Source organism: Sinohyriopsis cumingii, chromosome 18, assembly GCF_028554795.1.
Source record: "Sinohyriopsis cumingii isolate HCF-2022 chromosome 18, ASM2855479v2, whole genome shotgun sequence".
NCBI lineage: Eukaryota > Metazoa > Mollusca > Bivalvia > Unionida > Unionidae > Sinohyriopsis > Sinohyriopsis cumingii.
Window position 1 is genome coordinate 89734581 of NC_142978.1, and position 72089 is coordinate 89806669.

The 72089-nt window shown below is 39.3% G+C and overlaps 1 protein-coding gene across 1 annotated transcript; it reads left to right on the forward strand.

Moving 5' to 3' along the window:
- The first annotated feature begins 18407 nt into the window (after positions 1 to 18407).
- LOC149777415 (ubiquitin-conjugating enzyme E2 G1-like) lies at positions 18408 to 50454 on the forward strand. The gene is made up of 6 exons (XM_089942034.1): positions 18408 to 18565; positions 24297 to 24399; positions 26563 to 26660; positions 29080 to 29258; positions 41061 to 41169; positions 49739 to 50454. The coding sequence occupies exons 1-5, from the start codon at positions 18520 to 18522 to the stop codon at positions 41139 to 41141; spliced, it is 507 nt and encodes a 168-aa protein (XP_089798160.1). The 5' UTR covers positions 18408 to 18519; the 3' UTR covers positions 41142 to 41169; positions 49739 to 50454.
- Positions 50455 to 72089: the final 21635 nt, after the last annotated feature.

Consider the following 72089-nt stretch of genomic DNA (forward strand, 5'->3'; position numbering starts at 1 on the left):
CGCTATTACGGTTCATGAACCGACGTTATCGTCGACGATTGAAATAAGCACACCGGGGTATATGGTTGATATTTATAACAGTTCAATAAGAACCATACTAGGATGGCCTAAGAATCCACCCGCGGACGCCCCCCCCCCCCCCCATCAACTATCCTCAGATACGATAACGGAGATGGTGGTAGGCATATTGCTCCATACAACGTAAATATTGCATCGGTGATAGCAATCAATCTGGTGTGTGATGTTATCGAAGGGAGTTACCAGGTGGATACCAAGCAATCAAATCAGGCTCAACAGGGGTATATCCTTTATTCGTTTTCACCAACAGCCCCTCCGGGATTTTTGATCATTGAGAGTCCGATTAATCCGGTCTATATGCGATGCCATGATCGGTTTTTAACGAGAATTAATTTTAGAATTACCGATCAGTCAAATAACCTAATTGATCTGCAAGAGGAGGAGTTAGTGATCACTCTGTTTGTAAGATCATAAAGATTTTCATTGTAAATAACCACTTAGCAGCAGGGGGCGATGACATCGACGCGGTTGTCGATGTGCTTACCGGACGCTGACGACGCTGGGGATCGGAGCGCAGAAGGTGTTAATTAAACCAAATGACGATTGGACGATCCCCCAACGACGTCGTCGTTTTTTTTTTACCAGGCGCTGACGACACTAGATCGTTGAGTGCAGAAAGTAATAATTAAGCAAAATAACGATTGGACAAAATGTCCGATTCGCCCCCTCTGCTGCTCCAACTGTTAGAAGTGTACGAAATTTGCCACTTTCCCAAGACACAACAATACCGCAAGGGTGACCCTACTCAGAAAGGCATTTTCGCCGACTACGTGGATGCCTTTTTGAAACTGAAGCAAGAAGCCAGCGGCTATCCTTCCTGGTGTCACACTCCCGAAGACCAAATAAAATTCAAAGAGAAATACTACGAACAAGAAGGCATCACTTTAGACCACATCGAGAAAAACGAAGGCAGGCGGTCGTTTGCCAAAGTGATGTTAAATTGCTTGTGGGGTAAAATGGCACAACGACCGTGTTTACCCAAGACGGAATATTTGACAGAACCTTCTCGCTACTTCCAGATGATTCACGACAAAACCAAATACATGAAACACGTGGACGTCGTTCGCGAGGATTTGATCTTGGTCAATTACGAAGAAGATCTGGACTTTGTACAAGACGACCCTTTTGGAAATGTCATCATTGCGGCTTACGTGACAGCTCATGCTCGCTTAAAATTGTACGAAGCTTTAGAACTGTTAGGGGAACGTGTCCTGTACTTTGACACGGACAGTTGCATTTACATCCATCACCCGATTCAACATCACCCTAACATCGAAGGAGACCGTTTAGGAGCCTGGACAGACGAGCATCCCGACGACAAGATTCTAAGTTTCGTCAGTGGCGGTCCCAAAAATTACGGTTACGAATACCGTGACAAACAAGGAGAAGTGCACACGACGTGCAAAGTGAAAGGACTGACTCTGAATTATCGTACCAGTCGTGTGGTCAACTTTGGGGTATTGAAAGAAGCCTTGCAATCGGGAGAGGATGGAAACTTTAAAGTGACCACCTATCAACCGAACAAGATTGTACGTTTACCCACTCACCACATCGTCATTCGACCCTTGGAAAAAGTCTATCAAATTGTATACCAGAAGCGAGTTCGACTTCCCAATCATTTCACCTTACCGTACGGTCACGTCGGTATTGGTCTCTATATAAAAAAGGAACCCTAGGCAAGATCGATAGTTCATTGTGACTACTAAGACCGAGCGAACAAGATGAATACTTTCAGAGAAACACAGAACAAGTTGTTTAGAAGGGCACAATTCAAGTGTGAGGCTTCGGAAGTGGAATGCGATTGTGAGCCTTGCGATGGGTACGATGCTGTACCTTGTGACCTGAGCGATGCCGTAAAGCATCATGGGAACTTTAGTGCCCCTACCCCTATCATGGAAAGTGATGCTGTGCGTGTCAAACCTGTGGGATGCGAAAGTGATGCCGCTCGTCCTCTTGGACATTTTACTGGGTTTCGTTTTAAAGGGGAATGTTCACCTTCACGTCTACCCCCCTACGGATGTCATCCAGCCCTGAGCAAACTCCTACCCATGTCACTCAACCCTCATCGAAACGAACCTGTGAAAGACGAATATTCGTTCCCTGTGCGTTTGTCGGAATACTGCGACTTTGAAAATCGTCTTCAATCGTTCAAAGGAAAATGGCCTAAGTATCTGGGAGGACCGACCCCCGAAGAATTAGCCAGAGCCGGATTTTTCTACTTGGGCGAAGGAGATAAAGTCAAGTGCTTCAGTTGCGGTGTGTCACTTCACCACTGGGAACCGCAAGATTCGGCCTACGTAGAACATGCTCGATGGTCACCGAATTGTCATTACTTACCCTTAGTGGGACCGAGACATTGAAGTAACTTCTTACCATAATAATCTGTTCATGGATACTTTACAAGAGAACATTTGTGCTTTGCCTGTGGAGTTGAGAGAACGCATTTATCGAGAACTGGTCAAAATACAAGTGAAACGTAAAGAACAATTGCATCCGTTACGTCACCGGTGTTTGAACCACTGGTACCTTCAGGCTATACAAGGACTGATTGAGTTGAAAGTGTTCCATTGGACAGACATTGATCAACGACCTCCTGGTTATAAAAAGGAATGGTTTGGTATGGACGATTCTATCTACTACATTGTAAACGTACTGCATCGAATTCCAGAGGAAGAGTTAACGAATTACCAACATCTTTCACGCAATCTCAACTTGGTGAAAGAGGAAACTTCTGAACGAATTGTAATGTGTAGATTAGTGGTGAAACGATTTAGATTTGACAATGAATTAAAACCATGTTTGTGCAAAGAGTACATTTCTTGTGTCAGACCAAAGAGAATTTAGTATAACCTATTCATGAATACTTTACAAGAGAACATTCGTGCTTTGCCTGTGGAGTTGAGAGAACGCATTTACCGAGAGCTGGTCAAAATACAAGTCAAACGTAAAGAACAATTGCATCCGATACGTCACCAGATCTTTAACCACTGGTACCTGAAAGGTATCAGAGAACTGATTCGTCAGAAATTCTTTCAATGGTCAGACCTTGTTCAAAACTTTGAGGTCGCTAATGATCGACATGTTCATGATTATGGTTACTTCGAGATTCACCTAGTGCAACGCATTGAGGAAGACGAGGTAAAGGATTACCAACATATTTTACGTGGAATCTGCTTAGCGGAAGAGGAAACACCTAAACGAACTCTGACGTTTCGGTTACAGTATGCAAGATTTAGATTCCCTACTGGAGAACGAAGATCTCTGGCTAGAAAGTACGTGTATTGCATCCAAAAAAAAGAGAATATAAAAACAGGCTGCCATGCCACGGTTTATGTCACATGTCATCCAACAGATTCCGTGGAAGGAACTCAATAACCATATTCAAACCGTGGATCATTACCATCAATTATTACAAGAACTTTATCCATTCAATTTGGGACGACAAGTGGTGTGTGTCTTAGTGACTTGTTTTTTGGGATTTCGTTTACCAGCCGATTCTTTGTGGACTCTTTACGATCAGTATGTACCACCTCAATGGCCTTAAATGGTCACGAAAAACTCCTTTTGCTCAAAGCCTTGCGTTTTCATCTTGATACTTCTCGACCTCAACAGGAAAAAAAGATTCGTCAACTTTTAGCTACCCAAGACGTGTATGACGATGTGTGTGTAGCTGGTGACTTACACCCCCATTGGACAGATGTTCGTGATTGGAAAAAGGGGGGTTTTGAGGCTTGGACCCAAGAAGTGGCCCAGTATGCACGAGAGTTGTTCAAGGAAAAAAGTTACTTTTCAACCTGTGTTAGTGACGGTGCCAGAAGAACCCGTCACCGAGAACAACCACTCGCTTCAGGACAGGACTGTCATGGACATGCCTGAAAGGTCATTCCGGGAGGACACTTGTGTGACAATACCTCATGTAGAGACTGTAAGAACATTACACACTCTCCCTAGGACATCTTGGTTACCCAAAACATGTTGTACAGAGACTTGTTTATATTCCACTTTGATCGTTTTGATGTGTTTTTTATTCCTGTACATCACTATTTGGGTTTTATGTATTTTTGTCTTTCGTGTTCATATTTGAAATATTCAATAAACGTGTTCTGAAAAAAGTATATAAACTCTTGTCTTGTTTGTTTTTCGTGTCACAAGTGACATTTCTCACACCATGGCTACCTCTGCTGTCTCTGCTCCCTCTTCCTCTACTGTCAAAGTCATCGACGAACACTTAGATCGTGCCAGTTGGGAGGCTTTGTATCTTCGCCATCCCTTTAACATGCTCATTGCTGGACCTAACGGTTCAGGCAAAACCGAATTCGTCAAACGTTTGATCGAACATAAACATCATTTGATCGATCGGCCCCCTCAACGGATCGTGTGGTGTTACAAAGAGTGGCAATCGGCGTACAGCCTCTTGCGAGAAAGTCAAGGCGATTCCATCGTGTTTGTGGAAGGCATTCCTAAAGAAGACGACGGCATCGTCTCTGACTCCCGTCAAACCCATTTGGTCATTTTCGACGACATGTTAGGAGAAGACGAAGAAGAAATTAAATTGTGGTTCACGCGCAAAGGGCATCACCGTAATGCCAGTGTCGTTTACATCACCCAAAATTTGTTTCAACAAAGTAAAGCCCATCGCACCATCAGTCTCAATGCGCATTACGTGGTCTTGTTTAAAAGCCCTCGAGATAAATCGCAAGTGCAAGTCTTAGCCAAACAGTTAGGAACGCCTTGGCTGACTCAGGCGTACGACGATGCCACTCAAACTCCACACGCCTATTTACTCGTCGATTTGAAACCTACCACTCCCGAGGATTTGCGATTTCGTACCCACTTGTTTCACCACTGGTGCCAAGACGGAGGGCCTGTCCTGTACACGTCTCCGTCCTCAACTTCATTTCACTCCCCATAAAAAAATCTATAAAAACCTCAGACCCTTTTTCGTCTGTCTCACACAGTGTGAACATGACGTCCCTTCAGTCGCATCTTCCCGTCAAATTGATTCGTGCCTTGTATGGCATCAGTCGAGAAAAAAATCCACAAACACGAGCTCGTGTCTTAGAAGCTAGTCTCAAAGAAGTCTTACGATGGTTTACGGTGACGGCACGTCAATTACTCCAAGGAATCATTCAGATTCCTCATAAAACCCAACGCTTTTTCGATCGAAACAAAGTCGCTTTGGTCCAACTGGCCGATCCCCGCATCGACACTCAAACCAAAAAACAAATCATTTTGAAACCTGGAGGGAGCGGTACTTTAGGAGGGGTCATCATTCGTTCACTCTTAAGATGGGATCCTAATGCCCCCAAAGTTATCCCCAAGACAAAAGTTCAACGAAGCCCCAAGAAGAAAAAGAAAAAGACCAGGTCCCCAAGAAGAATAACTTCTCCAGTGGCAGGACCCTCCTCTTACCAGACACCACCCCGGAAAAAGAAAAGAAGCCCCCAAAAAAAGAAACAGAGAAAAAGTCCTCAGAAAAAGAAAAGTCCACAGAAGAAAACTAGTCGCAAGAGAGGCACTTCGGCCAGGACACAGCCTTACACTCGCAAACCATGACCTGCCACAGCGGTGACTGCGTCTCCGGCAGCCTCACGTTTATCCACTTCTCCGTTGATGTCACCAGGAACTGAAGAGTACTTGGAGACGTTGATCACACCAAGAACTTCTCCGTTGATGACCCCCAAAAGAACTTCCCCAGTGGCAGGACCTTCCAATTTAGCGGCAGTGGCTGCTGCTCACAAAGTACCTTCTCCCAAAATCAAAGTCCATGAAAGATCGGGTATGTTACAAAGTTTACTGGATTTGTCCAAGCAAGAACTGGCTCGATTTAGTCCGTTACGTAGCCCTGCACGACGTGTCATGCCTGTCCTCAAACTGATACGACGTAAAGACAATCAGTGGAGACGCGTTCCAGTATAAAAAAGGCCTGTGACCGAGTAGGATATCAGTGTTTTTTGGTGCTCCTGAAGACTCAAAGATGTCACCCTCCAGAAAACCCCAAGGAAAGAAAAGGAAAGGACTGCCACCACGTTTAGCCAAACATGGGGACATGTTATCTGTCCTGTCCAAAGCTTCTCCACCCCTACGAAAAAAACTCATTCAAACGGCCTCCAAAGAGGTCATCGATACCGTGTGCGAATGTTGTTTGAACGTTTTGAAAGGCACGATCCCTTTTTCCAAACACCAGAAACAATGCTTAGGCAAACATCGTCACGTTCTTCGGAAAATGGTTCAAAAGAAAATTCCCATTCGTCAAAAAAAGATGTTGGTCCAACGTGGAGGCATTTTGCCTCTCTTGTTAGGCCCCATACTGAAAGGAGTCTTGGGAACCATGTTGGGAGGACTGGTGGGAGCAAGATAAAAAGGCCCTCGGAAGTCCCAAGATCTCAGAATCGACCGCTGACAACCCCATGGAAGGACGAAAACTAGCTTTAGTGCCTTACAAACGATGGATGGAATACCATCGGTGGCAAGAACAACGCACCCCGCATTTACCTCCCAATCCCAATTTGAGCGAGATGTCCCAGTTACAACACGAATTGCAATCATTGATGGATCGCCAAGATTTGTCCGAAACAGAAAAATCGCAAAAGTACGGTCAACTCTTGCAAAGACTGCAACTCTTTCACCAGAAAGCTTTAGACGAAACAGCTTTACCCACTCTGAAAGATTTTAAGACCTTGATGAAAAGTCCAGCACCATCATCATCATTACCACCACCACCACCACTACTGTCATCCCCAACCGTCACCAGAGATGCTACCCCACGAAGACCTGAGGAAGAAGAGACGCGCGAAGTGTTTCAAACACCGTCAGCAGCTTCCATTTCGAGTAAGATTGCAGAATCCTTATTGACCCCGTCCCCCACACCCCAACGAGAAGAAATGAAAGCTTGGGTTAAAAAGATGATGTCCACACCTCCTTCGACAGAAGTGAAAAAGAAAGAAGGGAAACCAGAAGCGAAAAAAGAAAAGAAAACCAAAGCCATTCCATTGCCACCTCCACCACCACCACCACTACCTTCGACTTCTACTCCCGTAGCCCATCGGACACGTAAATCCGTTTCCAAACCACCCTTTCGACCCACCCAAAGTAGCATCACCGAAGAGTGGGTGACTTATTAACACACCAACACAAAAATGGAAAAAGTCTTAGCCAGCATTTACTACGATCCCTCGCATCCTGCAGGTTACGCAGGAGTTCAAAAATTGTATCGTGCTGCCAAAACGCGACTGAAAAGTCTCCGTTTACCTCAAGTGCAACGATGGTTACAAGAACAAGCTACCTACACTTTACACAAACCCATTCGACGCAAGTTTGCCAGAAGTCGCACCCAAGTGGAAGGCATCGATCATCAATGGCAAGCCGATTTAGCCGATGTCTCTCATTTGGCCAGCTACAATCGTGGTTACAAATATTTGTTTTGTGTCATCGACGTCTTTTCCAAATTTGCCTGGGTCGTGCCCTTGACTTCCAAATCGAGCAACGAGTTAGTGCGAGCCCTGCAGCGGGTGTTGAAACAAAGCGGTCGTCACCCTCTTCGATGGCAAACGGACAAAGGCACCGAATTTCTGAACCAAGCTTTCCAAAAAGAATTAAAGAAACGTGACATTCATTTTTTTACCACCGAGAATCCCGAAACCAAAGCCAGCATCGTGGAACGTTTTCAACGCACTTTGAAAGAACGCATGTGGAAATATTTTACGCATCACCACACTCTGAAGTACATCGACATCTTACCGCACCTGGTGCAAGCGTACAACCAATCTTACCATCGAAGCATCGGACGTGCCCCGCAAGACGTGACTCCCGACAACGAAGTGTTGGTGTTTGAGCGCCTGTTCGGTACGTCCCCGACGAGGGCTGTCCCCAAGAAAAGTGGAGAGTTGGTCGTAGGAGATTGGGTGCGCATTGGCAAAACCAAACGCACTTTCGACAAAGGTTACTTACCTAAATGGACGACCGAATTGTTTCGCGTCACTGGACGAGTGCATGGCCGTCATCCTACCGTCTATAAATTGGAAGACATGAACGGAGAAGTACTCAAAGGAACGTTTTATTTGCCCGAGTTACAACGTGTGACCAAAAAAGAAGACGACGTGTACGACATCGAAAGCATTCTCGAACGCAGAACCCGTAAAGTGGGCAAACGACGTGTCAAAGAAGTCAAAGTACGTTGGAAAGGATATCCACCCAGTTTCGATTCTTGGATCGACGCTTCGCAAGTCATCGACTATAAAAAGAAGAAGTGACCATCATGCCCTTTCACACAGCAGACGCAGCTACGTCGACCAGTCCTTCTTCCCCTAGTTCTTCTGTGCAAGATTTACAAAAACAACCCTTGTGGGTGTGGTGTGGAGAACGTGTGCCTAAAACGCAAATCGTCTTTTTCTGCCAAATCTTCGTGGTGTATTGTGTCATCGGGGCAGCCATTGCCAATTTGAGTTTGCAACAAGGAGACAAACAATTGTGGACCATTTTATTGAGCAGTTGCATCGGTTACCTGCTTCCCAATCCCTCCCTGAAATTCTCCTCAAACGGGAACGTTGTGTCCAGTGCCAGTGTCAGTGCCAGTCACCAGTCCAACCACAATCAGAACCCCATTTTGGGTGGAGACACGCCTCTGACGTCCAGTAATATCCCCTCGGACAGCCACAGAACTCTAGAATTATGAGTCACCAAAACCAATTTTACTTAACCTTACCCAGTGACAGTTCCATGGAGGTGTTTCCCAATAATACGTTGTGCTGTTACACAGCCAAATTACCTCAAGCCATCCCCTTAGATCACGAAGCCCATTGGGAAGTGGCTTTAGTAGAAATGATTCACCCAACCCAAGTCCACAATGTCACTGCCCAGCAAAATTGGTTTAAGGTGGAAGTTCATGACAAACAATTGCAAGATGAGTTGAATAAGATTGGCACATATAGCAATAAAACCTATGATGACACAACTCAAAAGTGGACCTACAACTTGATCATTCCCGCAGGCTATTATTTCAGCGGTCAACATTTGGTCAGCACCATAGCCACCAGGTTTAATGGCGTGTTCCATAGAGCTTTGGCGAATGTCCAAAAAAGTGTCACCCTGGAATACCACAAAATAGCTCGTCGCTTTCTGATGAAATTTTCTGAGGGGTCCAAAAAATTCATGTCTTTCTTATTTTGTCCTGAATTGTTTGACATATTGGGCGGTGACACGGAGATGAGGAAGATAGGAGAACAAAAAAAAAGCCCCGAATTAGCAGTCATTTATGACAACGACTCTTTTGCGAGGTATTTTCGTTTCCCGGTAGAACTGAACCAAGGACTGAATTTGATCTTTGTGTATTCCGATGTGGTGGAGTACAACGTGGTGGGACACACCTCCGTACCGTTACTGCGTGTCATTCCTTTCAAAGTGGATTCTGCCACGAACGCTGACGAGGAAGGTGGAAACACTTACCACGTCCACCGCGAAATTGTCCATCCTCACTATTTGCCGGTCAGTAAGTCGTATTTGGACACGGTCAACATTACTATAAAAGGAGATCTGGGACAAAATATTCCATTCACCAAAGGAAAAGTCACGGTGAAACTCCATTTTCGAAAACGGTTCTCTCACGACTCGTAAGTAAGTCATGTATCCAGTGTACCAAGGGGTGGCTCGACAGCGAGGACACGGTTTAGGAGACATGTTAAAATCGGCCTTTCGTTCGGTGGCACCGGTGTTGAAACCGATGGTGACACGAGGATTGCACGCCTTGAAAGATGCGGCACTGACGCAAGGCAAAGAATTTCTCCAAAATGTCATCATCGACAAACAAAACCCTAAAGAAGCCTTCATGAGGGCTGGCAAAAATGTTTTGCTGCAAACGGGCAAAGACATTTTGGGCCGACGAGACACACCTATAAATGCCCTGCACGCTACCGAGTCTGGCATTCAGCAAGGACAAGTCAGAAAGAGACGACGAAGAAAACACCCTTTCACCAGACTTCAAGCTAGAAAGGCCAAGAATAGAAGAACCGTTCGAGACTTAGACGTTTTCGATTATTGAGAAAGAGACAAAAAAATGATGCACCGAGAATCTTGCGCCTGTTCCAAGACGGAACTGGATATGTTTGCCATGCCCCCCACCATGATGACGATGCAAGAATCCCAATGGGTGGAATTTCACCCCGTCTCCTCATTGACGGAATCAGCTCCCATCGAGTTTGAAATCAAAGGACAGCCCGAAGATTACATCGATCTAAATAGCAGTTACCTGTATTTGAAAGTCAAAGTGAGCAAAACGGACAACAGCAATCCTGGAGCCAATGATAGGGTAGCTCCTGTTAACAATTTCATGCATTCCTTGTTCAGTGAAGTGGACTTGTACTTGAATAACAAACTAGTCATCAGCAGCATGGATACTTACTCGTATCGTGCCTACTTGGAAAATCTCTTGACGTACGGAAAAGAAGCCAAGAATACTCATCTGGATGCTTGCGTGGTATGGAAACCTGACACGGCCGGTGCAAACACGTTTAACGACACAGCCCTGACAGAAGAAGGGAATGTTCACAATGTGGGGTTTAACACACGTAGAACTAAAATTAAGGAAGGGCGAAGTTTAGAACTGATGGATCGTTTGCATTTGGACATGTGGTTACAAGAGAAATATTTGCTGAACGGGGTGGATGTCCGCCTGATACTGAATCGCAGCAGTGCCGCTTTCCATTTGATGTCTGGTGTTGCTGATGCCACTTACAAAACCGTCATTCAAGAAGCCAGACTTTACGTGCGTCGTGTGGAAGTGTTGCCTAAAGTGGGAAACGACATCAGTCAGACGTTGAGCAGAACGACCGCCAAGTACCCGATCCGACGCGGAGAAGTGAAAACCTTCACCATTCCTGCTGGACAGCGATCCATGATCGAAGATCATCTGTTCCAAGGACAGTTACCCAAACGTTTGATCGTTGGTATCGTGAAGAATACAGCCTTCAACGGAGCCTACAACGAAAATCCTTTTGAGTTTAAGCATTACAATGTGTCCAAGATCGAGGTCAGTCGCGATGGCAAGACCTTGTGTACCCGACCTTTCGAGCCTAACTTTGCCCAGAAGAATTACTTGAGATCGTACTTGTCCCTGTACGAAGCCACCGGACAGTTAGGAACCAACACCAGTCATGGCATTACGTACGACGATTATGAAGGAGGCTACACTTTGTGGGCTTTCGATTTCACTCCAGACCAAGGCAGCGACGAGGGACATTTCCACCCTATAAAATCTGGCCAGATTCGTGTGGAAATTCAGTTTGCGAGTCCACTGGATGCAGGGAACACAGTGAACGTCATCCTGTATGCAGAATTCGATAATACCATAGAAATCAACAGTTTGAGAGAAGTCATTCTAGACTATTAGAAGCTATGGAAGACTGTTATCCCTCTTTACAAAGTGGAGAAACTTTGAAGATGGAATGTGAGGAGACCGTGGAAGGAGAAGAATCTCAAGATAAAGACGAAGAAGATATCATGATGAAGTCGAGATGGCCAGAACAAGAAGCCCATTTAGTCTCCTGTTTTGCCAAACACTTGGTCGACAAAATAACAGAATTGATCAAGAAAAATTGTTATGGATGTCAAAACGATCATCCCAGTCAAATTCAACACGATAAATGCCTAATGTTAAGTCAAGAAGAAAAATTGGACGAGTATCTGGACGAAGCTTGGAGTCTCATCTCGAACAAAGACGTGTTGCACCAGTGGTATAAAGACTTGCGTGAACATTCTTGTCCAGCATTAACCACTCAAGAGATCCATCGTATCGAAGCTCTCCTGAATCAGAGTGAGGAAACAGAACGAATAACCGTTTATTCGTCAGACATTTTCAAGCAAAAAGTCAGGATCGAATTGACGACTTATTATTACCTGTGAAGAAGAAGAAAAAACATGGATACCTGGGAACTTTATTACCTTTTGAACCACAGTTCGTATACGTCTTCTTGGAATCCTGTCGTCTGTGCTAAAGATGAACTCCCTCATCGCGAACCTAAAGACCATCAAGCTTACGTGATCAACACGGACGACAGTCATCTCCCAGGAACCCACTGGGTAGCCGTTTACTTTCCTCAAGAAGGATGTGTGGAATATTTCGATTCGTATGGATTGCCCCCTTTGGAAGACGATATCATTGACTTTATGAGAAGAAATGCTCAGATCACCCGTTTCAATAATGTGAAATTACAAGGCACAGATTCCTTGGTGTGTGGACAGTACTGTGTGTATTTTCTGCATCATCGCAGCCTGGGCTATTCCTTAGAACATTTAGTGACTCATTTTGATCCTCGTTCTTCTTCAAGAAATGATGTGAAAGTAGATCGATGGTTTTGTGACCATTATGCTTATTTTTTGTCTCAAGCTAGGAAACGTAGTGTCCATCAATGGCCTAATGATTTCCAACAGTGGAAATCACGATTTCATTCACAACGTTGTCAGCCCTGTTTGAAGTAGTTAGTATTTGAAGAAAAAAATGTTTGTGTTTTGAAGAAAATTGTTTGATGTTATAGTGTTGGATTATTGTTAAAAATGTTAGAGTTGTTGTTTAGTGTTAAGTGATTTTTGAATAAAAAATGTTGTGTTATGAAAAAAATGCCTTTGTGGTTTGTTTAGCTATAAGAATGTTGGATTGATGCTCTTTTTTTCTTACTATCTCTCTCATGACACTCACTAAACGTTGCGGCTCGAAAACCGTGTGGGGGATGTTTTCCTTCACGTCCGCGCTTTGACTTTAAGAACCGGTTTGTTCCCAGTCTAACCATCCATTGTCGACTCATCCTCCTAAGAAGATGTGCTCCAAACTAGCTAAGCTCAACGAAGCCTACGTGAATTTGCATAGGGTCAGACACAGTCTGATACCAAAGCCAGAAGAAATAGAGAATGTGAGAATGCTAAAAATCACTGAAGACCTAATAGAAGAGCTCTTCAGAGAAGAAGTGAACAGGGAAAAAGAAGAATGGACAGAGAAGTACAGACTTCAGAGACAGTAGCAACAGCAGCAACAACAGCAACAACAGCAGCAACCTGAACCTGACAGAGGCTTTGTCGATTGCCGTATCGACACCAAAGAGTTCTTCTTCTCTTTCCGAAGAAGCAGACCTATTGCCAGAAAGTCTATCCTCAGAGGACATCGCATTCTTAGAAACTAAAAAAGAATGCCATAGCAAACAAAAAAACAGCCCTTTTCAGGGCTACCCAATACTCTAGAAAAGAAATAACGATTAATTTGCCAATGTGTGTAGGTAGAGTAGTGTGAAAATGAACACTAACTCTTTTAAAAAATGTGAGGGTATGTGTTGGTGTGTTAGTGTTTGTAAGAGCTCAAGTAAGTTGGTGTGGATAGTAGATTAAAATGATGTTTTTTGGTGTTTGAGGTGTATATTTGGAGTTAGATTGAATTGCTTTGAGTATGTGGATAGTCTATTGAAGTGATTTATAAAAAATTTTAAAATAGTGATGGGTAGCATAAAAAGTGAGTGAGTGTTTCTTTTAGGTCCGCGCGTTGTTGTTTTTTTTTTGGTCATGATCTAGGTAAGATGAATTTTATGTTATTAGGGGGATGTTTTCCATCACGTCCGCGCTTTCAGTATAAATTGAAACTCGTTCGGCAGTCCAGCTACCCTTGTTGATTGATCAACACCAAAAAAAAATGAACACGAGACTTGAGAAACTGTTGGAGCTTCATGTGCAAATGAAATATGCCAGGCGCATATTAAATGAACTGGCCGCGGAAGCCATTGTCGAGGAGGGAAGGATAAGAGAGGAGGAAAGAAGAAACAAAGAAGAGGAGGAGAGAAGATATAAAGAAGAAGAAGAAGAAAGAAGATATAAAGAGGAAAGAAGAAACAAAGAAGAGGAGAAGGAAAAGGAGAGAAGAAAAAATTTCAAAATCCCAGAGAGCGAAAATTGGGATTCTGAAGCGACATATCCTGCCTCTGCTCTCTCCCCCCAAAAGGTAAAAAGTAACTGGGGGATAAGATGCGTATGTGGCGCCAGGCCTGGAAGGTGCCACCATTAACCAGGTGCCCATGAAGTTCCAAACAAAACAGCCCTTTTCAGGGCTACCCAATACTCTAGAAAAGAAATAACGATCGATTTGCCAGTGTGTGTAGGTAGAGTAGTGTGAATATAAACACTAACTCTTTTTAAAAAAAAATGTGAGGGTATGTGTTTGTGTGTTTGTGTTTGTAAGAGTAAAGGTATGTTTGTGCGAATAGTAGATTATTAATCTAACATTCAAAAATATCATAAGTTTTATACACGAATCCAATCTACTCAAAAAAATCTAAGAAAATAAATCAAAGACCAGTTAAAAATATAACAAATCACTGTTTGGGAATTATGACGGCCGGCTCGGTCTCGTGGGTTCACAGACTGACACAGCCGTTCATAGCCCGAATAATAAAAACCAGTTAAGGACGAATATTACAAAATCACTGTTTGGGAATTATGACGGCCTGCTAGGTCTCGTAGGTTCACAAACTGACACAGCCGTTCATACCCCGAATAATAAATACCAATTAAGGCCACAAAAAATTAAAATAGGAAAATAGGAATTAATTAAAACAGGACTCCATAATAACATACAAACAACCATAAAAACAAGTTTTCATTCCAAACCAATAAGATAGGGAATCAAAATAAATAAGGAATTGATGAATAAAAAAAAAAAAAGAAAACAAAAAAAAAAAAAAAAAAAAAATACTCCTAACCGTCTCCTTGTCTCTTAAACAACATCTGGCTGAACTTTTAAATCAAGCTTCCACAGCTATTTCTACTAACATACTCAGCCAAATCCAGGCAATGTTGGCAGACGACACTGAAGAATTTGAAACTTCCACGCTGGCAGCGGCCCTGGAAGTATCATCATCCAGCGGCGATGAAGCTGATGAACCTGCACCACCTAAACAGAGTGGAAAAAAGGAAGGCTCTGTCTACCGGAATATCGGACTGGGAAAGGCAATTGATGATATCAAAAAAGCGGGCCACTTCGTCAATGCCACAAGACCGGGTGTCCTAATGTGACCTCATCGCTGCCGACCAATCGTGGCGGGAGTCACATACTGCTTGGTTTGACACCTGGGGCATTTCAATCCAACTAAGAAACACGAGTGTGTGGTGTGACTATTCCCACTCATGTCTATTAGCCTTTCAGTCAGGTTGTTAAGGACTAGTTAGTCCTACACCTGAGTGGCTAAATTAAAAAGTACTCTTTGAGTACATAAAAGCCTGGGGGATGAGGCTCCTTTTCCTTCCCCCAGGAGTAATTAAAAATCACGCAGTGCGTGAATAAAAAAGTGGTACATGTTCAAAAGAACGAAAACCACTATAATCCAACTAACTAACTAACATTTTATGTTTTTAGGGGGATGTTTTCCTTCACGTACGCGCTTTAAGTATAAGAACCCACAGTATTCGTCGTTCAAACCATTCTGCAAAGAATAAAAAGAAGATGGCGTCAAACCAAATGGACAAAATACAAACCTTGCAAGACGTTTTAGACAACTTAGGAATAATGGAACAGATGCTAATAAGACTCGTTGAAGACCATTATTCCTATAGTCCCCATCGTGTAAAGATGGAAATTAATAACTTAAGAAAAGCAAAGGACAAGATTAGTGGTGTCATGAAAGAGATAAAGGAGGAGAAGGAGGATGAAGAGGAAAGAATAAGAATACGCAAATGGAACGAAAAAATTGAAAAAGAAGAAGAAAATGAAAAGAGGAAGAAAGATGAGGAGGAAGAGAAGAAGAAAGAAGAGGAGGAGAAGAAAAAAAAAGAAAGGGAAGAAGAGAAAGAGTGTTGGAGATAAAATAAGAAGTTGGTGGAGGAAAAGAAGAAATTAGAAGCAGAAGAAGAAAACCCAAAGGCCCTTTTCAGGGCCAGCCATATTTCTCGAAAAGAGATAGTCTTTGAATTGCCTACCCCTTTTTTAAAAAATTTTTTTTAAAAAAAAGAAAAAAAATCCCATGTTCCATTCTCTTTGTCCCTAAACAAGCCCAAACTCTATTCCCCATGTTAAATTCCCCTTGTACGTAGAGTGACCCACGATTTATCGCCATGTTAAATTCCCCTTGTACGTAGAGTGACCCACGATTTATCGCCATGTTAATTCCCCTTGTACGTAATCTGACCCACGATTTTTCGCCATGTTAAATTTCCATTGTACGTAATCTAACCCGGGGGGGGGGGGGGGGTCTGTAATGCTAATTCCCATTGTACGTAAAGTGCCCCCCTTCACTACTACCCTCTCTGCTGCTTTTTGTATACTATTAAACGTACCTTGTAAGTGCCTAATGTAAATGCAACAAGTGTGCATTGTGCTGTTGAACACTCAAGTACACGGGACGCTTTAACGGTGAGATGTCAACATACTGAGCCATCCAACCGAGTTTACAATGGCAGCTTTGAATAAAACAGCGGTAGTTGAATGGCAAAGCCACCATGCAAATCATGAACAACTTGAAGTGGCGGGGCTTGTTGTCAAGATATAAAAAATGTAGAGGCACCACCACGTATGCAACCAATGAGTTTCATGTTCTGTTAGTGAATCCAGATTGAAATGTCAGTCACCCTCGAGCGTGGGGGTGGGTGGGTCATTGATGCACGTTTATCACGCATAAAAGCATATCGGGAATTGTTGACTGACTTTGTCTTTGAGAGTAAATCAAAACTGGTCAGTGAGGATACAGGGTAGTCAAAGACATGTGTCCGAGTGTATTCTGTCATTTGTATTAGGTAATCTAAGATCTATTCCTATATTTTTCGAGACTCTATGCAGCCTCCAGCCGACTTTTCAGAACCTACCTTGATACAATTCCGACGACCCATAATGCGGCCGCTTTTACAACTGCAGGATCCACAAGTGCCAGGACCACTGGGATGGCCGCGAAGAATGGAAATATTCTGCCTGTACCCCACCCCACCCCCCTCTCCCGGCCCTATTATTAAGTAGTCATCATACCCGCGAAGGTTATGAAGCACAACAAGAATTCATGTTTTGTTTGGTTAAATTCGTAAATGTAGATTGCATGTTTTTCATGGGTGGAACTGAAAGTACCATCACATATCGAGCATTGAGTGGACGTGGAAACACATTTATCTCATCGTTGGTCAGAATTATTTCTGCGGGCGACGAAAGCTGCTATCGTGTCCATTCTTCTGTGACATCGAACGATTTTATAAATACTTCCACGGTGTTCCATCATATCTGACAACAATTTAACAAAACCCGAATGGAATTTGTTCAGATACTTGTGTTATACACGACGGAATCTCGAAGTCCCTTTAAATTATATATGGGACTTCCATTTTTCGTTGCACCTCAGTAAGGTTCAAAATACTCTTCCCAAGCTGGCATAACTGTAAGATGCGGTTTTTCACTGATTCTACCAGTGTAAAATTTATGGTTGTCAAGCAAATGTTTTGTGCTAAAAAAATGCAGTCAACGTAGACATGGAAATTTGTTACTATGGTGCTTGATATATCGGTTAAGAAATTGATTGATTGATTGGTTGATCGATTTATTGATTAAATGATTGATTGATTGATCAGTTAGTTGATTGCATTGAGTATATTGTTACCTAGTCCGATAAATCACCCCACCCCCCACCTCCAATCTCTGTTGATGCTGATGGACGATATGACATCACGGATGAAGGGCTGATTTATCGGCATAATTGTCACTCAGTAATCTTTTTCAAATGTTAGAAATGAATATTTGTTCACAATTACACAATTTTTGTTCTAATAAGACATATTATAGAACATCCCGACTTTCTAATATTAGAAACGCTTGGTATTTTTTTATATTAGAAAATGCAGATTTTTTCTTTTAATATTAGAAGCAACCACTACTAAATGAGAATAATTTTCAATCAATAGTAAAGGCTCGTTTTTTTTTTTTCTTTCTTTGCAAATGTTCGCCATAAATTAAATCGTTTGTAACTTGTCTCTTTGATTGTTTGGCAATCAGTTTGCCAAAGATGTAACGATAGATGGGATCTGATCAACTCGAATTAGAATATTTAAACTAATTCCTTCTGTCAATCTCTGACGTTTTAATTTGTTAAAACAATTTCCCTTCCCTTTTTGTTGACCCTCCCACTAAACAAATAAATATGTCTGGATAATAGTTTTAAACGGGTATTTGTAAACATCACTTGTCGCTCGCTTTGTCGCTTGTTGACAAATTCTCATTTGATCTGAACCCTAAACAGTTAAGGAATTCGGGATATTTGTTGTTTTTTGTTTTTGTTTTTTTAGGTAAGGTTGCACAAATCGTCCAGACACCTGATTCGTGCGCTTTTTAGATCGAGATCCGTCGGAAGCAGACTATTCGCTGTGCGCCTGCGTAAAATTTCTGTATTTGGGTCCAGGAGTTTTACTCCTTTTCTAAATTGCCTAGAAAATCCCCCGTTTTCTATGGCTATTGAACAGTCTTTCCTTTTACTGAAGAAACAACTTGCTGGTGAGTAAATCTGACAACAAAAAATCGGAATCAGAAATGACGCAGTTGTCATACTACCTCGGAAAAATGTGACTTCCTCTCAACGACATGTCAAACAATAAACGCTGAAGTCGAGCAGTGACTCAACCAAGTCACAATTTTACATTCGATGATATTCTTTGGTCGAAATTAATGAAGTAGTATTCACTGAATATTTGTAATTTAGCAACAAACTCTCCACTAGCTAATTGCGGAGTATTAAAAGTTTGAAATGCTGGTTCGCATATGACAAATTATTTCCTCAATGAAGTTGAACTCTTGACATGTGTCATCTGTTCCTGTGCAGGTAAAGTTTGGGATTTGCATTCTTCTACTGTAGAGTCTATTCCCTGCAAGATTTCGTCATGAGTACATATATCGTCGTTAATAATAAGGTTTAATCTAGATTAGGTGATTCTTTAGGTATGTTTTTTTTTCTTTATTTTTTTTTTTTTTTAAATTAGAAAACAAACGTCTACACTACTGGATGGAGACCATTTCTGTGTACCAGATCTTGCCATAGTACTGATATCTCGCGAGTACATGTGAAGTTTGTTCCTGCTTAGAAAAAAGCAAAGCTGTTGTAACTGACTAGCCCAGATAAATAAGCAATAAGTTGTTAAAGTAAAGAAAAATTCAGGTATCTCCAGTTTTGCCTCTTATATCTTGAAGTACTTACACTAGCAACTGGGGATGACTTTTTTCAGAATTATAGAGTATATGAAAATGGAATGTTTTCAATATAATTTGAATGTGTAGAATGCAAGATTGAACTCCTATATCTTTATATCTTTTGAAATAAATTTCAGGAAGTATTCAAACAAGCACCATCCACCATTTTTAATATTGGTCTTTGTCCTCTTTCATTACTTTTTGTATTCTTGACCTCTTGGCATTTCATGTTGAAATTTGTATATCTTTTGCTTGTACAGTGTGACCCCGCTATAACATGGTAGTTGGGAGTCATAGAACTTGACCATGTTCTAGCCTGAACCATGTTATAAGCAACCCAGTCAGATAGCTGCAGAAAATGATGCATGTACCCCAACAATATTTCTTTTTGGGGGATGTAGGTAATAATGCGGGCACAAAAATAGGTGATTCATTGGCACAGTTACCATATTATATCAATGTATATTAAATGCGAAATACACCTGCAGTGAAAACAAAGAAGGCATATGTAATATTTTACTTTATTCAGAGAACCACACATTGGTACATATATGTGTATACGTTTTACATATACATGTTTAATGTATAGCATGAATAGAGTATCAGCACTGTACTCAACCGCGAATCTTGTCACATACAGAGAAGCCACAATACAAGTAATGCCATCAAAAATATGCACACACACACAGATTTAAAATATTCATTAATTTTGTCACAGGTCATATAGGTCTGAATTCAATTGAAAAAAATAGTACAGTCACATAGCAAATGATGAAGCACATTTACTTTTCAGTACGTTCCAAGTCAGTGAAAGTTAGTTTGCATTTTAAGCCGCCATTGGTAGCATTCATAAGCATCAACTTTTTTCCTGCAAAAAGGAAGCTTTCACGGCCCAGTAAATTGTTTTGGTTTTGTTAGAAAATGAAACAATCTATCAGATTCCATTGCTTTTATTTAAGTTTAGTACTAACTTCCATTGAAGAAAGGTTCTTTGTTTGATTGAAGATTCTAGTTGTACATGCGTTTTTGAAGTCACAGCTAAAGGACAGCTTTGGAGAACCAATCAAATACACATTTCTTAATGTGGTAGCAACATTAAATAATTGTATTGCATGAGTGAAATTAATTTTGTTCTCTATTTGCTTAGTTTATTTTCATTACAATCAGTGCTTCAAAGGTAATCTGTTTTCTTTGAAATTTCAGCAAGCTATTTTATCTGGGGATATTGTTAATAAAGGAATTGGCCATTGTTTGGTTGATTGTAGTTACTGTACCTCCCTGCCTATTGAATAGACCAACAAGTAAGATCTTGTTTTTTTTTTTTGTTTTTTTACATTTGTGGTAGTAGAGTGATGCTGGCTTCCATGCATGCATCAGAAATTTAAAAAAGGGTCAACAGATGATAGAGACGCAAGTGTTCTTGTCTAATGACAAGGACTACTACAGAAAATGTGAGTGTTCTGAAGGATTAAATTATTCCTAGTGAAAAGAAGAGGAATTTCACTTACCATCCACACACAAATGTCAGTCTATATAAATATATTAATTGTTAGTGAGCGACTGAAAATCCAATGAAAAATAGATTATGAGATAATGCCTTGTCCAGTTGATCTCCACTACCAGAAGTGTCAGCAACAAAATAAGTGGATATCTCACAGCATACAGTACTCATGCTAGATGTTAACATAAGCAGATCATGATATAACAATGCACTGTTTAGATGGTTTGTCAATATGGACAAAGAATTTGCTCATGTAACAATAGATAAATTTCATTGCATTTTAGATCAAGTTTGTATCTTCCTTTCATGGGGCCTGTGAATTTCTACACTCCAAACCAATGGTTGTATATACAAGTTTAAACAGCCAACAATGTCGACAACAACAAAAATTGCCAGATCGTATTTTTTGCTGCCAATAAGGAGAAAAAAATAGCAATTTAAGACATACCACAATCACCCTGTATTATTGATACACAAACTCTTCCCCAAAATGATAATAAACTTATTACGTTTTTTTGTACTTTTATGAAAGAAATTTTCTTTGCATGTACGAGAAAATACATGTATATTAAATTTTGGAAGCTACGCCACAACTGTGTTATATCTGAGTTCGTGTTATAACAGAGCGTGCTATAGCGGGGTCACACTGTAGTTACATATAATTGTTTTGTGAACATTGAGCTTTAAGAATAAATTTCCTTTTTTTCTGTTCATGTACTTATGTCTTTTAATCAAGCACCCCAGTAACATTTTTGCATGAAAATACTATATTCTTGAGTCATACACAATTTGAAATATGTTGCTCTGAAAACCAGTAGTGCATATTCATGACAGTGTTCTTGTACATATACAGGTATAAATTGATCTGAAATCACAATTGAGTAAATTGCTATTTTAAAATTTAGTTATAAGATATTTTTTTGTAAATTTTCATATCTTTAAAATCAATGACTGAAAAAATAATTCATGCTATTATTTTGAGCAATGTTGAGCACTGCACTAGTGGCATAGTGTTTCGAGCATCCGGAGGTTGCGGGTTCAAACCCAGGCCGAGTCATACCAAAGACTTATAAAAATGGTACTAACAGCTGCCTCGCTAGGTGCTCATTGTTAAGAGGTTAGTATTAGGACTGGTTGGCCTGGTGTCAGAATAAGGTGACTGGGTGGACATCATTCTACATATCTGCAGCATGATGCCCCAGTGCTAGACATGACTATAAACTGCCACACTGCAGACATCATAGCAATATGACTGAAAAATTGTTAAAGCTTCATTAAAAATGTAAATCACATACACACACACACACACACACACACACACAGTTCATAAAGTAGAAAGTACAGATAAGACATATAAAAAGAATGTTAGTCTTCATCGAATCCATATCCCATTGTCAACAAACACGTGTCACTAAACAATTCACTATGGCATTGTTGCCAGTAGCATGTGGCTATAGTTGTTTGCATGCTACATGTACATGTACTTAAATGATACACAGTACTAATTCTATGGAAAAATTGGAACCAGCCTGGAAATGGGTGAACATAAAATAGAGTATACAGAGATCTCGCTAGGATTGTAAAACTAGGAGTCCAGGACTCCCATTTTGGTAAAAATAGGAGTCCCACCATCAAAAGTTGCAGTCCCTTCTTTCCTACAGAATCAACACAAACGTGAGTGCATCTATTTTTAGAAGGAGAGGTTTCCGTAATGTAATCACTCACTATAATACAGCTTCATTATAAATAGTCCATTGACAGGATCGCAAATTTTTGGTTCATTTATTTGTCTGCGTCCTTGTAGTAATTTTAGGCAGTTGTTAAATAGTATCTTATTTGCTGTTTTTCCCGTATTTTCGCAAATAGTGTCAGGTCGGACAACAGATTAGACCTTAAAGCGCATCTCGCGAATTCCACAACATAGCATTGTCTCATACGTTTCTGACCTACATAATTTGCATTTTAAAGTTAAATCTTTAATAAAATAATACCTTGGCTTTGCTTTCAATGATCTGTATATTTTTCTGAAAATATTTGCCCGATGGTTTACGAAAACAGACAATCTAATAAACTGGTACATCCCAGGCTTAGCAAAGTCCGCCATTATTTCCTGTTAGGCTTACTGGTTCACTTTGAGTTTCAAACTAATTTTATGATGAAATAGTGTACACGAGGAAGTTAATAATCACCGATTCTGATCTTAGTTTATATGTTTTATCATTAAAGGGTATCATGCAGGAAATTGATAGTTGCTACCTTACTCGGAAAAGGGTTAATGGTCAATCAGCTATCAAAATATATGCTTGTGAATGGGCAAGAATTTGTCAACGTAATTGATATAAAAACTAGGCCTAGCTACTGATGTATTGATGAATACATTTTGCTACAACACTAGAACTAACCGGGCTAAGGTGAGCTTCATTTAAAAAAAAAGTCTGATCATTGATTGGACTATTCTTCTTCAGACAAAGCCTGGTCAATGATTGGTCTGTTCTTTTCAGAAAAAGCCTGGTCAGTGATTGGACTGTTCTTCTTCAGACAGCCTGATCAGTAACCAAAGTAAGCCAAGTAACTAGGAATTGCTGATACATCCTAGAAAGGACATCTTCATAGATAGGAAGTAGAGTTTTGGAAGTACAGATATTTCTCACTGCCATGGGACTTTGAAATTATATTTGTTTAACAGTGAGAACAGTGTAGAATTTATAAGTTTATTTGTTTTAAGTTTGGGGATACTTTTTGAAAATGTTGGAGGCATTATTTTTTCTGTCTGTCCATCTGTCTGTGACCCTTGCCTCCTAAACTGCCAAGTTGCCTTTCACCAAACTGTGTGAACTGCTTGCAGATTTCCTGGAATTCTAAAAGGGGTGAAAAGGTTAAAGGTATGAAATCAATTTGTATGATAATATTGACATTCATATGCCTCCACTATGATAGCAGAATGGGGAATATTGCTTGAATTCTGTCCCTCCACATGGTCATTTGCCCAGACATCTCATCTGAATCGGTTTTAAAGTAGTGGTACAGAAATGATTACATTAAGTGTCATACACATGTCATAGTCATAATTAGGCTTGTTTGAATTCATTATTGGATTTGTATGCCATTAAAGCAGTTTCTGAAGTTGAAATATTTAGATAGTGTTGGGTAGAGATGGGTGTGTTTTGTGTACATGGCATGGGGTGAGGGGATATATATCATTTTTTTAAAAACAAATCTACTTGAATATCAACAGTAAAGGTAAGGAAATGGTTAAATAGGGTGGGAAATATACAGTTTCTTATGATTCAGTATTTGAAAAATGCATGGATTTATTATGGTAATGTCATCACAGTAACACAAGAGGGTGTTGCAAAATTATTGAAGTGAAGGAGGTTGAAAAATTTAAATATTTATTTAGATTTAGAAATACATGGGTACAAAGTGTTGGTGTGGTGGGTGGGAATATTTTTGTGGTAGCTTAAACAGATTTTTCCAGAGGTTTTTGTTATTGATCTTCCTTCTTCATGTATATGAAATAAATTCTAAATATGTTTGCAGAATTAAACAAAAATCCTGTGGAGGGATTTTCTGCAGGACTGCTTGATGATGAAGACATGTACAAATGGGAAGTTTTGATCTATGGACCACCTGATACATTGTTGTGAGTTCTCATTTCTTTACAACTGACTGCTTTGTTGTCTTCAGTTTTATTGTATCTGCTAATTTTTCATGGTAAATACACAGAAATCATACTATTTCTTGACCACTAATTTGCTTTTACAAAACTTTGTCATTTGCAATACCTTTACAAATATTTATTACTGAAGAATCAGCCAAAAATTATTAGCAGTAGTATTACAAATAAATATTGTCAAACCCAAGGCAATAATAATTGTTTTTCATTGACAAAGTATTAAAATTATACTTGGCAGGTATTTACTTTGAACTGAGGGCTTGGTTCCCTGACACTGAAGTAAGCTTCCTGGATGCACATATTTTGACTTCCACAGGTCCCTGGTTTGCTGCATATTTTCCTTGTGCTTTTACTGAGAATCTAATAAAAATATGCAACATAAAAGGCTTTGCTGGCACATGGACACTGTTTCTTGCAATGATCAGTTGATTACCCAAGTTAGTACATACAGATGTTGAAACAGGTGTCTTATAAGACCCTTACCACAGTACATAATTCCTCTGCAGTGTCCAGCCTAATTGCTTGGCAGGGGATTATCAAGGACTGGGGGAAGTTAGGTGGCTACCTATAGATCAGAGAGATTTACTGCTATCTTTATTGAGATCGTTTTTTTCCACTGTCCTTATTGCAACCTTTGTCTGTTTAATTGAACAAGTTTTAAATTTGTCTTTGATTTAAATATTTCCAGCAAGTTTTGCTTTGATTGTAAAAATCAAACTTGTTGGCATTAGGCCAAGCTGAATGCTAGTAATTAACCAATCATCATAACTTGCATTAAGATGGACAGTGGCATATATTCCTGATTTATTTAGATGTTAGAATGGTGCCATATTATATGTTGATATCTTGGGTGCGTTTCCAGTATGCAGATTATAGACAGACAGACCTGTCATCTGTTCATATGCTGTTATCATTCTTGACAAGATTAGAATTTTTTTTACTTCCAAACAGTTGTCAATGATTTTATTTCAGCCTTTTAGGCCATTTCAGGCTTCTCCATTTTTTTATCTGGTGGAGAACTGCTTGGTTACCACATCCCTTGTTTTGCACTGCATGAATGCTTTAAAACATCTTATTTCATGTCTTTGCTTTAAATTTAGAAGGCTTGATGGTGTTATCTTCAAACAGAAGAAATAGTGCACTTTCCTCATGCAGGGAAAATCTTATCCAGAACAAGTCTGAGTTGGGGAGCAGAGATGACTGACAACCAGATTCATCACATCGTACTTACAGCATATGCCACATACACTCATTTCTGTCAGTGAAGTAGGAAATTATTGAGAACACCCAGACCCCTTCTGCAAATTAACAAATTATAACTTTGTGCAGTTTGGAATCTGCTCCTTCACCAATTCTCGCAAATTCTGTGCTGATGATTTTTGTCCTGTTGGCACAGTGAGTAGTTGATTGTGCATATCAACAAAAAAGGAGACATTCCAAACTGTTCCCCATGTACAGCTTGAATACATTTATGGTTCATGTAATAGTCACTTTGTGTGAAACTTATCTTTTACTTTGTAGCAATTTAGATATAGTTTTGATGCAGCGCTTCCAGCTTGTCAAACATTCTGTTTGGTCATTTTTGTTTTACCCTGGACATGAAGAAATAATAACCTCCAATTAGAATTGTAATATATTAAACTGTTTGACACACCAAAATTGTAGCTTTTAAATTCAATCCAAACAGACAAGATACAAAGCAACAGAGATGCTTCTTGTTAAAGCAAGTCTGGAATGCCACCATTACATTGATATATGTGATCAGTGGCTGAACATAGTGATGGAGTACAATAATTAGCATGGAATTGGGGGTGGGGGTGGATTTCAAACCAAGTGAGCTAGTCACCTCATTGTAATATACAGAAGGCCAGTGGGTGTTGTCAATAGTTTTGAGGGATTTTTAATCTGACAGAAATGACTGCTTATGCCTGTGACAGTTGTCTCAGATGAATTCTCAGCTTAAAAATTAAAAAGGCAAACAATAATTATTCAAGCTCATCTTTAAATTTCGTCTTTTATTCATAAACATTAATAAATATTGTATAGAGTTGCATTTATTTTTTGGACAAAAGAATACATGCCTCTTTTGTTTACTTTATGACTCAGCACTATCTGTATTTTGCTTTGCAGTGAAGGAGGATTTTTTAAAGCTCATCTGATATTCCCTAAAGAGTACCCCCTGAAACCTCCTAAGATGATATTCCAGACAGAGATTTTCCACCCCAACAGTGAGTTTTAATCATGTTAAAACATTTCCTATTGATTACATGTTTGACTTTCAGTGTCCTTCATGTTACTTGGGAAATTTGCATATCATAGATTTGGGATTAGTTTGCACTAATTATGAATAACTTTAATTTCTTGTCAGATTGAGAACTCATAACAATAGTTGTTAAAAAAAAATAAGAATATCACAAAATTTCTTCATTATGTACAAAAGCACTATTTTACAACTTTCATTTAAAATTCAACAAATTTATGGTAATGTTGGATTTTAATTAAACATAAAACATTTTTTTTTATTTGCCATATAAATAAAACAGATAAATGAACATTGAAATGAAAATACTTTTTTTAAACTTGAAAAGAAAAAAGAATTGGAACAGTCACTTGTTTAACTATTGAGTTTGGCAGTATTTTGTAAAAGAAACCAAGGCAAAATGTACCATTATATTATTTTACAATGGGAAAACTTTAAACATGATAAATCACTTGAGTTCAGACTCCCACTAAATTTCTGAATAGTTACATTGCTAATCACACTGCTGTTTCTATTTATTGTCACTCAGGTGCTTTTTTGAAAATAACATGTAATATATCAGGTTGATAAAGAACATAGTCTTAGAATAGGATCATATAAAAGTGATACAGTTTTTATATATCAATTAAAATGTCAATATTTAATTTGATTAACCACATATCTGTGATTTTCCTTGTGAACAAACTTCTCAAATTTGTCAATATAGTCTCTGCATTTGTCTTCTGTACTAAATAAATGTTTATGGTCATACTTGGTTTCATGATAAACATGGAAAATATATACATGTATTTCATTATTAGTCTGAATCATGCAAACATATGGGGGGAGGGGAAGAGGAAGTGTGGAAACATTATGCTTTACTACAGATTTTGAATGCACATAATAAACAATGAATTTTTCTTCTTATGCAGTGTAATATTGAAAAGTCAGTATTTGAGCACATGTGATTTGAGAGTACTAAGTGGGGCAGCTAAAATGGCTTTAAAAACAGCATTTATGTAGAATATCCGATCATACTGAACAAAATAATTTTACAAATGTACTGATTTTACAGAATTTCTAACAAATTGGACCACTCTGGTGGACTAAGTGGTTAGAGCATCTGCTTTTGATGGGGGGGTCTCGGGTTTAAACCCCAGCTGAGTCATATCAAACACTTATAAAAAAATGGTACTAACAGCTGCCTTACTTGGCGCTCAGCATGAAGAGGTTTGTGTTAGGGCTAATCATTCTGGTGTCAGGATAATGTGACTGGGTGAGACATGATAATATATGTCTGTGGCTTAATTCTCCAGTGCTAGACATCACTGTGAACTGTCACACTGCAGACATCATAACGATATGATTGGAAAATTGTTGAAGCTACATTAAAAATCCAAATCGCACACACACAAACACACTGTAACAAATTGAATAGCCATAAGGCCATGTGAGCTATGGTATGGCCTTATGTCTGTTGTGCACCATCAATCAATATTTTGTATTTTAAGATTCTTCATGAACACCACTGGACAAATTCCAGCCAAATTTAGGCTTAAGCATCCTGGCATTAAGTGCTTACAAAGTTTGTACAAATGATGCTGAATTGCATTTGGTTATGGCCACCATTACAAATAATAGATAAACCTTTATGCTTCTCAAAACTGCTCAGCATGATTTGACCAGCGTTGAATGAAAGCATCCTGGCATGAAGACTTTTAAAATGGTATAAATTATCCTGATATTCCATCAGATATTACCATTTTTATTTTAAAAAATAGAAAACCCTCAACAGCTTTTTAAAATAACTGCTCAACAGAATTTTGACCAGTTTTGAAAGAAAGCATCATGTTATAAATGCCTTTTAAATTGGTAAAAAAAAACAAGCTAATCTGCCATCAAGTATCACTACTGTTACAAAAAATAGGAAACCCTTAAAAAGTTTCTAAAATTCTGCAGAGATTTTGAAAGAAAGCACCATATCACAAAGACCTTTCACACTGGTACAGATCATGCAGATCTGCCATTAAATATATGCACAGTTACTAAAAATAAGAATTTGACCACCTACGACAGAAAGACCTTTCAAATTGGTACAAATGATCCCAGTGTGCCAGCTTATACTGGCAGTGTTACTGAACACAGAAATTCACTCAACTTTATCTCGAACACTGTTCAACAGAATTTTACTAACTTTGACAGATTCTGTTTTGGCAATTAAATATTTTAGTGTTGGAAAAATGATGCTGTTGTGCCTTGACATATGGATACAGATGCTAAAAATAGAAATTCCTATAGAAAGCATTGTACTAGTCTCGATTTCTTGGTAATATCCTAATTAGGCATTTCAGTTGATTCTCATGTAATGTACAGTAATATACAATATACTTTTATCTACTTGGTTCCAGTTGCCAAGGATGGTTCTGTGTGCATTTCAATCCTTCATGAGCCAGGTGATGACAAGTATGGTTACGAGAAGGCCTCAGAGAGGTGGTTACCTGTTCATACTGTAGAGACAATTCTTGTTAGTGTCATATCCATGCTTGCAGATCCCAACGATGAATCACCTGCCAATGTAGATGCAGCTGTAAGTTATATATTTTTCATATGGTGAAGACCTTTTGTTTTATCTGCGTGAACATGTTGAGACTAATACATAGCTGCCAACCGTCATGAATTTGGTGTGAATTTCACGACATTTTCAGCGATTCATGGATTCACACCGTAAGACAAAAATTCACAAATTTTCCGATCATCAATTATTTTAAATCTTTAATAAAATAACTGATTTCCCTTTTAAGCACTAGTCGTGATATTCACAGTTGCCGAAACGGTCCGGTACTGCTGGTCACGATATTAGTAGATCTACAGCCGATTAGTACAGTTGGCCCGGTCGCAAGCATTTTAGCCTATTTTAATCTATATGTATAAGAGTAGTTTTACAAATGCTTTTGAGAGAAACTGGGGCCTAACCGGAAATTTGCTCCGCGCATGCGTCAAAACACTGATTCGAGTTACCGTTCAGCATCGCATGTAAGATTTTGAAAATGTCTTCACCACCAAGGAAAAAGAAATGTATTACTCAAAAAGTGAAGTTTAATTTGGAATATATCAAAAATTGGCCGTGCATTCTGCCATTAAACATTGATATTCATTCATGCTTTTTGCACTCAGTGTGCCATCGCAGAGATGATGTGAGGAAGATTTTTTGTCTACACTGCATTAACATAAAGCAAAACATCGCCCATTAATTATTACATTCATGGTTCATCGGTCATAACATCTTCTAAACAATATTGCATTATAAGTTTTGTATATTTGTGTTTGATTGTCTACTAGCATAAGTAAGTGAATTTCTCCCTCCAGTATGTTCCCCAATCACATTAACATTAGGAATATAAGCCCGCTTCCTCACAATAGCCCTGGTAAAGGATGAAAATTGTTGTTTCCTGTCTATCTCAAATAGACCAAGGACAATAACTCTTCTTGATTACGTCGCCTTGCCACTGCCAGGTGTTGCTAATTATTATTAAACTTCGCTGCTATACTGATAACAATTACATTATATCTCCCTCAATCCAAGCCATTTTAGTGTTAAAATAGGACCATCCAACTTTAAATTTGGATTTATTGTGTTAGACAGTCATTCTTCGATAGGTTATAGACATTATTTTTACATTTTATTCCAAATTTGAATTGTGTTCTCACCTTTACAACACGCTAGCATTTAACTCCTGTTGTCATTTACGAGTTAGTACAACACTATTATTTTTGCTTACTCTGTTAGTAACAGGGGTGGTATTAGCATGTTAGCAGCATAATGTATTGCAAAGTTATGCTTTATTTCTCTTGTGCTGATTCGGTAGAAATGTCAGCTAAATGCATGTAATGCAATAAGTTCAAAGCAAGGGGAGACTACCATGGCTCTTGTTTGTACTAAGTGTACATTGTCTTTGCCACGCAGTGTGTGTAATATGTGGACAGAGAAAGTTTGGGCTACAGTATTAGCGAGTTAGTAACATGCTGAACTGCTAATTTTTGTTTTGTGTTTTCTTCTAGTGTCGTTTCATAGAACTGTTCATTAAATGCATGAAATGCAGAAAGTTCAAAGCAGTAGTTCCAAAGGCATCAAAAAGGAAGGAATGACAGAATAAGTTGAGGAAAGATAACGTTAACCTCCTCAGTGTACATCCAAAGTCAGCTTCCATTGCAAGTTTTGTGTGGTACGCTGGTGTCCCCCCAACATACAGCTCGTCACTTGCAATTTCCAGCTCAGGGGGTGGGGTCCTCTGATTTTTTAGGCTGTCCAATGAGCATAAGTCCCCCTGCATTGCATGTCTGAGCATGGAATTCAGATCTTTAAATCCAGGCTCATGGGATTTGTACCAGATCTGTTGGATCCATTTCATAATACAACCTAACCGTCCCAGCATGGAGACTTTTTGATATAATGGTCTGGCAAACGAGGATTTACAGGGATCTTAATGATGGATCCATCCGTTTAGCTGAACCATCGGTGACATACACATTCTATGACAGAAATTTCAGTGAGAAATCCATCCATCCATCCATGCCCTTAGAGCAGCTGTTACCGGTGATGGCCAGTCTGTCTTCTGTACCACCAGCATCCAGTCCAATGATAGCCAGGCAAACCAGCCATACATTATGTTCACTGCTTATTCATATTAGAAAGTTAGTGATAATTTCAGAGAGGTTGGAATTGAATCTTTGATGCCACCTGGTATGGCTTATCCAGAGCTGCAAGTGGAACCAGGTCAGGACTTGACACACAGTGAGTGTGATGAAGCTCCTACAAATCAGTTGTACTCAGATCCAACCATGAAATAGACTAAATTTAACTTTAAGGCTGCAGTGGAGGAAATTTAAAGTGTTGGCAACTTCAAACTGGTCTCCACCTCCTACCACTACTCAAGAATATAAAGTTAATGCATCAGTCAAATTTGACGAGGAGGAGCTGCCATTGGCTCCTTCCCCAAATGGCTAAAACTAAATAGATCAGTGACCAGCTGTTGGGTAGAATTTGTGACCTGGGGAATTCTAAGGTCTTTTCAGAAAGGCAAGTACCAGCAATGTTATCATGTCATTGGTACAAAACTCGGACAGTGTCAATAATGATCTCATGGCCCATGACAAATTGGATATTGCTGTGGACTGATCCAATCAAACTTAGCGGACAATGTCCCTCTCGCTGTCTGTCAACGTGGGGTCACCCATGGACTTTCCTTTTGATCATGGAACCTAGATTGAACATATAGGTGTGATACTGGCAAACCTTTTGTTCATTGACGCGAGTGGTCGCCTTTGCCGATACAAGTTTTCCAGTCTCTGACTGGTTATGGTAACCTTACGGTAGAGTTTAACACTAGCCCACAGCAATCTTTAGACAGCAAACACATGGCTGTGTGGTTGGCCCCAAGTGGCCAAGTGGTCTAAAGTGCTGATCTTTATGGATCACTGCCATTTCACGTCTGTCTGCATGGGGTCGAATCTCGGATTTGGCCAATGTGGGTTTGTGAGAAACCTTGCCAGTAGCTTCTCGAGTGTCGGTGGTTCTTTCCGGGTTTTTTCCGGTTTCTTCCTCCATTGTTAATACTGGCCGCCATGTATAGCATATTGTGTGCTGAAAAATGGTGTTAAACCCAGCAACAACATGGCCTTGGTAGTATTCCCAAGACAGGTAGATTATAGCTTATTCATGACTTTATAGCTGGAGCTTAGCAAACATGACAAGGTTACTGTGCCCATATCATGCTTCATTGTCAAAGTTCAATCTCTAGCACTATTCATGTCAGTATCATCAAACTTGGTGATTGTATGCTTTCCTATTAGTACAACACCCTTGCACAAGAAGGTCATTGTGACCTACATTTAACATTTTATTGGCTTATATTAAGTTTTTACATTAAGCTCTTGACTATATTGGTATTGTATCACAGTGTCCCATATTTCACATTTCACTCACTTTGATCAGTATGATTTTACTGTTCATGTTGTAGTCATTAAACTTGGTGATTATATACAACTCTCCTCATACTACACCAATGCTAAATAAGGTCCCTGTTACCTGTATTTTACATTTTAATGGCTTAGGTTAAGTTATTGCATTTAATTCATGATTACTTAAGTTTTTGGCAAGCTCTGTGCCTGTTGTATAGAATCATGAAACTTGGGAATGCATCTTGATGAGCGCTAATTCCTCATTTCAGTAGCATTTCAATATTGACCATATTTTATGCTTGACAGACTTGGTTTACATTTTGTGATCATTTCATAGTGCAGGTACTGTTCATGCATAGAATAATGAATTTGATGATGATGTGCATCTCTCTTACTACCACACTCTTGCAACAAAAGAGGTTTATCTTGACCTGTATTTCATCTTTTGTTGCTTTTACCCAAATCTTTTTAAATTTTGCTTATGACAACATTAGTTTTTGGTCTTTTGGCATGTGCATGTTATCCAACCAAAACCTGAAATTTGGTTAGGGGATGCTTTTTGATAAGTTCTACTTCCTTTTCGCCAAAAGAGGTCTCTGAACTATATTTCATACTCAGTTTCTTCCAATTTTGGGTTGCAAGTTTATTTCCTGGGCGCTGTGTATGTTTCAGACATGAAACTTGTTAATTTGATTCATTCCTTTTGCTAGTACACCCTTAAAACCAAAGGTTACTGTGACCTGCATTGTATGCTGTACTAAAAATGGATTAATTATGTGTGTTTATGATCAGACTTATTTATCCATGATAGAACTGTATACATCTTAGCCTACTCAGATGGCTTTTTCTCAAAAATGCAGTTGGAAGTAGGAAGAAATATGATTATTTACTTGTAAATGTTAAGTATTATTCACTGTACATTATAAACTGTGATGTGCTACACACATCATTGTATTTGTGAATCAGTATCAGAATATGCTGAATTGTCTGCATGCTGCCGTGGTTAATCAAAGTATTTACTGATGCATGAACTACTACTGTTTGTTGTCACTCCACATTGTTGTCACTCCACGGTTACTCTGTCTGTGACTAACACCCAGTAAAATCAGACTTTTAAAGGTGGACAATGATAATAGCTTTTCAAGCAAATTTTAAGAACCATGATTTATACAAACACAGCATGAACTGTTTGGTTTTATTTAATCGACCTGATACCTCTGTTTTCATGCAGTAGAAAAGAAAGCTCTTTTGTATTCTTGTAGGCCCTGTCACAGTAGGTAGTTAGGTGAGTGGGTTGGTAGGAATGGTATGTAAGTAGTGCTTTCACAATGTTAACACAATACTATCTGTACAGTGCCAATTTGTAGTTCAGATTTCATTTTTAAAATGATTAAATGTTTAAATGTAAGATAAAGGATTGCAAACAAAATCTTAAATCAGGAGTCTTGATTACTGTTGTCTGAATTTATTTTCTGAATGATAATATTCACAATGGTCACTGTAGACTAGTGAAAGTAGAGGTGAGCAATGTAATCAATGATTACTCTCTATTTTTGTAAAAGAAAGATCTTATTGGAATTAAGTATCTAAACATTGATAAAAATGGGGGAAAATAGAGATACATTACTTGTCTTGATATGGATTATGCATTTATAGTACTTAAAGCAATAAAAAAGTTTGTTTTTTTTTAAATTATCATCTCATTGATCCCACACATATAAATTTCAGAATATTATATATATTATTTTTTTAAAGAAAGAAGACTCCTGTTTAAGAATAGAACAAGAGTACATTTGTTCATTGTAAGCATACATGTGCTTTCCTTATCTTCTATTTATAGCATTCCTTATTCTCAACTTATACCAGCTGTATATGGCACCTTTCCAAGAAAACATGGGTTTCTTCAGTTTGAAAGCTTAACTCACAGGTTCATTATATTAATGAATATTATTAAGTAGTAGACTTGTTTATACTTTTTAAAAATTGCACCAGATGTTAATCAAAACAGCTTTATCAATGTCACTCATGAATGATGTATGGCAAAAGTTGTTAGAAGAGAGTGATTTTCTTTGACTTTAAGACATGCCGAATATGAAAAATGACAAATCAGTACATGTAGAACTTTATACAAATTTAACAAAACAAAACATGAAATTTTTTGTAATACAAGGATCGAGTTGACAACATTGCAGAATTGAGGGACTTGACTTTATGATTATTCAGACAAAATAAAGTGTATTGTATATAAATAATTTGTTTGATTGTCTTGTGGTTAAATTCTGTTACTAATTTGCATGGATTTTGCTCTTTTTTGACAAGAACATTTACCAGATGCAGATCCTGGTCAGTAGCAAAGCTAAATGAACATTTTGCATACAGTTTATTGTAATTATTTTTTAATAAATTTTAAAGGATTTTATTGTTTTACACCAATATGGTATGAATCTTAAAGTCAGAAGACATATTGTAGATTAAATTCAGTTTTTACCTTTATCTCCTGTGAAAATTACATGATTTTACTTGCTTCTGGACATTTTTGGGTATGTTACAATGGCCACCATGTAAGGAGCAGTTTTAACAAGTCACTGTTGTAATCAGTGATTATCACGTTACAATCCAGACATATAGGATTAATTTGTCATGGATTCTTTTTATCACGTTCCAACCCAGATATATAGGATTAATTTGTCATGGATTCTTTTATCACATTCCGACCCAGGTATCTAGGATTAATTTGTAATCAGTGATTATCTTGTTCCAACCCAGACATATAGGATTAATTTGTCATGGATTCTTTTTATCACATTCCAATCCAGCTATCTAAGATTAATTTGTCATGGATTCTCTTTAAAATAGGACTAGCTTGTTTAGGATGCAGTATAACTGCAGCAAATATTGATAGTGTTTTCAAAACATTCTTACCTGAACTCTTCAAATGAAGAAAATGGCAGGAAATTTGACCTAGTCCATATTCCAAGCAATGTTTAGTGGATCCATCCTTACTGAGCTTTCAGTATTCACTCCAGAGAATATTCAAGATAATGGGAACAAACCATACAGAACGGAAATTCCAGTCTTCATAAATATTAAAGAAAATCAAGACACAGTTCATGATGACAGAACTACCCAGCTGATCAGTAATCTAACTGAGGACCAATTTTAAACTCAATAAATGCTCCAAACAAGTTGGATATTTTTATAAAATCAATTTTCTAAATTAGAAAACAAGTAACATGCTCAATCTTTCCAACAACCAATACTATTCTAATACAAGAGAAATGGATATTTAGCTTTGACCTGTAATAACTTACTTGAATTATGTGACATGATGAACAACAACGCCAGCATTGTTTCAGCACAGCTATCTGCCACTAGACCCATAACTTTTAACTCAGGATGTGCCAAGTAACCAGTACTCCAGTTTTTCACACCTCCACATACATTGATAGGTACAAGTCATACAGTGCATAATAAATTCCTACACCTCCAACTGCCCAAGGCCAAGCAGAAGAATCAGACCTAGAGAATTGTGAGCACCCTGTGGAAAATGAAACCCCCAGTTATCATTGTCAGAAATTACATACTGAGAGACACTTATTGATTGCCATTGACCTGAAGGCACAAAGAGAGAACTGAAGCAACAATTAGGTGCTATTCAGGAAAAGAGGGTCACTTTAACCTGCAATATGGCTATACAAATAGAGACCCCAGAAATGTAAAGTGTAGATATCCAAAAAACTCCAGTACCTGCCAAAAGGAAGTGTTCAGTCAGCATACAGATCCAGTACATGTGAAAAAAATTGTGACAAAATAGTTCATGAAACACATGAGCTGTTTGATCATGCCTGCACATTACATAAAAAAGAATTAGAAATACCCATTACAGCTGAGAGAAGACCAATGCATGATGAGAACAGTAGACACACAAATAAACCCAAACCCAGTGTAGATAATGAATGGGCTTTTTTTTTATTGGTTCCTCAGTCTTGACAGAAATCAGAACAAAGGGGCTAACAAAGACATGTAAAGACACTAGAACGGGCAACAATAAATAATGTAACAGATAGATTTTTACATGGACATCACACCTTACAAAACAATAGTAGTTGAGGTAGGTGGAAACGATGCAAGTGATGATATAACCTGGATGGAATCTAAGACGATTATGAAAATCTTCCTTACACTCAACATTCTCAATGTATGTGCAAAATAATTAATGGGGTACCTCCTTGTATCGATGCACAACTGAACCAAATAAATAAAATACTTACTGATCCGTGTGAACAGTTAAATTTGCAGTATATAGACCAGTATCCTTCACTCTTTGTGGGAATCACGGGTAACAGTGAACCTAAAACTGCACTCTAGGGACAAAATTAAACTGGGTGCAAAAGGAATTGCTTTATTACTAAGAAATGTAAACTACTATACCACCATTTTAAGGAAAATATCCAATGATTGTTTTTTTGTGGTGAAACAGACCATGTAACAGAAACCTGCCACCATAGTGAGGTTAACATGTTATATTTGTAATGGACATGACTGCAAGCAAAAGCTTTGTTCAACAAATAATGATAATGTTTAGGGTTATGGTGAATTAGAGAATGCCAACAGTACTTTGCCTATACTGTCTCCATTGGTTTGAGTCTCCAGTGTGGCCAATGTGGGTAAGCTTGCCATTAGCTTCAGTGGGTCCGGTGGTTCTTCCTTCACCTGTTATACTAGCTGGCCACCATATATAATGTGCTGAAAACTGACATTAAATCACAAAACAACAACAATTTTCAACACACAGACTTACAAAATAAACCATAACAAGATTAATGTTTTGTCAGTAATATGCATAGAATGCAAATAATCCAATATTTTAATTGTCAAACAGAATGCAAAAAGTACTAAGTTTTTTGGCACAAATATCCAACTGTACTTACTCTGCTGAAATATTAGACAAGTCACTGGTACAATCTAGCCAGATTTAATGTGTGGATGTACATAGCCTCTGCTGAGGCCTTACAATGGCACAGTTTAGTTTACAGAGATTGTGAACAAATAAATAGTGATGACAGTATCAATTCTTGTAACAGCATTGGTTTAAATACAAATGTAAGCATTTCTAAAAATGTTAAATGTGAATCCTCAAAATCTATACCCACTTTTGCTTCACCAGGTTTGATAAAGAAAGAACTTTGCATATCAAGTCTCAATATTAAACACATCTTGCCAAAACATGATATGGTAAAACTGATACAGAGTCGAATATTTCATGTCTTGGGCTTATGTGAAACCTACCTTGGTATTACAGATTTACAGTATAATAAGCTTGGTATAGAGGGAAATGAAATTGAAGAATAAAACAGAAGAGAAACTATTCATGGGGGTTTGGGAATGTATATAAACTGTCTGGTTTCCTATGAACAAAGAAAAGACCATGTGATCTGTCAGCTTGAGAGAATATGGATACAAATCTGTCTTGCCTTATCAAAGTTAATACTGATATTACCGTAGCATGTTATGTCTACTGGCTGCCTGATTCACCTGTCTCATGGATAGAGAAATTTAAAAAAAAAAATAGTGATCTAGAAGTAATTGTGATGGAGGATTTCAACATAGACTATTTAGATTGTAGCAGTGCAAGATGGCTAAGCATGATTGAATCTTGTGGGTTGTCTCAGCTTGTTACCACACCTACAGAAATCAGTGAAACATCAAGTATACTAAATGATAAATGTTTTTGGTAGTAGGTCAGAAAATATTGAAGTATGGGTCTCTTTTTTCCCCAGTAAGTGATCATTATCCAGTTTTGTATTACACAAAAAGTAATTGTGAGGATATATGTGATGTAAAGTATAACATTACCTATATAGATGCTTCAAAAAATTTATTGTTGATAACTTTTTATCTGATTTAAAAATCTCCCTTCTCTTCTGCATAGAAACTTTAGAAGATGCCACTGAAGCACTTGAAACCTAGTTAACTATTATGAACTCTCTTTTAGATCAGCATACTCCTTAAAAAAGAGTGAAACACCATCTGAAACCTGCATGACTTACAACAGAAACCATTGAAGTTAGACAGGATAGAGACTATTGTCATAAAATCAAGGATTGGCAAAGCTACAAATGGCATAACAGATGTTCTGTCATAATTCAGTCTGAAAAAAGAATTTTTTATAAAGCATTGGTTGGGCCTGTATATCTTGAAGACCTTTGACTTAGTTGACCAATAATATTGTTGCATGGAAACTTGAAAAGTACAAATATTCTCACTTCTTGATCTCATATTTCAAATCATACCTAATATGAGAGAAACCAGCAAGATGTTATTGATAACACTAAATCAGAGCTGGTGTACAACAACAAAGGAGATCCACAGGGATATATTTTATGACCTGTATTATTCATATTGTTTATAAATGACTTGCCCCAGTATATACGACATTTAGAATCTTATCTATATGCTGACGATACTGCTTTGCACAAGTCTGATTTGAATATTATTACTCACTTAATAGCATGTTTTTCAATCACCTAAATAACCATTTTTGTGGACACGTTCTTAGGCCCCTCCCAAGCATATATGGTTTGGTTAGCACTTTAGATGTGTTCCCTCATAAAAACCTTTAGATACCCAAAGGTTTAATTATTTTAAGTATTTATTAGTGTGGAGGGATTTTTATTTTTTATTTTTTTTTTATTTCCTCAGATTTCTGTGTTGGTCATTACAGTGTGCCATATGCCATAGTACTTCATTTGGGTTTTCTTTGTTTTTACTTCTTTCCTTTTTTTTTTCCATCTGCAAGGTTGGTTCATGTTTTGTTTGTAGTGACTTCATTTGCTTTCTTCACTGGTGATCGCAGCAGTTATATTTATAGGTGCCTCTCCAGCATTGGTGTTATTTTCATTGGCTGTTATTTAAATATCCCAGTTTGCACTTGTTTCTGTCTTTTCTGTCCTTGTAGTATTTGGTCTGGTTCTCTAACTTCATAGCATAATTCTTCATTTATGATTTGTCCTCCCTCCTCATGTTGGGCTAACATTTCTTCTTGTGGCAATGGATTGTTCGCTTTCCATATTTCCAGCTCACTTTCATTATTGTTTCCTGCTTCCTCTTTTATTACTGCTCCATTGGTCATTTTCTTGTTGATTTCTCCAACCTCACTCTGATCCAGTATATCTACCTTGTTTCTAGGTTGCTCCAACATTTGATTTAAGGCTATTTCTCCCTCTGCTTCTGTTCCCTTCTGCATTTTGTTTTGTTTTTTCGTTTGCTTCGCCTTCCATTTTCTTTATTTTCCCATTCATGTTTTTGTTTGCTATATGGGGTGACATTTTCTTCTTTCTTTTGGGGTGGCGATTTCGATATTATCTCCTCCCTTGGGTTGGATTATGTTTCTACTCCAGCTCCTGCTTCTGCTTCTCTTTGTTTCTGTGTTTTATTATCTGTTGCTACTACTTTTGGGAAAAAAGTTATTTAGTGTAGCCTTATACACTTTCTGTGTTTGCACATTTGGCATGAGCTGTGCATGATTTTGTGCATGATTTGTACTTCCTCCTTTGTTATTCTTCCTTTCATTCATCCCTCATTTTCCAGTCTTAGTGTTTTCTATCATGGCCTTTGTAACCACAATTTCTGCATTTTCTGTCAGATATGCATCCACTATACCATGATCCAACTAGGAAGCAGTGCAGATAGAACGCTGCTTTCAGTTCCTTACCCAAATCCCTCTCTACCTCTAAAATCCTACTTCCTGCTGTTATTGTTGAGCACTCTCGTAACATTGCCATCATTGAATATTTGATCTTCACCTTGAACTTTGTTTCAGATTTTGCAGTTGTTGCTTCAAGGGGTATTTCCAGTGGTATTCCTGGTATATGGACTTAAGCCATTTCCGCCATAATCTGTTGTCTGAATGGCAACAGATTAGTAACTACTTCATTTTCCCTTTATATATATACTGGCCCTTCTTCTAGCAGTTCATATTCTCCTTTAGGGTGGATAATGTATACTCCTTTCCTTGTAAAACTAGTACCTGCTATTATCTGACAAAATACTCTTTTCTCTCTAACTATATTTAATACTTGTGCCATTGTTGGTCTTTCCCTTTCATTTAAGAAGCAGACAAAATCAAGAAATGTAAGATTTGCAGGTCAAAGTTGATCATTTGTTAAGGGAACTGAAAGTGATTCCAATGAAAAGATCATATATTTTGAGCATAACAAACAAACAAACTCAACTAAAGAAAAAGAAATTCTGTTGGAATTTTTTCAGGATTCTGTTGAGTTTGATGTGTTATTTAGTGGGCATAGTTATAAAACTTAAATGGAACTGTTCTTTCAAAAACTTCTGTACAGAATCAATCTTTAACTTTAAAATATTATAAATTTCAAGCATATTTTCTGTTTCTTGGTAATGTGATAATATTTTGTTGCAGAAAATATGGAGAGAAAACCCTGAGGAATTCAAGAAAAGAGTAGCAAAATGTGTGAGGAAGAGTCAAGATGCATTTGAATGATATAACTGTACATAGTTGTATATAAAAGGTAAGAACAGTTTCTGTGTAAAATTTGTCTACATTCCAGGTATGTTGTCATGATACCATTGTAACAAAGATGAAGAGAATGTGACAGCTTAGAGAAAAATGTGATTGGAAAGTTGTGTTACACCCAATAAGGGACATGTTCTGTTAAAAGCATAAAAAAAACATGGGAACTGTCAAATATTTCATTTGAACTAACTTTATTTAGAAAGAATTAAAATAATATTAGCATGGTCTTTTAAGAATAGACAGGTTGGTAAACATTAGGTTTAAGGAAATTACCTTAATTTGTGATGCTCTCATTGTCCTCCCCAGCTCATTTGTCTGTGGAATATAATTCGAACAGAATGTATTAATACTGTGAAAGCTTCATCATTAATATGAAAAAGTACAGAAATAGTTCCAGTAGGAAGGGCATGGAATATTCCCACTGCCCGAGCCAGTCATTAATAAGAATACTGCATAATGGTTTCAGGGCTTAATTGGACCCATTATATTTACAAAAAGTGATATGTTACTATGTTGACATATAAAAAATCAATAAACTGCAAACTTTGAAAAGTGTACCAACTATATCATAAATGTTTTAAAATCTGCACTTTTGACATCAGCAATTACACCCTTCAGTCTAGCATTTGTAATGATCTCTTTTTGTCTCCATTAACAAATGTTTATTGCTATTATCTTTTCAGAAGTAGTTAATATCTCTGATTCTTTGAATAAACACAAATGGAAAATATATACACATCTTTAACTCATTCTGATGCCCTTTATCATTGGATGGTTCTTTATGTAATGCATTACTGTATCACTATGGACCCCATAACAAAATTATAAAAAGAAATATCTTTAAAAATTAATTATAATAATAATAAATTTGGAATTGCAAACATCCATTAAATGAAAACTTTATGTTGTTGTTGTTGTAGGGTTAATGCCATTTTTCAGCATGCAATAGGCTATACATGGTGGCCAATATTTATGGTGGAGGAAGAACCCGGGAAAACCCTGGAAAGAACCACCGACCCACGAGAAGCTACTGGCAAGCTTTCTCACATACCCACATTAGCCGAATCCAAGACTCGATCCCATGCAAAAAACTTTATGTGAAAATCATTATGCATAGTATGAGTTGAATAGGAGTCATTTAATTGTGCCCCAAAGTTTGATGCATATACAGTGTGACCCCACAATAACATGGTCATTGGGGACCATAGAACCTGACTTTGTTATAGACCAAACTCTATTATAAACAGCCAAGTCAGTTAGCTGAAGAAAATGATACATGTACCAAACAAATAGTGGGGAAGGGGTAATAAAAGTGGGCACAAAAATGTATGCTTTTGATGAAATGAAGACAAACTAGTCTCAAATATACTTGTATGTTGACAACTTAAATATGTGAGGTACAATTCATAATCCGTTAAGTATTGTACATGCATATGAAAATTCCATGAATTTGAGTATAGGTTATGTGTTAATTCATTTATCAGTCACATCCAGTTAGAAAACACAAATAACACACATAAGAATGATATTCCTCATTTGATCTGTATCCAGTTGACACTTAAAAATTCACTATGATATTGTCGCCAGTAGCACATAGCTATAGTTGTTTACAATCTACATGTGCTTTAATTGTCTTCAGAAGATTGGAAATTTAACTTTCATTTGTGCCTTGTTTGGTAGAGATTGTAAAGAAACTTTTTTCCTGCAAAAGGGAAACTTTCACAGCACAATAGATATGTTCCAGTCAGTTTGGAAAATGCAACAATCCATCAGATTCCATTACTTTTATTTAAATTTGGTGCTTACTTCCTTTGATGAAAGGTTCAGTATTTTTATTGAAGATTGTAGTCGGCTTTCTTTGATGAAGGGTGCTTATGTTGTTGAAGCTACTGTTAAATGACATCTTTGGAGGACCAAATAAACACCCATTTCTTTTTGTGGCAGCAACATCAAATAATTGTAGAACATTGACTGAGACATTTTCTTATTTTAGTATTTATACAGAACAATCGGTGCTTAAAAGGTAATCATTTGCCTTTGAAGTTTCAGCAAAACTATTTTTCTGGATACATTTTTAAAAAAAAAAGAAAATTAACCATCATTTCTTGATTGCAGCAGTTACTGTTTCTGCCTTCAAAGGTTGATCCTTTTGTAACTAGGCCTAGTGTGGGAGTGTATCACAGCATAAAGTACTCAGGCCATATATCAGCATAAGCAGATTATGATATAAGAACACGCTGTTAAGATGGTTTGTCGATATGAACAAAAGATTTATGTAACAAAGGATAGGTTTCAGTCCTCTTTTTATCAAGTTGGCAGCTTCCTTTCATGGTGTCTCTGAATTTCTCCACTCCAAACACAAGATTCATGCTTAATCGGCCAACAATGTCGCAAAAAAAATTGCCAAATGTTATAGTATGTCTCCAATAAGGAAAAAACATTCAATTTGCGACAGTTGCAATGTCCAGCACAATCCCTGAATAAACTTATTTGACGTTATTTTTCATACTTTCAAGAAGAAAAATATTATTCTATGTACAAGAAAAATACATATATATTAAATTTCAACACCTTTCCACAATCATGTTTTATTAGAATTCGTATATATCTCTTCCCCAAAATGATATAACATTTTGCATATTATTTTTCGCACTTTTATATGAACTCTTGGGAGCCATGCTACAATTGTGCTATTTCTGAATTTGTGTTATAACTTAGCACTCTATAGCAGGGTCGCACTTTACTGGATTCAGATTGTCTATCACATCACTGATTTCACTTTTATTTACTAAAGATTGACAGAGCCGTATGAAATGTCTTCATTAAACTTGCTATGCTTTTGTATCATTACCAGACATGGTGTCCTATAACAAATGAAGTCTGTCTAGTATCTTAAGAGTTATTCTAAACATTATGTGTAATGTGTCATTCCAATTTTTGTTATTTCTTTTTTTGAATATGTTCCCTGATCACCAGAGTATCAGGAATATGAGCCTGCTGCCTCCTGAATCCAACCATATTAAAAGACACAAATTTGTCTCTTCTGTCCGAATCACATAGATGAAGGGCAATAACTCTTGACATTACCTCCCATTGCCATTGCTAGTTGTCCTTGGTTTTAAGCTTCACTTCCATACAACAACATAGTACAGCCTACAGGAAACCTCCCATCGCACCTAAGTCAAAGTTGTCTTAAATTTGAACCATCCATATATGATTTTGGATTTATTTTGATTAATATTCATTCATACATAGGTGGTGTGTTGTTATGTTTTGAAGTTTGCTAATATTGTGTGAATTTTGTCACATTCTCAAACTTGGTTATAGTACAACACTGTCATTGGTGTATGCTGGCATTCAAGTTTTTGTACTTGCTGCCTTTGGTTTGCTTCTTCTGTTAAGAACAGGTGTTATTTAGCAAATTATTAAAATGCTCATGCTAATTTATCTATTGTTTCTATTATTTTATCTACTAAATACAACAAATGCAAGACACATAGTAGTTGTATCTTGATTGTACCAAATGTATATTTTCCCCTTGCATTGTGTATAATTCGTTGTCCAAGGATAACTGGTCTGCAGTACTTCAAAAATCAACAAAAGGAAAAGAGAAAAGGGGAAAATCACACAAGACCAGTGCTAATATTTTAAATATTCATCTGAATATAGAATCCGTTACAAGTCTTGTGGAGGATGCTGCTGTGGTCCCTCCCCCACCTAAAATTGGATGGATTCAGCTTTCTTCCATAGTAACTTCAACAGATTTGGAGAAGTCAAATATAGACATTTTGGCATCATGGATAGATATGGCCTTTGAACAAAATGGGCATTAACTGGTGCAGGAGATAGGAATACAGTTTCTTAACTTTTTCCTTCTTTAGTTTTCACAAATATTTTGCATACAAATGAGGATAGTTCCAGCATTTTTTTTACTGGCCGTGGATATTATATTTATGATATTACATTGTCATTGCCATATGAAATGGTTAATCCCAAAAATGGAAGCAGACCCTGAACAAGAGATTGGGCACAGTGTGTGAAGATACTCCAGAGCAACAACCCTACTCCAATCCAACCATTGAGAAGATAGAGTTTAGTTTTATGGCTGCCATCTTGGACATATACTGTGTGTTGTCATCTTTGGAATGCCCTCCATCCTGCACCACCACACATGATTATAAAGTCAATGCATCTGTTGACATTTATGATGAGGAAGAGTCTTCATCGTTCTGGCTGCTTCCACAGTCAAAAGAAATATAAGAGATTAAGGATGTGCTCTCTGGATATATATGTGACCTGGGAGGGTTGCTAAGGCTTTATTTTCTGAGAGCTGAGTACTAGCGATGTTTTCATTGTGCTGGTACAAGACACATTCTACTGCTTACCATACTGAACTCCTGACATTAGATCAAAATTTAACATGTCTGCCCCAATTTTTTTATAAAGCGAATAAGAATGTGTTTCTTGCCACCTCAGAATTGGTTCAAAACATTGTCACCACATCTTCAGTGTTGAATTTTCCACATTGACGATTTTCTGACTGACCAATAAATTGGCCAACCAACACGCCTGGGAGTTAATGGCCAGAAATGGTTGGGTTAAAAAAGCATCTCACCATTGAATGGTGAATGCATTGGCTGCCTCTGCTAATCTTAACTTGATACATTATTGTTATGAGTCTATGCTCCTAAAATAAGTAACAGAAAAGAGTGAAAGACAACAAGCTTTGTAAAATTTAACAAATTTATTTCCCTTGAATACAAAGTGAAAATGAGAAAAAAGAACTTACGATATTGTAAATTACATCCCAGAATAATCCAGGATTTAAAAACACAAGTCCTAGTAATTTAAAGTTCTGAATAAAATTCAGTTCAAGTCCTGAAGAGATCCAAAACTGAAGGCAATGATGTGTTTGTTATAGCCTATGGAGTGCTGATGTATCAGCAGTCTCTTGTCGAATCACAAAAATATTATTCCAGGTTTGAATTCAGTATAAATTCCAGTGAATATCTTTATCCAAGAATTTTATCAGAGCATTTTTGTATTCCAGAGAAAATAATCGCTTGAAATCAAATATTTGAAGAAAACAAAATTCAGCCCAAACTGGTCACAACATAATATAACTTGAAGGCGCTAGATGTTAAAGCACGACTGGTAAAATCCTCACAGTCACAAGATTATAAAGATCATTACTTGACCACAGGTCACAATTAGCATTTTCTATAAAAAAAAACATTCCCTAATGGAAAATAACCTTCTAGAATGATTTAATGAGCCTTGTTTACTTACAACACATAAACCTGTAAAATATACTTAGGAATCTCAAAAAACCTGACCCAAATCAACATATTTACTCATTCTTGTTCACCTGAATAATAATACTGATATTAAGCTCATACACGTAGAGAATAATTTAGCTGTGTATTAGTTGTTCACATAAATGAAATAATACAAAAAAGTCAACAGGTCAAGCAGAAATGAATTCAATTTTGGACAGGATCAAGTCCAGCATACAATGTTACATTACAATAGCATGTAATGAGATAAAGTGATTTTCTTTTAGAAAAACAACTAAATTAAATATGCATAACATTATGCTTGTTTGCATGCCATGTTGCTAAAAACACATCACACTCTGGTTTTAAGGATGACTCCATTTGGTTCACCATTGCTGTTTGGGGTCAAAACTGAAGGCAACTCAAGAACTACCCTTCCAGCTTGCTGCTCCACCCATATTGTCTAAAAACTAGCCGTCCCTGTCACAACAGAGGGATGATAGGCGAGCCAGGCAAAAGGCATTATTTACATACCTACTGCAATTCCAATCTCAGCATCATGCCAGCAATAATTTTACTAGTGTATGTTTGTACCCTTACAGGGGAGGTTAGAAACCAAGTTTCTCCACCAGTAATCCTCCTGCCACTGACTTAGCACCCCCAATGCCCACAGACAGTTTGCAGGTTGGCAGCAGACCGCTCCAGTGGCCTAGTGGTTTGAGCGTCCGCCTCGGCTGTGGGAGGTCGTTGGTTCAATCCTCGGCCGAGTCATACCAAAGACTTACAAAAATGGTACTAACAGCTGCCTCGCTTGGCACTCAGCATTACGAGGTTAATGTTAAGACTGGTCAGCCTGGTTTCAGGATAATGTGACTGGGTGGGACATTATGTTACATGTCTGCAACATGATGGCCCAGTGCTAGGCATCACTATAAACTGCCACACTGAAGACATCGTAGCGATATGACTGAACAATTGTTAAAGCTACGTTAAAAATCCAAATCACACACACACACACACACACACCGGTTGGCAGCAATCTTCTGCAATTCCAATCTCATTGTATCTGCCTATTTCCACAAAACGAATGGGTGATCCTGATCATTTCAAAGGGTCTTTGGATTTTGTGTATACAATCCCTCCTGTTCCTCCTTCATTCTGATGATGTGTTGTCAGATCATGAGAAGGGTGATATTTTTTCAGTTTGAGATGGCCACAAATCGACATACAGGTAGTGGAGATTGTACAAAATCAATATCTGTGGTTCTGTTCACGTATATTCCTATGAAATCGATCATAGACCTTAGTTGCCTCATGAAATTCACTCTCCCACCAGTGTTCAGGTTGGAAACAGTAAGATCTATATCAATCTCCATCCAGAGGGACAAATATGCCATCAGTCTTGTTCTCACAGATGCCTAGTTTCATGTCCCTGTTGAGTCTTGCATAATCAAAGTTTCTTTGGTTTCCATATTATGGCAAAGTTACCAACTTCAAGTCCTTCCATTTTGTTTAAATATCAGCCTTTAGGTCTTTACCAAAACTTTGGATTACTTTGTCACCCTGTTCTAATTGACTTTCTTTATGATATATGAATGACCTCTTCCAAAAATTATTCTCCTCAAGAGCAGAAATGATCTCCTATACCTTTTAAGTTGAGAAAAATCTAGCCTTCATCCATCTCAGTGTTTTGTCCACCAGGGTATAGAGTTTATAACAGTTATCAATTTGCATAATAACTCTTATGTCCATGTTATATGGATCATCAAACTTGTTGAGTCTATTTCCAAAGGACATGGATTTTAGAGAGAGAGTTCTTTCAGCTCCTTTGGTTATTCAGTTTGACAGTGGACATGATCCCACTGGACCGCCTTTATATTTATCCATTATAAATTACTTTGCTGGCTCGATGGTGCCCCTTTTCTAATCAACTTGACCAAAAGGTCAATATAACAAAATTAGGTACAATCATTATTGTGTCGGTGGCACAACCACAGTTGGCTCGCAACCAGAATTCCTCTGGAGTGACAGTGTGTAAAGATGCCAGTACTTACAGTAAAGGAACCCACTAGTTAACAGACTAAAGTATAGTAAGCAGCAAATGGGGACCAGTTATCAAATAACAGAATCATCTTCTCTTCCAGTCCCTTACTACTCCTTAATAATGCCATACTTGTGAATTACTGGAAAAGCCAGTTTTCAAATGTTGTGGTTGTCATCCATTGCACTATAATCATACAAAAACAGCTATCTTTTCATGTTTATATGATGAAAACAGCATGGTGATTTACCTTCAATAGCAAGGGGAGGGCACTGTTTGTGGTTTCCTGTCTTGTTTTGCACACCAGTATTCTTATTTTTTCTTTTTGTAAATCAATTTTTCTTCAGCTGATCAGATCACATGGCTAGGGTTTTCTCTGGCAAGAGTTTATAACAGCCCAATTTGTCGCATTTGCTGAGCTGATCTTTGCAATATCGTCCGTCTTAGATAATTTACCTCAGTTTCTGTGGATAAACCTCTGCAGCAGCAGTTAGCTGACCAACTTTTTCCACGTTTTATAACAGCATATTATGTGATGAAATTGGAAAGGATATAGTTTACCAATGCTGGCGTTTAATCCCAAATCTTACTCATTTAAATCTCTTTCAATATTGAAAATAATATTGATTAAATTAATTATAAAAATTTTCGTATCTTAACTTCATGCATGACCACAGCCTATTTCTGGACCATAAATATTTTTGTTCAGTGTAAAACTGAAATTTGGGACTGAAAATTTGTTTTGATTTCAGAGTAGAGAGGTTTTGTTTACTGTCAGAAAAATTAAATTAATGAACAGTTCAAAACCAAACAAAAAAATTTCACTTTAATTTAAATTAAGGTAATGAAAACAGATTTGTGTTTGCTATAAAAATGAAGTTCGGTTATTTTATTCCAACATGAAATATTATAAAACTCTGCATAAGGTAAATCACTGCCAACAAGAAGAGGTGTTAAAATTATACACAAAACATCAATCAAGGTATTCATTAAGTCACATCCACAAGTTCCTTTGTTAACTTGTTTGTTGTAAATCCATAGTATTCAGAGTGTTCGATGGCACTTATGAGATGGTATCTATCGTGTATCTATGATCCCTGATTTCAAACTTTCTAAAGTATCCATCATGAATATCCTTTAATCACACATAAATCTAGCAAACATGGAATTTTAGTAACAGTTTGTTTGCTTGCTAAATTAGTTAAATTCTATTCAGTCTTGTATAATTTCTTTTCTTATTTTTACAGATTAAATATCATCAGGGAAAATTGGGCAATATAGCATTACATAAACTACCTATCTGTGCCTCTTGACAACTTTCATGCTATGCCACAAAGATAAAATTAGGAATTGTGCAGCAGCTTTTTCAGCAAAACAGTTGACTCAGCGAATTCACCCACCACCACACGTACAACAGATGATGACTTCTGCATGACCATATTATTCATATATATCAAACTTTACTTTCTCATTATGCCATTTGTATTATACATTCATAATTAGATTTCATCATTGTTAGTAAACACATTTCCTTTTTGTCTTTGTTAAATGTTCATTATACATCTATAAATTTAAGGATGGGTCTTCAAGCTGTTAGAGCATGATGTTTTGACTCTTTGAGTTTATTCAGGTAGTAAAGAAGGTTTATAATGATAAGAAACATCAGAATGAATTCTTGTGCCATTTTCTCCTTTTCGTTCTTAACGAACAGAAAAATTTTCTATCCATTTTTCAATAAGACGAAATAGATGTTTAAAGACATCCACCTTAATGGCACTTTGAGTTATAACCCTTTTGTGCTATTTATTTGGTTTTAAGTTGAATTACTATCAAATATTTATAAAATTTGTAATTTAAACAACAGAATATTCACAAACTGGTTTATCTTTTTGTATCTTGTGTGAGGAGTTTTGTTTCAATCTTAGCAGAAAAATTACTTTGTGAAATAAACTTGAAAACTTAATGATGTTTGCACTTTGTCTTTAATTATTAAATCACCTGGCCATACTGCGAAGTGAACTTATGGTATGGTCTGCATTGCTCATGCATCATCTTGATTCTATCAACGTTTGCTATTTTTAAGTACTCCTGTAAAAACATTGGATAGATTTCAACTGGAATTGGCAAGGAACTTCATGATCTTTAAAGTAGAAATGATTCAAATTCACCATCAAATACACTTACCATGCTAACACATAAAAATAATTTAGAAACATTTTAAATGTGAAATGAAAACCATAAAAAAGTTCAGAATGTCACATCCATCAGTAGAGAATGGTGCGTTCATACAGTAGAAATTGCAGAAGTGAGGTGGTATTGTTCCACTCAAATGTAGGCAATTCACCTGACCAATGCATATCTTAAGAAAGGTGAACCTTGACTAGAGTGTGTATCTTGCCAGTGTTTTCTGACATTTGAATATATTCTTGTCTGTTGTATCAAGTGAGACAAGTTTTTTCAAAATGTACCATCAAAGAATATCTTCCCAAAGTGCAATTTTTACCATGACAGTTTTACAGTTTAAATCAGCACTATATATTTAGGTGATAGCTCATGTTAGTCCACCTGCAAGTCCAGTTGAACTTATGATACGGCCCTGTGTCTGGCATGTGTAGTTGAACTTATGGCCCTGTGTATGAAATGCATAGTTAATCACCTGTATGTCAGGCCATTTGAATTTATAATTTGTCCCTGTTTCTGGCATTAGTTCACCACCTGTCTGTAAGACAAGTTGAACTTGGGGTACAGGCCTGTGCCTGGCATGCTTAGTTCATCATCTTTCTCTAAGTCCAGTTGAAATTGTGATATGACCCTGTGTATGGCATGCATAATTCACAAACTGTCTATAAGGGCAATTGAACTTGTGGTATGGCCCAGTGTCAGACGTGTAATTCACCACCTGTTTGTACGGCCAATTGAACTTGAGGTATGGCTGTTTGTCTGGCATGTATAGTTTGTCATCTGTCTGTTAGGCCAACTGAACTTGTGATGTGGCCCTGTTTGTTAACACATTAAGCCCTAGTGACAACTTAACGGGGCAGGAGGTAGTAGCCTACTGCCGAGCTCTGTAGTGTCATGGTCATGCATGATACACTTAAGTGGGTGGTATTATAGAAAGGTAGACAGATGTAGCTCTACAGTGATACCAGATAATCTGGAATATCTAGTTGCACTACAAAATACAGATTTTAAAAAAACTCATTTTTTGGACCCGACTTTTTTCTATCCAAAATTCGCCCGTGGTCGGAATCCGATTTTGTGTCCGGATTTTAGACATTTTGGTCTCTGATCTAAGGCAAACTGTTATGAACTGCAAACAGACAGATGAGCCTTTGCAAAAAGTAGGATAAGATGGGCATTTGGAATAAAGAGTGGTCTCAGTACAAAATAATGGCTCCGTTTAGCACACAAAAAAAAAAAAAAACCTCCAACTTTTACCCTTTTGCTCATGTGCGAGTCAAATAGCCAAAGAAAAACAATGTTTCTAATACAACTAGGCAGTTTGTTATTGAAAGATGACCAGGGATTTGGTGTTTTCGAGTCTATTTAGTAATAGCTTTCAAAATGTGTTTCCTATTTGATTTTCAGGCAAAAATTACATAAAGCTCAAGGGGTTAATATGTTAATTCCGACTTCTCCTATACTACTTGGATGATTGCCATAAAACTTTATACACACACATTCATCCCAAGATCTAGCCAGTCTTAAATGAAAATTTAGCTGCTCAGACCTTCAATACAACCGCCACCACAGCCATCTTGCAATTCTTGTCCTAAATGGATGAACATATCAACATGGCATTGTCAGTAAAAGACTTACTATGATGTCAAGTTCACTCTACATGAAAATTTTATCATGCTGATAACCAGGATGGTCACCATGGCAGCTATCTTGAATATCTTGTTGCATCTCCGGAATGAAAATCATTGATATGGGGTTTTCACCAGAAGACTTTTTGTGATACCTTGTTTGCTTCTAAATGAAAATGTGATTCCATCAGATTCCATTGCTTTTATTTAAGTTTGGTACTGACTTCCTTTGAAGAAAAGTTTTTTGTTTTTATTGTAGAGTGTAGTCGGCTTTCTTTGATGAAGGGTGCATGCGTTATTAAGGTCACCGCTTAAGTACAGCTTTAGAGAACCAAACAAATGCCAATTTCTTAATTTGGCGGCAACATCAAATAATTGTATTGCATTATTGAGACTGATGTTTTCCATATGCTGAGTACGTTTTCATAACAATCGGTGCTTCAAAGGTAATCTGTTTCCTTTGAAATTTCAGCAAACATTTAATCTGGGTACATTTTTAAAAAGGAATTGGCCGTTGTTTGGTCTATTCTAGTTACTGGATGTTGAATAAACCAATAAGTAAGATGCGTGTGTTTTTTTGGGTTTTTTTACATTTGTGGTAGCAGCGTGATGCTGCCTTCCACGTATGCGTCAGACATTTAACAAAGGGTCAACGGACGATAGAGACGCAGGAGTTCTGGTCTAATGGCGGATTATTACAGAAAATGTGAGTGTTCTAAAGGATTTAATTCTGAGTGAAAAGAAAGGAATTTTACTTACCATCCACATACAAATGTCAGTCTATAAATATATTAATTACTAGCGAGTGGCCGAAAATCCGACGAAAGATAGATTACGAGATAATGCCTCGTTTGGTTGATATCCGTTACCAGAAATGTCAACAACAAAAACGCGGATATCTCACAACATAGTGTACTCATGCTATATGTCAAGATAAGCGAATTGTGATATAACACTGCACTGTTTAGATGGTTTGTCAATAGGGACAAAGAATTTGTTTATGTAGAAGAAGAAAAAACTTTCAGTGCATTTTATATCCAGTTTGCGGCTTCCTTTCATAGGGCATCTGAATTTCTCCACTCCAAACCAATGGTTGTATATACAATGTGTTTAAACAGCCAACAATTTCGTCAATTAAAAAAAATCTCCAGATGATGTATTTTGCTGCCAATAAGGAAAAAAAATCCAAGTTTGCGACATTGGCAAAGCCTTACGAAATCCCAGAATGTTCTCTTTTGGCACTGCGAAAGAACTGGAGAATTAACAGTGTTATGTATATTTGATTTAATTTATATTTGATTTTATTTAATAGTTTGTTTTAATTTTTTTATATTCCAGTACATACTATTATAATGTAATTTTATTTACTGGAATTCGACATTTTCCAGAAATTAGTTTGACCTGACTGTTTTTTCGCAAACAACTAATATCAGAATTTTGTATCTTAATGCTGATCTTGTTCCTGACCTTGACTCAGAATTAGTAAGAGTTGAAGTAAAAAGCTTTTTTTTATTCATGTTTTGGTGTGGAATTTATAAAGTGAAATCGAGGCTGTACTTGGAGCTTGTATTGTTAGGCGGCGCTCTACAGTTTCGTATTTTGCATAGGGTTTTAAAGAAAAAGAATTTCCCCGGCTTTCCTCACTGGTTATACTGGCTATTTAAAAAAGAACTTGTATATCTTAGATATAATTCAAAGAACCTTTAATTCCCTTTATGTTGGTGTATAATTGATGGGTGTACTATGGGTTATAGCGTATACAGCTTGGCCTTACTTCAGATGTGCACCTTTCAAAAAAGTGCTAGCTCTACTTGGTCATTTTCACTTCCTGAATTTCAGAGGTAAATTCTATATAAAAAAAAGAGCAGATAACTTTTTTTACGTTTTATTTATTTGGTAATTCATTCATTGCACTTTCAGAAGCTGGTATTGTCTAGTCTGGCAAAATTCATTTTCCCTATTTTAATAACTGCTATGTATAGTGTACTTTAGACTAATTCAGACTGAGTTTTTAACACAAGGGAGCAGTCATTTTAGTTAGCAGTGTGCTTAAATCATGTAAAATTTCCAAAAATACAATATCCAAAGAAATATCATTCACATTACATTAATGTAGCATAGAGGTATGCCAACATTCTCTCCATTGTGCATGTTTTAAATGCGAACTACTTCACCTTACATACGTCACTCTCTCAAAAGTACATACTAACAGGTGAGCGCCCCCTTTTTTTTATTCATTTTTGGTGTGGAATTTATAAAGTGAAATCGAGGCTGTACTGGGAGTATGTATTGTTAATCATGTAAAGCTTCCATCTTGTTCTAGAAAGTGATCACGTGACCCTCATAGGGGAATCTGTTTTGCATCATAAATTAGTGTATAACCTTTTTCTGTAGAGAATTTAATCAGAAAGGCTTTTAAACATTTAGATGTCAATGTGTCTGTTTTATTGTGACCAGTTTGAGTTGAAATTCTATTTTATGGAATTATTAGTTCTTTTCCCTAGGAATATTGAAGTGCTCACACAGAATTCTTGGATAAAGATATTTATTGAAATTTGTATTCGGAATTCAAACACCGGAATATTATTTTATGTGGTTCAACAAAGAATTGTTGACACTTCAGTGCTATACCGACTTCAGAATACGTCAACGCCTTCCATTTCGGATTTCGTCGGGACTCGAACTTAGATTCATTAGAACATTTTATTACTTTGACTTCTTTTTTTAATTCTTGGATTATTTTCGGATTTGATTCTTAAAACCGTAAGTTCTTTTTCCCATTCTTTACTTTGTTTTTCTTGGGAAATAAATTATTTTGTAAATTTTACAAAGCTTGTTGTCTTCGATTTTTCTTGTTACTGTTTATGATAGTCTAAAACGTAGCAACAGTATCAGCTCTACATACATCAGTGGGGCAGTCCTCATCAATATTGACCGAGTCCTGAACATCGTCCAGTGATTTCAAATGTCCTCCTAGCGCAGTTTCAACCTCTCTAACATCCATCGTTGTGAATTCCCTCAAAATTGCGACCATTTCTTATTGCTCTTTTTGTATAGCTCTCTTGTATCCTTTTCCCAACATCTCTCTATTCACCTGTGAATCACACTGTCCTATGGTTCATTTTAACTTCTTCAATACATTGGTTAATACAATTTTCCTTTTTTAGCACAGATTTTATAAATTCTCGGAACAAGTTCAATTTAAATGTAGCAATAATCTGTTGATCATAAAGCTGTATTTTAGAGGTCGTATTTATGTGGCAAAAGAACAACTTTAATTTGCCCGCGTAAGTTCAGTTCTCGGTCTCGGACAATTGTGGGTACGTCAGAAAGTTTGCCAGTAGCTTCCCATGGATCTGATGTTCTTACCAAGGGTTTACCGGGTTCTTCCTCCACCTATTTTGCGCCGAGAAATTGCGTTAAACCCCAAAACAACAGCAACTACTTTACTTCTTAATAATGCCTCACGTGTGGTATTAAGTCCTTGAAAAGCCGATTTTCAGATATTACAGTTGTGATCCGTGCGTTTTTGCGATAATCATACAAAAAAGGCAGTGTTTTCATGTTTGTGTGATGAAAGCAACATGGTGATTTAAATCTTCCAATAGCAAGGGGAGGGCACTGTTTGCGGTTTCCTGTCTTGTTAGTAGTGAATGGGGACACCATAGGGACAATGGGACTTATCATTAAAAACACCCCTGGGACGATATAGGGACTATGTAAATTTAACATGGGGAAAAATCGTGGGACGATATAGGGACAAGGGGAATTAACATGGGGAATAAATCGTGGGACGATATAGGGACAAGGGAAATTTAACATGGGAGAAAAAAAGCAATTCTGGGGACAAGGGGAATTGAACATGGGAATAGAGTTTGGGCTTGTCTAGGGACAAGGGGAATTTAACATGGGAAAAAAAACTACTTTAGGGACAAGGGGAATTTAACATGGGATTTTTTTATTTAAAAAATGACATAAAAAAGGGTAGGCAATTGAAAGTCAATCTCTTTTCGAGACCTATGAGTGGCCCTGAAAAGGGCCTTTGGGTTTATGTTAATATGCCCTTAACATAAAGGGCATCTGCGGCATCTTCTTGTCCTCAAGCTGCGTCTTAGTGTAGCGCCATAAATCAGAGTCCTCTTGAGGCATCCTTGTTTTTCCACATAGACTCTTCGTATCCACAGACTGGTGTCTGACTTGTGGACAACTGTCCACTTGGATCGGACATACATTAGCATGTCCGTCCTAAACATCACTGAAGACACAAGGGTGGATGATTCGACTGTGGTCCACATCTTGAGGCGCCGAGAACAGGTGAATCAATGCAGTGAGCTGCGCTTATTTATAGGTAGAGGAAGGATTGAAACGGATTGAGTTCATTGACCAATCCAAACACGCGTTACAAAATTCAGTCAGTCCGCATCCAATCCGAAGAGAACAGTCTGTGACGTCACGTGGTCTATATAGATTCGCTAGCGCCTGTGCGGTGTCAATCCATGCAACAGTGATTCAACATGACGGAAACTCAGAAAAAAATTCATTGGGGTGCACCAGCAGTGGAGAACCCGGACTCAGAAACTCAGAAAACGATCCATTGGGGTGCACCAGCAGTGGAGACCACCCAAGGGAACCCGGACTTACTTTCAGAAGAGGTACATTGGAATTTTGTGGATTTTCTTACCTCGCAAGAATTTGTTCAGGAACCTTCGTCACCTTCATTACCACACGTGGAGAATTTTAGACAGAAACAGAAAGAAGAATTGGAGAAATTTATATCACGACAAAAGGAAGCGGAACAAGCTTTTCTTTTACAGCAACAACAGCAAGAAGAGGTAAGAAGAAAACAACAACAACAAGAAGCAGCAGCAAAGAAACAAGAGGGTGAAAATCAAACAGTCACGGTACTGTTAGACATTTTAGCGGAGTTAAGAAGTCTGAAACAAATGTATCAGACTTCTTTATCACGACCGAAGAGAATACGACCTTCCCGAGCTAAACACGCCAACCCTGTGACCAAGCCTACCGTACCACCCTTAGTGATTTCAACCCAATCATCATCATCAGAAGTAGGCCTCGGCCGTGGCAAAGGCTTAAGGCAGTTAAAGTTGGTTGCTTAAACTCACCCCTACACCAAAAACCAAAGGCCCTTTTCAGGGGCACCCACTTCTCTCGAAAAGAGATATACTTTCAATTGCCAATAACTCAACAAAAAAAAGAACCATTTTACCCCTATAGTACGTGTATATGAGTGCGTGAGTGTACGTTCTTATTTTAAAATCAAAACCCAAAGACACTTACCTTATATAATTAATGTATTCTTTTATCAATAGTTACAATCCAATTCACAATTCACAACAGAGCACTTTAAAAAGTTCATACACTTCTTCTGTCTCACTGTTTAGTCTCTCTGTTTTTTCAATTTCTTCACCGTCACAGTCTTTTCCTCCTCTTCCTCCTCACTTATTTCCCTTCTTTTCTTCTCCTGTTTCTTTTTCTTTACCTGGCTGCTTTCTTCCTCTGAAGAATCCCTCTCTTCTGAAGAAGAATCCCTCTTTTCTTTTGACTCCTCTTGTTTCTTTTTTGGGCAATCTGGAGACCAATGTCCTTTTTCTTGACAATAATAACAGGTATCTTGACTTTTGTCTTTTCTAGCCCCTTTTTTTCTTTTTTGACGGTCTGGACACTCTGAAGACCAGTGCCCTTTCTTCTGACAGATATAGCAAGTATCTTGACTTTTATCTCGAAAGGAAGGAGAGTAGTCTGTCGGCTGGTCTGAAGAGAATTTTCTAATGACCCCTCGCAAAGCTCTGATGAAACGTTCGATTTGGCTAGTCTCTTCCATCGTTGTGCTCGGTTAGAGAGTGAAATGAATAGTGAAAGGACAAGACACACACCCTTTTATATACGCTGGTCTGCTATGACTATAAATTAGCCCATGGTGTTTAAACTTTAGTCATTTGACGTTTTTCACTCAAGATGAAACGATCCTATTCATTCGAGAAGAAGAAGAAGAAAGTAAGAGGCAGAAACGTGATCTATCGCCTCGTACCAGGGCTGAAGTCTTGGCACAAATTCATGCCAGTGATTTTGAAGAGGACATGAGTGAACCAGAATCCGAACCCTCTAAACAAAGTTCACCACCCTTAGTCAACCCTGAAAAGTACTATTCCATTCGAAAACCGAAAAGCGCTCTTCTAGAAGATTTAGAACCACGGCTTACAAATACACGGTGAAGTTTAAAGATTTCAAGGCTGAAGTACCGTTAGAGAAAGCAGAAGGGTTCATCACCGGAGTGTGTGATTCTTTGCTCACCACACTCAAGCGACAATGTCAACCCAAAGAAGACGATCGCTTGAGACTCTCCATACAACACGACGGTTTGAAATCCCCTGTTTGGATCGAGTTTAGCACCCCTGCAGAATTGACCGCTTCCAAAGTCATGGACAAAATTCAACACGTACAACAATCCAATGACCAGTTTGACATCACCGATGGAAAAGCCACACTGGACATGACCCACGTCTCTCCTCCTCAAGGGACTGGACGCAAAAAGATGTTATTGGTGAACGAGCTTCGCAGCATTAAGCGTAGCCTCGTCCAAATTTACAACCCTCAAGACCAGATGTGTTTACCCAGGGCTATCGTGGTGGGACGAACCTATGCCAACAAAAACGACACGGTAGAATGGAAAAGAGCCTGGGAGAATATTCGAAAATCGGACCGAGCCAAACAACGAAGTGAAGCAGAACTGCTGTTGCAACAAGCCGGACTGTCCAAAGACACACCCTGTGGCATTCCTGAGATGCAAAAATTGCAAGATGTCCTAGCTCCACGATACACCTTGAAAGTGTATCCTCAAGAAATGCGCGGACCTCTGTTGTTTCGATGGAAAGACTTTAAGGATGGAAAATACATTCACGTCTATCATCACGATGACCATTTCGATACCATTACCAGTATCACCGGATTCCTGGGATACAAATATTACTGTGAGAAATGTGACCATGGTTATAATAATCGAGAGCAACACAAACATTGCGGATTGAAATGCTCAGGATGTTTGGCCTCTCAACCCTGTCTGAGCGAAGGACCAGTGCATTGTTCAACTTGTCTGCGCACGTTTGTCAGCGCTACCTGTTACCAACAACATTTGAGGACGCAAGGTTCACAGCAGAAATGTGCTTGTCAACTGCTGAGATTGTGCCCTACGTGTAGACAATGCATACGTACCAATACTGCCAAGGCACACGTATGTTCAGGAAAGAAAAAATGTCACATTTGTCACCATATCGTGGACTTGGAACACCAATGCTACGTGCAAAAATACCAACCCCCACCAGAGAAAGAGGATGGTCACAAGAAGAAGAAGAAAAGCAATTTCATCTTTTTCGATTTCGAATGCATGCAAGAGACTGGTATTCACATTCCTAATTTCTGCGTGGCTCATCGAGCGTGCGAGAAGTGCATTCAAGAACCTATCTTCAGTCATTTCCCTCACTGCAGTAAGATTCCTGGAGGACGTGAAAAAATCTTTCGAGGACCGAACACGTTAGCCGATTTCGCTCGATGGGTCTTAGACCCCATCGACAAGACGTGGAGCCAAGAGGACATCGAACGTTACGGAGATTGTCATCGTCATGCCACGGTGATGGCTCACAATTTCTCCGGATACGATGGACAGTTTCTTTTGAGGTACTATACGGAACATGGCACCGAACGTCCTAAAGTGACTTTGAACGGAGCCAAAATCATTTTCATGCAAGTGGGACAAGTACAGTTTAAAGATTCGATGAGCTATTTGGCCATGCCTTTGAGTCGAATGCCTAAAACGTTTGGAATGACAGAAATGGCTAAAGGGTACTTTCCACTCTTTTTCAATACGGAAGCCAATCAACACGCCGTTCTACCCCATTTAGCTGAGGCTCACTATTACGACCCCGACAACATGCGTACCGAACAACGAGAAGCTTTCTACGCTTGGTACCAGGCTCACGCCTCGGACCCTTTCGACTTTCAGGAAGAAATGCTAAAGTATTGTCGTTCCGACGTGGACATTTTACGGCGTTGCTGTGGAAAATTTCGAGAACTGTTCATGGAACACGGAGGGGTCGATCCTTTGAAAGAAGCTTGCACCATTGCCAAAGCGTATTCCTTAGTGTACCGGCAACGATTCATGCCTGAAAACACCGTGGCCGTCATCGGTCCTCAAACGACCAACTATGTCAAACGTCAATACGCGGTCAAAGCCCTACGCTGGTTACGTTACTTGTGCGACAAGGAAGACAAATGGATTCAGCATGCCCGCAACGGAGGGGGCGAAAAGACCATCGGAACGCATTCGGTCGATGGCTGGGACTTAGAAAACCCCAAGGTCGTGTACGAGTTTAACGGTTGCTTATTTCACGGATGTCCCGTCTGTTACCCTGACCGTGGCACTAAAAATCAGTTTTTACAACGAACCATGGAAGACTTGTACCAGGCCACTTGTCAGCGACGCCTAAAGTTAGAACAGGAAGGATACCAAGTGGTGGAAATGTGGGAACACGAGTACGATCACCGTTTGAAAACCGATCCCGAATTTAAACGCCTCGTGGAAAGTTACCAGTTCATGGACCCCCTGAACCCGAGGGATAGTTTGTACGGAGGAAGGACCAATGCCACCTGTTTGCTGTACCAAGCCGACGAAGAGAAAGGAGAAGAAATCATATACTTGGACTTGTGTTCGCTGTATCACTACGTGTGCAAATATTGTCGCTTTCCTGTAGGGCACCCGCAATTGTTCACGGAACACATCGACCTGAAAAACATTCGACAATACGAAGGCTTGATCAAGTGCAAAGTTTTGCCTCCCACGGACTTGTACCATCCCGTCTTACCTCACCATTGTCAAGGCAAACTGATGTTTCCTTTGTGCCGTACTTGTGCCGAAACGTGCAACCAAGATCAACCTTGCCAGCACACCCAGTAAGAACGCGCCTTGACGGGGACGTGGGTCAGCGTAGAATTGTTCAAAGCTCTGGACATGGGATACCAACTGTTAGAAGTGTACGAAATTTGTCACTTTCCCAAGACACAACAATACCACAAGGGTGACCCCACGCAGAAAGGCATTTTCGCAGACTACGTGGATGCCTTTTTGAAACTGAAGCAAGAAGCCAGTGGCTATCCTTCCTGGTGTCACACTCCCGAAGACCAAAAGACATTCAAAAATAAATACTGGGAACAAGAAGGCATTACTTTAGATCACATCGAGAAAAACGAAGGCAGGCGATCGTTTGCCAGAGTGATGTTAAATTGCTTGTCGGGTAAAATGGCACAACGACCGTGTTTACCCAAGACGGAATATTTGACAGAACCTTCCCGCTATTTCCAGATGATTCACGACAAAACCAAATTCATGAAACACGTAGACGTCGTTCGAGAGAATTTGATCTTGGTCAATTACGAAGAAGATCTGGACTTTGTACAAGACGACCCTTTTGGAAATGTCATCATTGCGGCTTACGTGACAGCTCATGCTCGCTTAAAATTGTACGAAGCTTTAGAACTGTTAGGGGATCGCGTCCTGTACTTTGACACGGACAGTTGCATTTACATCCATCACCCGAGTCAACAGCACCCTGACATCGAAGGAGACCGTTTAGGAGCCTGGACAGACGAGCATCCCGACGACAAGATTCTAAGTTTCGTCAGTGGCGGTCCAAAAAATTACGGCTACGAATACCGGGACCCACAAGGAGAAGTGCACACGACGTGTAAAGTGAAAGGACTGACTCTGAATCATCGTACCAGTCGAGTGGTCAACTTTGGGGTATTGAAAGAAGCCTTGCAATCGGGGGAGGATGGAAACTTTAAAGTGACCACCTATCAACCGAACAAGATTGTACGTTTACCCACTCACCACATCGTCAGTCGACCCTTGGATAAAGTCTATCAAATCGTGTACCAGAAGCGAGTGCGACTTCCCAATCATTTCACCTTACCGTATGGACACGTCGGTATTGGTCTGTATATAAAAAGGAACCCTAGGCAAGATCGATAGTTCAAGTGACTACCAAGACCAAGCGAACAAGATGAATACTTTCAGAGAAGCACAAAACAAGTTTAGAAAGGCACAATTCAAGTGTGGGGCTTCTGAAGTGGAATGCGATTGTGAGCCTTGCGATGGGTACGATGCTGTACGTTGTGACCTTATCGATGCCGTAAAGCATCATGGGAACTTTGTTCTCACTACCCCTATCATGGAAAGTGATGCTGTGCATCTCAAACCTGAGGGATGCGAAAGCGATGCCGCTCGTCCTCTTGGATATTTTACTGGGTTTCGTTTTAAAGGTGGATGTTCACCTTCACGTCTACCCCCCTACGGATGTCATCCAGCCCTAAGCAAACTCCTGTCCATGTCACCCAACCCTCATCGAAACGAACCTGTGAAAGACGAATATTCGTTTCCTGTGCGTTTGTCGGAATACTGCGACTTTGAAAATCGTCTTCAATCGTTCAAAGGAAAATGGCCTAAGTATCTGGGAGGCCCGACCCCCGAAGAATTAGCCAGAGCCGGATTTTTCTACTTGGGCGAAGGAGATAAAGTCAAGTGCTTCAGTTGCGGTGTGTCACTTCAGCACTGGGAACCGCAAGATTCGGCCTACGTAGAACATGCTCGATGGTCACCGAATTGTCATTACTTACCCTTAGTGGGACCGAGACATTAAAGTAACTTACCATGTCGTTGACGAAGAAGAAACCAGTTTGGCTAGGAGTCAAATGTTGGACATCACCGAGACCAGTATTTAAACTTCATTTCAAAAACGATATTGAATCATTACCTAAAGAACTACAAGAGAAGATTTACAAGGAAGTTTGGCAGGGACGTGCCAGGTGAAATCTCAATGGGTCACTGTAGAACTTTTGTGCCGAGAAATTCACAAGAGGAAAGTGAAAAAAGTCAACCAGTGTGTTAGATTTCTCTGGGTCAAGGGTGCATTCATCCTATTTTATCGCTTTAGACCGTTTACATCAAAAGAGTTCAGTGACATTCTTGGACGTTACCCTGAATGGCAGTGGTCAGAAATTAGTCACTATGTGGATTACGTTTGCTCTAGGAGAAGATTGTGAATTGTACGGACTAACCTATTCATGGATACTTTACAAGAGAACATTCGTGCTTTGCCTGTGGAGTTGAGAGAACGCATTTACCGAGAGCTGGTCAAAATACAAGTCAAACGTAAAAATCAGTTGCATCCGTTACGTCACCAGATCTTTAACCACTGGTACCTGAATGGTATAAGAGGACTGATTCGTCAGAAATTGTTTCAGTGGTCAGACCTTGTTGAACACTTTCAGTTAGTGAATGAACTAAACGTTCGTAATTTTGGTTACTTCGAGATTCACCTACTGCAACGTATTGAGGAAGACGAGTTAAAGGATTACCAACATATTTTACGTGGAATCTGCTTAGCGGAAGACGAAACATCTAGACAAACTCTGACGTTTCGGTTACAGTATGCAAGATTTAGATTCCCTACTGGAGAAAGAAGATGTCTAGTTAGAAATTACCTTTATTGCTTCCGAAACAAAGAGACTATAAAATCAGGCTGCCATGCCACGGATTATGTCACAAGTTATTGAACAGATTCCGTGGAAGGAACTCAATGACCATATTCAAACCGTGGATCATTACCATCGATTATTACAAGAACTGTATCCATTCAATTTGGGTCGACAAGTGGTGTGTGTCTTAGTGACTTGTTTTCTGGGATTTCGTTTACCAGCCGATTCTTTGTGGACTCTTTATGAACAGTACTTACCACCCCAATGGCCTTAAATGGTCACGAAAGACTCCTTTTACTCAAAGCCTTGCGTTTTCATCTGGATACTTCTCGACCTCTACGGGAAAAAAAGATTCGTCAACTTTTAGCTACCCAAGACGTGTATGACGATGTGTGTGTAGCTTGTGACTTACACCCCCATTGGACAGATGTCCGTGCCTGGAAAGAATGGGATTTTGAGGTTTGGACCCAAGAAGTGGCCCAGTATGCACGAGAGTTGTTCAAGGAAAAAAGTTACTTTTCAACCAGTGTTAGTGACGGTGCCAGAAGAACCCGTCACCCAGGACAGGACTGTCGTGGACAGGCCTGAAAGACCCTTTCGGCAGGACACTTGTGTGACCTTACCCTCTATAGAACTGTTCAGAACATTGCCCAAAACATGTTGCACAGACACTTGTGTTTATTCCACGTTGATGGTTATCACGTGCCTTTTATCCTTGTACTTGGCTTTTATGTATTTTTGTCTTTCGTATTAATGTTTAAAACATTCAATAAACGTGTCCTGAAAAAAGTATATAAACTCTTGTCTTGTTTGTTTTCGTGTCACAAGTAACATTCCTGACACTATGGCTACCTCTACTGTCTCTGCTCCCTCTTCCTCTACTGTCAAAGTCATCGACGAACACTTAGATCGTGCCAGTTGGGAGGCTTTGTATCTTCGCCATCCCTTTAACATGCTCATTGCTGGACCTAGCGGTTCAGGCAAAACCGAATTCGTCAAACGTTTGATCGAACATAAACATCATTTGATCGATCGGCCACCTCAGCGGATCGTGTGGTGTTACAAAGAGTGGCAATCGGCGTACAGCCTCTTGCGAGAAAGTCAAGGCGATTCCATCGTGTTTGTGGAAGGCATTCCTAAAGAAGACGACGGCATCGTCTCTGACTCCCGCCAAACCCATTTGGTCATTTTTGACGACATGTTAGGAGAAGACGAAGAAGAAATTAAACTGTGGTTCACGCGCAAAGGGCATCACCGTAATGCCAGTGTCGTTTACATCACCCAAAATTTGTTTCAACAAAGTAAAGCCCATCGCACCATCAGTCTCAATGCGCATTACGTGGTCTTGTTTAAAAGCCCTCGAGATAAATCGCAAGTGCAAGTCTTAGCCAAACAGTTAGGAACGCCTTGGCTGACTCAGGCGTACGACGATGCCACTCAAACTCCACACGCCTATTTACTCGTCGATTTGAAACCTACGACCCCGAGGATTTGCGATTTCGTACCCACTTGTTTCACCACTGGTGCCAAGACGGAAGGCCTGTCCTGTACACGTCTCCGTCTTCGACTTAACTTCATTCCACAAAAAAAATCTATAAAAACCTCAGACACTTTTCGTCTGTCTCACACACATTTTGAACATGACGTCCCTTCAGTCGCATCTTCCCGTCAAATTGATTCGTGCCTTGTATGGCATCAGTCGAGAAAAAAATCCACAGATACGAGCTCGTGTCTTAGAAGCTAGTCTCAAAGAAGTCTTACGATGGTTCACGGTGACGGCACGTCAATTACTCCAAGGGATCATTCAGATTCCTCATCAAACCAAACGCTTTTTTGATCGAAACAAAGTCGCTTTGACCCAACTGGCCGATCCCCGCATCGACACTCAAACCAAAAAACAAATCATTTTGAAACCTGGAGGGAGCGGTACTCTAGGAGGGGTCATCATTCGCTCTCTCTTAAGATGGGATCCTAATGCCCCCAGACTTCTCCCCAAGAAAAAAGTCAAACGAAGCTCCAAGAAGAAGAAAAAGACCAGGTCTCCAAGGAGAACTTCTCCAGTGGCGAGACCCTCCTCTTACCAGACACCACCCCGGAAAAAGAAAAGAAGCCCCCAGAAAAAGAAACAGAGAAAAAGTCCCCAGAAAAAGAAAAGTCCACAGAAGAAATCTAGTCGCAAGAGAGGCACTTCGGCCAGGACGCAACCTTACACTCGCAAACCACGACCTGCAAAGGCGGTGACCGCGTCTCCGGCAGCCTCACGTTCATCCACTTCTCCGTTGATGACACCAAGAACTGAAGAGTACTTGGAGACGTTGATCACATCAAGAACTTCTCCGTTGATGACCCCAAGAACTTTGCCAGTGGCAGGACCCTCCAATTTAGTGGCAGTGGCTGCTGCTCACAAAGTACCTTCTCCCAAAATCAAAGTCCAAGAAAGATCGGGCATGTTACAAAGTTTACTGGATTTGTCCAAGCAAGAACTGGCTCGATTTAGTCCGTTGCGTACCTCTGCACGACATGTCATGCCTGTCCTGAAGTTGATACGACGTAAAGACAATCAGTGGTGACGCGTTCCAGTATAAAAAAGGCCTGTGACCAAGTCGGGGTATCAGTGTTTTTGGTGCTGAAGACTCAAAGATGTCACCCTCCAGAAAACATCCCTCTTCTAAACAGCCCCAAGGAAAGAAAAGAAAAGGACTGCCTCCTCGTTTAGTCAAACATGGGGACATGTTATCTGTCCTGTCCAAAGCTTCTCCACCTGTACGAAGAAAACTCATTCAATCAGCCTCCAAAGAGGTCATCGATACCGTGTGCGAATGCTGTTTGAACGTCTTGAAAGGCACGATCCCTTTGTCCAAACACCAGAAACAATGCTTAGGCAAACATCGTCACGTTCTTCGCCAAATGGTTCAAAAGAAAATTCCCATTCGTCAAAAGAAGAAGATGTTGGTCCAACGTGGAGGCATTTTACCCCTCTTGTTAGGTCCCTTACTGAAAGGAGTCTTGGGAACCATGTTGGGAGGACTGGTGGGAGCAAGATAAAAAGGCCCTCGGAAGTCCCAAGATCTCAGAATCGACCCCTGACAACCCCATGGAAGGACGAAAACTAGCTTTTGTGCCTTACAAACGATGGATGGAATACCATCGTTGGCAAGAACAACGCACCCCGCATTTATCTCCCAATCCCAATTTGAGCGAGATGTCCCAGTTACAACACGAATTGCAGTCCTTGATGGATTTGTCCGAAACAGAAAAATCGCAAAAGTACGGTCAACTCTTGCAACGACTGCAACTCTTTCACCAGAAAGCTTTAGACGAAACAGCTCTACCCACTCTGAAAGATTTTAAGACCTTGATGAAAAGTCCAGCACCATCATCACTACCACCACCACCACCACCACTACTACCATCCCCAGGGGTCACCATAGATGCTACCTCACGAAGACCTGAGGAAGAAGAGATGCGAGAAGTGTTTCAAACACCGTCAGCAGCTCCCATTTCGAGTAAGATTGCAGCATCCTTGTTGACCCCGTCCCCCACACCCCAACGAGAAGAAATGAAAGCTTGGGTTAAAAAGATGATGTCCACTCCTTCGACAGAAGTGATAAAGAAAGAAGGGAAACCAGAAGTGAATAAAGAAAAGAAGACCAAAGCCATTCCATTGCCACCTCCACACCACCACTACCTTCGACTTCTACTCCCGTAGCCCATCGGACACGTAAATCCGTTTCTAAACCACCTTTTCGACCCACCCAAAGTAGCATCACCGAAGAGTGAGTGACTTATTAACACACAAACAAACTCAAAAAAATGGAAAAAGTCTTAGCCAGCATTTACTACGATCCCTCCCATCCTGCAGGTTACGCAGGAGTTCAAAAATTGTATCGTGCTGCAAAAACTCGACTGAAAAGTCTCCGTTTACCTCAAGTGCAACGATGGTTACAAGAACAAGCTACCTACACTTTACACAAACCCATTCGACGCAAGTTTGCCAGAAGTCGCACCCGAGTGGAAGGCATCGATCATCAATGGCAAGCCGATTTAGCCGATGTCTCTCATTTGGCCAGCTACAATCGTGGCTACAAATATTTGTTTTGTGTCATCGACGTCTTTTCCAAATTTGCCTGGGTCGTGCCCTTGACTTCCAAATCGAGCAGCGAGTTAGTGCGAGCCCTGCAACGAGTGTTGAAACAAAGCGGTCGTCACCCTCTTCGATGGCAAACGGACAAAGGTACCGAATTCTGAACCAAGCTTTCCAAAAAGAATTAAAGAAACGTGACATTCATTTTTTTCCCACCGAGAATCCTGAAACCAAAGCCAGCATCGTGGAACGTTTTCAACACACTTTGAAAGAACGCATGTGGAAATATTTTACGCATCACCACACTCTGAAGTACATCGACATCTTAGCGCACCTGGTGCAAGCGTACAACCAATCTTACCATCGAAGCATTGGACGTGCCCCGCAAGAAGTGACTCCCGACAACGAAGTGCTGGTGTTTGAGCGCCTGTTTGGTACGTCCCCGACGAGGGCTGTCCCCAAGAAAAGTGGAGAGTTGGACGTAGGAGATTGGGTGCGCATTGGCAAAACCAAACGCACTTTCCACAAAGGTTACTTACCTAACTGGACGACCGAATTGTTTCGTGTCACTGGACGAGTGCATGGCCGTCATCCTACCGTCTATAAATTGGAAGACATGAACGGAGAAGTGCTCAAAGGAACGTTTTATTTGCCCGAGTTACAACGTGTCACCAAAAAAGAAGACGACGTGTACGACATCGAAAGCATTCTCGAACGCAGAACCCGTAAAGTGGGCAAACGACGTGTCAAAGAAGTCAAAGTACGTTGGAAAGGATATCCACCCAGTTTTGATTCTTGGATCAACGCTTCGCAAGTCATCGACTATAAAAAGAAGTGACCATCATGCCCTTTCACACAGATGCAGCTACGTCGACCACTCCTTCCCCTAGTTCTTCTGTGCAAGATTTACAAAAACAACCCTTGTGGGTGTGGTGCGGAGAACGTGTGCCTAAAACGCAAATCGTCTTTTTCTGCCAAATCTTCGTCGTGTATTGTGTCATCGGGGCAGCGATCGCCAATTTGAGTTTGCAACAAGGAGACAAACAATTGTGGACCATTTTACTGAGCAGTTGCATCGGTTACCTGCTTCCTAATCCCTCCCTGAAATTCACCTCGAACGGGAACCACGGGAACCTAGTGTCCAGTGTCAGTGCCAGTCACCACTCCAACAACAACAATAACAACCCTATTTTGGGCGGAGACAAGCCTCTGACGTCCAGTAACCCCTCGGACAGCCACAGAACTCTGGAATTATGAATCACCAAAACCAATTTTACTTAACCTTACCCAGTGACAGTTCCATGGAGGTGTTTCCCAACAACACGTTGTGCTGTTACACGGCCAAATTACCTCAGGCCATCCCATTAGATCACGAAGCCCATTGGGAAGTGGCTTTAGAGGAAATCATTCACCCGACCTAAGTCCTCAATGTCCTTCCCAATCAAAATTTTTTTACGGTGGAAGTTCATGACGAGTCAATGCAAAAGTACTTGAATACCCATGTCAAATATGATCACAAAACCTATGATGACAAAACTCAAAAGTGGTCCTACCACTTTTTGATTATCCCAGGCTACTATTTTAGTGGTCAACATTTGGTCAGCACCATTACCTCCAGATTTAATGTCGTGTTTCTGAAAGCTTTGGAAAGTGTCAAAAAATGTGTCACCATGGAGTACCACAAAGCAGCTCGTCGCTTCATGATGAAATATGACGGGAGTAAAATCCTGTCCATTTTATTTTGTCCTGAATTGTTTGACATGTTGGGCGGAGACATGGACCTGAGAATGACCATGCTCAAGAAAAACGAATTACCAATCATTTACGACAACGAGTCTTTTAGCAAGTTATTTCGTGCCCCGGTAGAACTGAACCAAGGACTGAATTTGATGTTTGTGTACTCCGATGTGGTGGAGTATAACGTGGTGGGACACACCTCTGTGCCGTTACTGCGTGTCATTCCTTTCAAAGTGGATTCTGCCACGACCGCTGACGAGGAAGGTGGAAACACTTACCACGTTCACCGCGAATTTGCACATCCTCACTATTTGCCTGTCAGCAAGTCGTATTTGGACACGGTCAACATTGCTATAAAAGGAGATCTGGGACAAAATATTCCATTCACCAAAGGAAAAGTCACGGTGAAACTCCATTTTCGAAAACGGTTCTCTCACGACTCGTAAGTCATGTATCCAGTGTACCGAGGGGTTGTTCGACAGCCAGGACACCGTTTAGGAGATATGTTAAAATCGGCTTTTCGTTCGGTGGCTCCGATGTTGAAACCTATGGTGACACGCGGATTGCACGCCTTGAAGATGCGGCACTGACACAAGGCAAAGAATTTCTCCAAAATGTCATCATCGACAAACAAAACCCCAAAGAAGCTTTCATGATGGCAGGCAAAAATGTCTTGCTGCAAACGGGTAAAAACCTTTTGGGCCGACGAGAAACACCTATAAATGCCCTGCACGCTACCGAGTCAGGCATTCAGCAAGGACAAGGTAGAAAGAGACGACGAAGAAAACACCCTTTCACCAGACTTCACACGTCCAAAACTAGAAAGACAAAGAAAAGAAGAACCGTTCGAGACTTAGACGTTTTCGATTATTGAGAAAGAACAAAAAAAATAATGCACCGAGAGTCTTGCGCTTGTTCCAAGTCGGAACTGTTTGCCATGCCGCCCACCATGATGACCATGCAAGAATCCCAATGGGTGGAATTTCACCCCGTCTCCTCTTTGACGGATTCTGTTCCCATCGAGTTTGACATCAAAGGTCAGCCCGAAGATTACATCGATCTGAATAGCAGTTACCTGTATTTGAAAGTCAAAGTGATCAAAACGGACAACACCAATCCTGGAGCCAATGATAGGGTAGCGCCCGTCAACAATTTCATGCATTCCTTGTTCAGCGAAGTGGACTTGTACTTGAATAACAAACTGGTCAGCAGCAGCATGGATACTTACCCGTATCGTGCCTACCTGGAAAATCTCTTGACGTACGGAAAAGAAGCCAAGAATACTCATCTGGATGCTTGCGTGGTATGGAAACCTGACACGACAGGCACGTTTAACGACACAGCCCTCACAGCAGATGACGAGCCTCACAATGTGGGGTTTAACACACGTAGAAATAAAATTCTGCAAGGGCGAAGTTTAGAATTGATGGATCGTTTACATTTGGACATGTGGTTACAAGAAAAGTATTTGCTGAACGGCGTGGATATCCGCCTGAGACTGAATCGTAGCACTACTGCTTTCCATTTGATGGCCCATAACAACGAATACAAAACTGTTATCCAAGAAGCCAGGCTCTACGTACGACGTGTGGAAGTGTTACCCAAAGTGGGAAACGACGTCAGTCAGACGTTGAGCAGAACCACCGCCAAGTATCCAATCGGACGAGTGGAAGTGAAAACGTTCACCATTCCTGTTGGACAGCGATCCATGATCGAAGATCATCTGTTCCAAGGACAGTTACCCAAACGTTTGATCGTTGGTATCGTCAGGAATTCAGCTTTCAATGGACTTCAAAACGAAAATCCTTTTGAGTTTCGACACTTTGACGTGTCCAAGATCGAAGTCAGTCGCGACGGCAAGACCTTGTGTACCCGACCCATTGAGCCTAACTTTACCCAGAACAATTACTTGAGATCGTACTTGTCCCTGTACGAAGCCACTGGTCAGTTAGGAACCAACACCAGTCATGGCATTACGTACGAGGATTATGCAGGAGGCTATGTTTTGTGGGGTTTTGATTTCACTCCAGACCAAGGCAGCGACGAGGAACATTTCCACCCTATAAAATCCGGCCAGATTCGTGTGGAAATTCAGTTTGCAAACCGAGACCCTGCTGATCCAACGTTGAACGTCATCCTGTATGCAGAATTCGACAATACGATAGAAATCAACAGTTTGAGAGAAGTCATTCTAGATTATTAGAAGCCATGGAAGACTGTTATCCCTCTTTACCTAGTGGAGAAACCTTGGACATGATGAAGTCGAGATGGCCAGAACAAGAAGCCCATTTAGTCTCCTGTTTTGCCAAACACTTGGTCGAAAAAATGACCGAATTGATCAAGAAAAATTGCTATGGATGTCAAAACGATCATCCCAGTCAAATTCAACAGGATAAATGCCTGATGCTGAGTCAAGAAGAA

What these genes read in the sequence shown, in the direction of transcription:
- LOC149777415 (XM_089942034.1), top strand. Translation starts at nt 18,520, where the DNA reads ATGGCTATTGAACAGTCTTTCCTTTTACTGAAGAAACAACTTGCTG. An exon ending in AGAGATTTTCCACCCCAACA is followed by an intron (nt 26,661 to 29,079) that starts GTGAGTTTTAAT and finishes ACTTGGTTCCAG; the next exon opens with TTGCCAAGGATGGTTCTGTG. An exon ending in CTGCCAATGTAGATGCAGCT is followed by an intron (nt 29,259 to 41,060) that starts GTAAGTTATATA and finishes ATTTTGTTGCAG; the next exon opens with AAAATATGGAGAGAAAACCC.